This window comes from Phytophthora infestans, genomic scaffold, assembly GCF_000142945.1.
Source record: "Phytophthora infestans T30-4 supercont1.34 genomic scaffold, whole genome shotgun sequence".
In the NCBI taxonomy this organism is placed as follows: Eukaryota; Oomycota; class Peronosporomycetes; order Peronosporales; family Peronosporaceae; genus Phytophthora; species Phytophthora infestans.
In genome coordinates, this window is record NW_003303725.1 from 451,649 (window position 1) to 522,383 (window position 70,735).

Sequence of the window (70,735 nt, forward strand, 5' to 3'; positions counted from 1 at the left end):
ATAATTGACGTGACTCTATGTTGTTGCAGGATTTGCTCATGCCTACGGATCATACGAAGAGCTGTGTGAAGACCGCGACGTTGACGTGGTATACATTGCCACGATTCACCTGATGCACTTCGATCACATTTCGCTTGCTCTAAATCACGGCAAGCACGTGCTGGTGGAGAAACCCATGACAATGAATGCGAAGCAGACGGCGTCCGTTGTCGAATTGACCAAAAAAAAGAATCTTTTCCTCATGGAAGGTATGTCAAAATTTGTGGCAACTTTTTTTAAATTGTTGTTGCCGAAGCTGATTGCAACTTTTTGCTTTTATCAGGTGTGTGGACTCGTTGCTTTCCTTTCCTGAAATACGTGCGCCAGTTAATATCTGACGGAAACATTGGCGACGTCCACCACGTTCACGGAGATATTGGCATTCCGTTCGTGAATCCCATGTCGAACTTTCGCAGCTCTTTGGGTGATGGCGCACTTCTCGGCATCGGAATATACCCCTTGTCATTCGTGACGATGGTGTTCGGTACGAAGCCACTGAAGATTACTACCACCGGCAAAACCAGTTCGGGTGGGGAGGATATATACGGTTCGGCAACTCTCGAATACAGTGGCAGCCGAGTTGGCACCATCAATTTCACAGTCTGGGCAACACTGTCACTATCACGGGTAGCAAAGGCAGGATTCGCATCCCCGAGCCTGCTCATTGCGCCACAGAGGTCACTGTCACTCAGTTCCTTGAAGATGGCACGCAGCAAACCAAAACGATGCAATTCCCGTGGCCGACGCCTTCTACGAGCATCGCCACGCCGTTCAATTACCCCGGATCGCAAGCACTTGTCTACGAAGCTGAGACTGTCACGAAGGCAATTAGCAGTGGCCAACTGCAATGCGACGAGTACACACTCGAGGAGTCTTTGGCACAAAGCACTTAAGTGGATTAATGAAATTAGTTTTTACTCTGATGTTTTTAAATGGTAACAAATTGAGCATTTTCAGTAAATGAGAAGGAGAAGTCAGTGCTTGGAAGATACTACTACCGGTAGTAGTTAGTAAACCCACTGGTGATATGCATGAAAGGAGTTCTTATCAAACCATTTGTGCCAAAATTATAGAAATCGTTGCTGAGGATAAAGCCACTATCTGTCAGATAGTATCTGAGTCCGATAATGTCGTATTTTACTGGACATAGCCTCGGTATGTGTAAACTCGATAGTTCTGTACGTATTTCACGAGCATCCCTTGTTGTTCATCTGTGCTCGACCAATCTTTAGCTTGATATCCTCCATCGTGTGGCCGTCCCACCTCTTAAACATCTCACGCCGAACGTGTCTGCTTTTGAGCATTTTGTTGATAGTTTCCGGTGAAAAATCATATTCAGTGCCTTCTGGAATCTTCTTGTTCCTTTGAGACCAGTTCTTAAACAGCTCCTTGAGCCATCGCTTGATACCCGAAAAATTGACGACGCGCTCTTCGTCATCCGCTACGATGCTGTTGATACCGCCGCTTGTGTCGTAGTTCCACAAGGCGTCTTTGCCATTCGCTCTTAAGTGTCGGGACTTGGCACAAGCTGCCATACGTGACATTGGCGCACGCAATGTAAAGGGCTAGAGCCACCACGATGACGTTGGCTCTCATTGCTGAGAATCGACGACTGAGAGGGAGGAGTGTTCGGGCTGATGATTACCGAGTGTACTTGCATGCTTTGTCACGGCCTATCTCGATGGATGTGCGATTTGATGATGACCAAATCGAATGGCATAAGGTTACAACAATACGACAGCCTACCAGCACCCTTATGGCACTGCGGCGCCATTTACTGAAAGGCACCCTTAATAACGAGAATAAATAACCAGCAATTTAGCGTATAGAGGCGAGGTTTTAAGATTTTTACAACAGGGCACATCTTATTTTTCAGTTTCTTTTAAGATACAAATACAAGCGCGAGCCGATGAAGAGTGTCGGCATGAATCAGCAATTATTAGTAAGCGATCTCCTGCACTCCAGAGCCCACGAGCTTCAACAGCTTCAAGACAAGGTGCACACGATGACGGAGGCGTTATATGATCTGATGTTCGCTCGCGAGGAGTTTGAAGAGACGCTTATACGAGAAGCCGAGGCCATCAACGAGCTGACTGCAAGCGTCGGAGAGACTCGGGGCTACACTTCATCACATGGAGCTCTGCTGTGGCAAATGACCACGCTACTACGGCGTGATCCTTCAGGGCAGTCATGCGGTGGCAAATGATTAATTATCGGATGTTCCGAGTGTGTATGAGAAATGCAGTTTTTTCTTTTCTTTAAGATCTTGAGCTCACTGCTGCCTGTTGAGTTCTTGCTCATTCTGTTGACATGACCTTGCTTATTGCTTCATCTGTTTCCTGCATTTTCGTGATGCTCTCTTCACTGCGTGTATCCCCCTTTCTTGTGTACAGCAGTACCCACGGAAGTCTCAATCTCATAGCTTGCGGGTACGCCTCGGTGATACGATGATGCTTGAATCTGAGGGCGTTTCGCACGAACGCGTCAATCGCCAAGAATCATATAACCGCTGGTTTAGCTGTCGGGCTGCGCAGGCTCGTTAACCCACCTCTTCATATTTATTGCGGGAATTTCCTGAATGTCAATTCTCCAAATACAGTAGCAACTTGTTCCTCCACACACTTTTGATTTCTGTCCGATATAACTGCTGGTGGAGAGGCTCGTAGAAATTCTCTCTTAATGTCGTAGGGAATGTCACCTCCACAATGATAATACCCCAGTGTATTCTGCTAAGATGTAGTCATTGAATTACGAACAGTGTCTCAGACAGCCATAGCTTTGGAGAATTTGGCCATACCATGGACGAGGACAGCCCCACACACCCTTCGACATAATCTGCAATCATATTGATGCCCATATCGATCACTACATCGCTCATTATCACGTCGCAGGGTATTCCAGCAGCAACATCTATAAATTTGACAGACGAAGACCCCGACTTAGTCTTCAATATGGCCATGAACTATGTGTGAAGAGTACTTCTTCAGAACATCTTCCGCCAGCGCTTCATGCATGCTTGCACTGTCAGAATCCATCAATCCACTTATGTTCGTCTCCAACGAAAAGGGCTCGAAAGGGTGGGCTTGAACAATGCGTCGCCCTTGCTTGAGCCAATTTGCATATTCAATAAACCCCCTCGCTTCTGCTTTTAGTACGTAGAACTGCTTCATTCTGTTGAGAAAAAAGCTAAGGCAAAATAGCAAAGTGAGACAGCGAAAATTAAATAGAGAAAAATTGGAGCACCTTTACTTCTCGTGAAGCACTTATTACGACAGCAAATGGCTCCACACACCTGTGCAGATCAAGGCTTTTAGATCCAAACGAAATCAGTAAGCCCCGCGGGGCGTCCTCCGTTTAGTTCGCGAGTGAATCCTTCTTTTGCTGAATTGCCGCATCAGCTTTTTTAGTAAAGCTTTTGGAATAACAAAAATGTTGATCGATGACCTTGTTCTCGCTGTCTTGATGAGCAACTTCACAAGTAGCAGGACGAGCTTGTAAAACCTTGTCTGTCATCCGAACTGAATATTGGTCGATTCCATTTGAAACCCTCTACGCGTTTGGACAAAATCTAGCACATTGTATGATTTATGTCAAAGCCGTGGTGACCTCCAAAGACACCAAAATTACAGTAAACTTGGGCGGAGGTGTGATCCATATAGGTTTCAGTTTGTTCCGGGTTCCGTATTTTGGAGGTGTCAATCGAAGCACTTCGACACACCGAGTACTGAAATCTGGCGTGGCGCTTCATCACGCACGATCTAAGTTGCCAGACCTTTGTGGGAATCGCAGTTCTTCTCATCTGACGTAATAATCTTTGGGGAAAGCTGTGTGGCCGACACTTCGGAGGCACCAGAAATTTCTTCAAGAGGATCAACGCTTGTTTTTGTTACCTTGTTCTGTCGACAAGATGGATGTTCTAGCGATTCGTGCTCCATTACCAGATTCTGATCCGCGAAAAGATCAGCGTAATCTAGCTGGTCAAAAACGCTATCGGAATCGCTTTCAGGATCAATACCGGCTGATACAGCTTCGGGGGGATTACGTCGTAGCTCACGTTCGACCAGCTTCATTATCAATAAAAAATTTCCACTTGGTCATCTATTTATAAAAGTCAACAGTAGATAGCTCACTCAGCGATTCTACCACGGGTTCGAAAAGCGCCTGAGCCCTTGCATATTTTTCAGCATCTGAGAGCACGACCATATTTGCTCGTTCTTCTCTTTGTAGGCGGACGTACTCAACGGGGCGCTTGCGTATTGGCTGTGCCGTAGGGTGCCCGTGGTTAAAGGGCTTCAAGAGACTTGGGCGGCCTTACTTGTCCAGCTCGAGATTAAACCATGTTGGTAGCTTGCCGAATCGAAGTTAACCCTTTCACGAGCGAATCGTACGGTTCTTCTGTCTTGTTCATGCTCCATCGCTCTGGTACTGATGCTGCCGGTTTTTTTTTTAAATTTGTGACCTTTGCTCGCAACAATCATGATATATTGACAAGGGAACCAACGGGTCTTCTAAAAAGAGGAGCAGCAGCTCCAGAAAAAAATCGTTGACACTTGACTCGTGCTTGAACAAACGAACTTGCCACTCAGATTGAGTTGGACCCACTTCAGCACTCGTGGCCTCTGCCTTGCTCACCATGGAAAGGTCCCACTGTGATGAGACCTTCAAACGCGTCATTAGATAGGTGTGCAGCAACCAGCTGCAAGAAAAGAGGTATCAATTCTGCTCTTCGAGACTGGGTACAGAAATCTGCCTGAATAAGGAACGCCTGATATAAATTAAGAAAGAGATTGCACAAGCTGACAATGCCTCGCTAGAAACAGACTATGATATCGGATCATGTGCATGTATTGAATTAAGTTAGGATAAATTGAAGATTCGACTTTTGAACGAGACCAAAGTGATATTCCAGCAGTGCTGATTCAGCAGCACTGCTGAATCGTGAAAGCGCTAACTTTAGATCGTACAGCCTTCTCCACAGGCCGTCCGCGCAGCACAGCACTTGATTTGAGTATGCGGTATTTTGTCGTTTTGCCAGGGGCCGTTGGAAGCCCAAACTCTTCAACCGCCCACTCAGCTAGCTCATTTTACGACAGACTAGGTGAGCGAGCAGCCTTCTTGAGGATGGCTACCTTCTCGGACCAGGTGAGGCGGAGACGATTGGAGGACATGGGGGTGCTGAGGACGCAGTCGGCTAGTGATCTTGAATGTAAATGTAGGAATGAAGTTCGGCTCGTAGGGCTTGAAGCGAAGGAGGATCACCTACTGCGCGCCATTTTTTAAATTGAAATCAAAGTCAGTGTCTGGATTGTTTTGTCAGTATCTTGCCCATCACTATCCCATCTCCCTTTATCTTTCCCGACTATAAAAATTGCGAGGTTATTAGTTGAAACCCCGTTCCTTATTCAGGCAGATTTCTGTAGTAGACTTCCGGAGAGACAAAAGCAAATGATTCACGATCTTCACTTGGTTCTGGAGCAGTCCTGCGATTGCTCTGTCAATTCTCGTTTGTCTCCCCAGAAGACGTTTTTGTTGATTCCAATTGGTCTCGATCAGGTTTGTTGTTGTGTTCCAGGCCGTAAAGTACTGCACACGCTCCTGGTTTGCCCACATTTCACAACAAGTCCCAGTTATCCTGGAAAAGTTCATGTAATTCAGGACAGGACTCCTTGGAAACATCAGGACAAATTCCGATGCAGAAGTTTTCAAATTCATCTCTTGTCCTATTGTAGGCAGCAGTTGCAGACCCGTACATCATCTGCCTGATTGAAATTTTCACACCATCTCGTTGGGTCCCGGAAAGACTGTACTTCGATCCCTACACGGTCTTTTGTTCGCCATTGTGTGGAATTGGCACAACAGCACGGTCACCTGGGGGGGGAAATCTCCAGCACTCCCCACTCTTTAAGGTCCTGATCGATAACAAATATCTCGATTTCTTCTCACTTCTAATTTTTCATCTTAAAGAAATATAGAATTGCCTCCATACTCGTCTTCCTTTTATCCAGCGCAATGAAGTCTAGAACTGGAATGCCGCCCCGTTGCACTTGTAACCAGGAGACTCCCTGCGTTATACAAAAATAAACATAGGTTAAAGGTGCCGGTACAGAGATAAATATGCAGCGTGGCGGGTAAAAGCAATTTAATAATAAAACGCTAAGATAAATACCCAAATTGTTTGTCCCATACGTCCAATCCATGCAAAAGTTTTCACTACAACGGCCAAAAGCTAGTTTCTTCACCGCAGTCGGGACCACAGCTCCACTTGCCACGTCAGTTTGATCCCTGAGAAGGAGAACCTCGTGGTCATCAAAATCCGCAAATGTATCCAGCATACAGGAGAGTTTGCTGTTCGCTGAAGTGTTCTTCAATACTCTGCGGACAAAGTTGCGCGCTGGCTGTGGTGTTACTTGGCGATCCAAGGCGTCTGATAGAAACTCTTGACTCAGTGCTGGTATCGGCAAGAAGCCCAACTTGCTCAAATACCGGACTTTGTTCTGGAATTGATCCAGCACCGAAGTAGCTCGCGAAGATCGTCGTAATTGCGCGGTGACTATGTGTCCAGGTCTAGACAGTAATATTGGGCTAGGTGATACTATGTTTCATCGCTACACATGCTACTGCTAACCCTGTTTCGCAAAACAATGCGCCACTCTTCGTCATGTCCTTCCTCTGCCGTGTTCTTTTAATGCGCTGCAAAGCGAGCCTTGCATTCGGTGTATCGACTAGGAGTACTACGCTGACCTTTACTGCGAGATTTGTGCAGACAGCCATGCGTGCAGCGAAACACCTTGTAGCTGTGCTCCAGCTTTATAGCAAATTTGAAGATCACTCAAACTACATCAGTCATATCAACTCGTCAGTGTAAATTAAAATAATGAAAAAAAAGACTCACCTATTGTGTTTTATTACAGTCCTAGTATCTCGGACTCTGTACAACTGGAAATGATAGCTGCAGTATTCCTCCAAACAATTAATATTCTCCTTCCACGACGAAAAAACAAGCTTCGGCACGGAAAAGAATCTTGTTCACAACGCAGAGACATCTCCATCGCAACTCGCTCTGGATGAGATTCCGTGCGCCGAACTCGGGGCGCGCGGTCGGCGCTCGAGTCTTGGATGTGCACACCCACGCCTTGGCCAGGGTCACCACAATGCTCTTCGTCGCTTGATGGCAGATACAAAGTTTCCGCGACGCTCTCGCCGCCGCTACCAGTAGTCTCCACCCAGGATCGACGTCGCTGACGTTTCTCTGGTTGCTGCGCCCGATACTTCCCCCACTTGGACGCTTTCGCTAGCTATGATGTACGCTTGGAGCTGAAACAAAGTTTAAACGCAATAAGTCACATCTCTTTTAATGTCTTCAAATCTAGCCCATAGAGTAACCAACCTTGCCATTGCGTCGTACAGGGGCTGCATCTATTCGTAAAAAAAATCGATTAAGTAAGCTTGGGTCATAAATCGGCATACGACAAATCAAGACTCTTACCAACTTCGTCCAGAATGCCCTGCAAGTCTCGCTCGAATCGCTCGCAGGCTTGAAGTCTTTGTCGTGGTCGTCGTCGCGGGAAGACGGGCTTCGCTAAAATAGGTCGTCGAGGCTGTCTTCAAATGATAGCAACACGCGTAAGCAAACCTCAAATAAATCGAGCAAGGTGCTACATGTACGTATCACCGGACATTGTTTGCGGAGTGCACCTCCAAGGGTCGGCTTTGCGTTGCGATCTTCTATTGTATTTAATGTTTCTAGACGGCATAATGATTTTGTACCTAAATCATCTATTAAAATACCTTTATGTTTTGATGGGTCATATTTAATGTATAAAAACATCTGTTAAATGCGTTGACGATTTAAATTACTTTGACGGGCGATTATCCTTCGCGAGAAAAGCGCGCGGAAACGCTCGAGCGATGGCTTCTGACGCGTGGCGCGTTTTCTCGAATGAGCTCCTAAAATCCAACGGCTGCGGTTTGTCGTAATTATTTGAGATTGTACTGTACGCGTGGTTATTTTTCGGTAAGTTTTACCACTCGAATAATCAGCGAAAACATTAAAAGTGCTTTAATTTTGAAAACCCTTATTGGAAACTTTTTTTTGCAAATTCCTTATGGCGCTTGAACAGAATCGGTGTACCGGTACCGGTAAGGTATAGTGCCAGTTGTGGCAGGTTTCGCTACAGCTTTTAACAGGCGAAAAGTTGGGAGGTCAGACAAATTTGAGCTCTCTCAAATTGGCTTGTTCCGCTAAGTTTTTCTAAAGGGGATAGCAGTATGAACATCTAAGCATAGTGAGGGGTTCTGGTGCCTAATGTCCCAGTGCCCTTGTAAGAAATGTACAGCTCTGCTGTGAGAGAGATAGGGCATACTCATAGCGTACAGATAAAATGAGAGCACATGTATAGTCCTGAAATGAACGATATCCCCAAATGAGCATGCGGAATTCAGCGTAAGGGTAGGGTATACGATAGGTTGTCGCTGAGTTTTGTCTGAATTTTTCTAGGCTTAAGAGCTACTGTAGAAGCCATTCCCGCCCTCTCACATTAGCGGGCTTGTTATAAATATGTGTCAATGGGAGATAAGTAAAACGTAGATTCGCGAGGGCACTATACAGTATCCGACTGAAACCAATCCCGAAGTTTGAAAGTGAGCTCAGACTCCATTCATATTATTAATACCTCGCCGTGTGAGTTAAGATAAATCAACGATGGATTGATATTTTCTCTCGCCGGTAAATTCATATTTACCCGATCGAGCTAAAGGGAATCAAGGATGAATTCATATTTACTCGCTCGACTTAATATGAGTCAATGGCGAATTCGTATGAGTTAAAGTACGTTATGAATGTATTGATTCACAGTAATTCGCGCGCAAGGTTTAGTTTAGGCCTGACTCGCGTTATGATAAAGGTCACGGATTTTGGGCTATGTTAAGCTTGTACGGAGCGATAGGAAGAGTCATCACTCGGGGAGAAGACCGGAGCGAAGACACTTGAGGAGATGAAGTAAGATTCTGAAGTGAATAGTTTATCGGAGTTTACAGTGTCCTCACTACCGATCACCAAAATTCTGCAATCGTCCAGTCATCTAACTCATCTAGTATCAGTAGCGTATCAACGTATCATAATCATCGCGGGATCGTGTCCGACCGGTTCGGGCTACGGTTTATGGGTACTTACTGTCTGAAACCGGTACCCACAATACTTTTACTTAAAGTTGATTTCATTAGGGTCTAAAACGATATAATGAGCGAATTTGCCTGAGAACATCTTAGGAAATCTAATTTAACCCCACTGAAATCACCTTTATCTATCGAGCTTGTTCTTGCCGAGTAACACACCGTAATATAGAAAACGTTAAGCTCTATAATTACACTCCTTTACTCTTTTGCAGTCCATGGGCCGGAAAAGGGTTTCCAGGTGGCTTGCTTCGACCACTAGGTGTCTACATAAAAAGTCGCGCGTAAAAGTTTTATCACGAAGAATTGTTTGGTGAGACCACTGTTTGGTCGTATCAAACAACTGTGGGGGGCTTTAGCAGAAAGCGCATTGTGACGTTGTAGTAAATAACGGCACTAAAATTCAGAAAGAATAAATTATGACAGCTTAAAAGCGCTTTGCCCCGCCTACATACCGTGTGCTTGTATCATGACGTAAATTAAATCTGAGTTGTAGAGTGAGAGTCAAACATGACATCTCGAAAAATGGTATGTTGCCAATTCGGGGCCGGTATAAGACCTGAATTCTGTAGGGATGACGGCTCTCAAAATTGCTGTCAGACTCAGGGTTAGGCGTATTATCAAAGTGAATACCACGAAGTAACTATCTGATAGGATAGTTGTTTTTTTTTCATGACTTTGTAAACTGTATTTCTAGAGCGCGCGACGACAGCACAGACGCAAGGAAGGGCGGAAAGCCGGCTCTACCGGACAGCCAAGGCCACCCTCAAGACTTCATTCTATAGCCGCGCTTCTGTTCTGGCTCGCAACGATCCCCTCTGTAAGGCTATATGACCCGGCAGGGCGGGGGGGGGGGGGGGGAAGCGAGCTCATATACCGCGGTAAAGCCAAGCATTATGTATTTTTCTTTTGCATTTATCGAATTTGTGCTCACATTATCACACTATGCTATACTAGCGCAACTGTAACGAAATTCTCGCTCTGTACAACAAGATTATAATACACTTGCCTTTCCGAGCCAAACTAGCACTGTGAGCTGTAATTTTCTGTAGCAATTCCTGTGGCAGGAGGCACCCGCCTACCCGCACACGCATCTGCCACTGCTCTTGCGTGGAGGAACAGGCAGCTTACGATGTCATCTTAAACCATTCATTTCCCGGCCAAAGCTATCCCACCAGCTTAAATATCTGTTTGCAAGAAAATTGTTCAAATGACACTTTAAGCTTACAAAATACGAGAAATATAAGATGCGCTAAGTGGCCAAAATTGTTCCGGCCCTATATAGCCAATTTTTCCCATATAAATGTGACCTGTGTCGTCGCCCTCGCGTTTAAGTACGCCTATTTTACTATAAACTGTTGCACGAACAATTCCCGGAAACTGATTTCTGTCTGAATGGCCCGTAAATAAGGGCAACAAGTTTTCTCAGGTACGTAGGTGTCGTTAACGAGGCATTCCTGAGGACAGCGAACTTGAGTTTGAATAACACGGAAATTCTTCATTAATGTCTCATACTCCCCTTGAACCCATTTTCACTTCTCCTGGTGATACTTCCAGCGGGGCAATGTTACATCAACGCATTTGTTTTAATTATGGGAAGTGCAAGCTGACCACGAGCAGATATTACTCGCTTACGAGCTCCCCATCTTCGATTAGGTGCTGTCGCTCAAAAGCTTGTGAATCATTTCACTTTTAGCGCATCCCAGCTGGTGCACGAATAGGTGTTACTCACTGAGCTCCCCACCTACGCTCCATGTGCCACAGCATCACGGTCGTGAATATGTTCACTTACGACTGAAGGCAGCCGCTCCCCCTGCGTCTGCGTGCTAGGGCGCTATAGTGTTGCAGCTTTTACCGCTGCACATAATCTACTACATGTGCCCAAACTTGCTACATTGCACACTACTCTCTCCTCTTATACCAGTGCTTCAACAACCAGCATCTATGCTGCAACAGTCAACCTTAAAACCAGACACGTCCAGCCAGTGTCAACCTTTAAAAGCAACCCACTGCTACCAGTTCCAGCCTTTGAAACACAGACCCGCCATTGACGTCCGTACTGATCAGATTCGGCGATCCGCTCTAGCCGCCATCCGGTGTGCGCACCAGTACCGGCCCACCCCTAAACTTTGTGGTCGTGATGCACTACTCGTTTCGAGAAGGTTGACATGTATCTGACAAGATACTAGGACATAGCGAGCGTGCAGAACCGTCACGGTGAGCCTCAAAGATGCCACGATGCACGGTACCGGGGATACTCATTACGAGAAGGTTAGCGCGTATCTGACACAGCTCAAGGACATATTGAGCGTGCAGAAGCTTGACGGGGAAACCCAAGAAGATCAGGATGCACTGCACCGAGCTTACTCGTTACGAGACGGTTTGCGCGTATTTCACGCAATACAAGGCCATATCGAGCGTGTATAAGCTTCAGTGCGAGCCTCAGGGATGTCATCATGCACTGCACCAGGGTTACTTGTAACGAGTACGTTGGCGCGAGATTCACGCAATTCAAGGACATATCGAGTGTGCTGAAGCTTCTCGGTGAACCTTAAGGAGGGCATGATGCACTGCACCTAGGTTACTCGTCACGAGAAGGTTGGCGTGTAAGTGACGAAGGCTAATGACATAGCCCGTGTGCAGTGGCTACACGGAGAGCCTTAAGAATGTGCACTAGCTCGCTAGTGACCGCGGGGATCACAGATCAAAGGCGCCTGGGCTATCTGCGAGCCCTGACGACGAGGCTAAGGACACGGTCAATGCTGGTGGCGACGAGGGCGACAAACCTCCAAAGAACCTCTGGGCCGCCGAGGGGTTTGAGCATGCTAAATGGCAGATCAGCAAGTTGCAAGAACCTACAAAGACAACGGAGAGTACGGCTTGTTCTCGTTAGGTTTTACTGCTTCATTCCGGAGCAATTTCCTTTCGTGGATGTCTGCTGAGATGGTTGCTCGTGGACAAGATGCTCCGACTGAGAGTAAGATCGATGCTTACGGTGGGCTGGAGATTGCGATGAGCATCTGTGTATTGAGCGATATAAGTGAGTACTAGTCTGAAAAACGCTTCTTTGTCCAGTGTGATTTCCCAGAAACTATGGCGAGAACGAGATTCCAGCAAATTCTTGGTGAATTGAAGTTTCCTGACAATAGTGACACGTCGGTTGACAAGAAACGCGACCCGCTGTGGCACCGTAGAGCTATACTAATTCATTTTCAGGATCGATTCACAGATATTGCTACCCCAAGCGCGTTGGAAAGCCCGTACTTACATGCCTTCCAAACCAGACGAGTCCGGGGCTCGTTCTTACGCTGTGGTAGGCTGGGATTTACTGTACGCGCATTCTCGCTTGGTCAACGCATCAGAAAACACGTTGCCAGCTACACCAGCTCATCGTTACACCGAGCTGTTTCCCGTGTTGAGAACGTCTCTGCACAATACATTGGCGCGACCAGAGATTTAAATCAGCCCGAAGTTGGCTACGACACTGTGGATTGGTGGGTCACCAGTCGAAAGTTCTACGCTCTCCTACCGGCTATCGTCTCATCGTATCTGGCAAATTTTACACGCGGCATACGTTCACGAATGCAACTCGTTCATTCACTGACGATGAGAAGCATACTATCAGTACTGTGCCTATTAACTTGATTGACAAGTGGAACAAGCCCGCCATGGAGACTTCAATGAAGCGAGTGGCTGGATGAGGGCGGTGTGGCGACATCTCCGTCACCACCACCGGGTGCAGCAGCACCATCACTCCTCGAAGAGGATACAGTGTCTCGCAAGACACACGGCTGAAAGCCAAGAGGTTCTTGACCTTCACACAGTGAGCTAGGTGTCACTTCACCTGCATCTCCTGGGCGCTGGTCGCTTCAGTCGATGTAGAAGCTGGCTGGAAGAAGAAAGATGAAGATAATCAAAGAGCCCAGAAGCGTCTGGCAAAGTATTGCAAACCGAGTATGCACAGAACCTGTGCATGCCAAAGTATCTGGCTACATCATTTTAAGGATAGAAAGGTGGTTATCTTCTACTTAACGACCTGAGAGCCACATCATCGGCGCAACGCTTCACGGGTCGTCCCACAAGGCTGCAGAATGCTGCCATGGTCTCTTTCCTATTAAGCGCTGGACAGACGATCGTGTTTTGCATCGTAAAATATTCATGGTACCTACTGTTATTGCAGTGTACAGCCGTTTCATGAACGGGGTCGATCGTGTTGATCAACTACGTCAACAAACCCATCTCGACGCCGGGAGAAGCGTTTGGACATGACACTATTTACATGGCTAGTGGATCTGACGACTAATAATGCTTTTGCACTCCTGAACAAACTACGGCGTTGTCTCTCACACCTCACGGGTTCAGACGGCGTATTGCGGACGTGTTGGCGAGTAATGAATAATGTGTAAGGCGACGCATATTACGGCGAATAAAGCACGGAAGCGCGAAACACCTGACGACGTGGTTGGTGCGGATTCTTCTCATCATATCATTACGCCGAACGCTACGACACACAGCAACCAAAAGCTGACTTGTTATCTGTATAGTATTAGAGGAATCAACGAGAAGGCAAAATACGGATGCACTAAGTGCGAGAGGAGCTTTCATGTCTAGTGTTTCAGTGCATTCCAATACCAAGCCGTTTCCAAAGTAAGATCCACATATATCCGTGATGCTCCTGACGCCGTTTGCCGTTCTTCAACAGATCACAGGGCCTGCTTTTACTTTGTACGTATCCGGCCAGCTCTTGAGAAGGCCTCGGTTTACGCACTCGGGCACACTTCCGCTTATACCCCCCGCTTTCAAATCGATATACTGGCGGCGAAGAATAGCACGGACAGAGTGGTTTCTCCGTCATTGAGCGTGCACGATCGCAGTAGACGTGACGCGGTCTCACGCAGCTCGTATCTCCCGGTCGCATGCCAAAGATCCACACCGCCCACAGATACCTTGGCTTCCATGCTGATCTCAATTTGAACAGCAGGGTGGTTCACGATAGAGATGGGTAAGCGTTTGAAAGGTTACGGGTGAATTGCGACTGGTAGATTTTCTGTAGTTCTTCGATTGATTTGTTGTGGTACGGGCTAAAGTTCGGTAGCTTAAGGGTGTAAAACAAACTTCAGCTACCGAACCCACAATGCCGTGTTGCACACGAGGGAGCTCTGGATTTTTTTTAGTGGAAACATCCTACTTTACCGGTCCGCTAAAAAGCGACAAGTTCATTTAAATTTCGATAACTTTAAGTCTGCCGAATAAATGTAGAAAGAGCGAGTTTCATGGTAAAGCGCTTTACTCGCACTACCCCCAATTTTGTTTTTGGCAAGGCGAGTTTCCACCAAAAGCGTCAATACCACACATTTAAATGATCACTTTGTGGAGGCTGAAGTTTTTGTTCACAGCATCATCAGAAAAATCAAACTTTATGAAGAAGAAGAAGAAGAAGGAAAAAGAGCTTCGAAAATCAATCTGATTCATAATCGTTTCGAAAACAGCCAATCAGCTTGACATACAAATCGGCTAATGCGTTTTCATCCAATCAGATACTTCTCCGATCCAAAAAAAGAATTAACTCTTAGGTTTTTCTGTAAAAAACCTCGCATGTATGATTGGTCAATGCCCATTCTGAAATGGTTAGGATTGGCTAAAATGAGTTCATATAAGAATTTGTAAGCACACGGATTGAGAATAATTGACACGAAAATGGATCCAATTGCTTTTAGGTATATACCACTAGATTAAGCTCCGTTTGCGCTTTTTCTAGTATATTTTAAAGTTTAATTCTGAATATTTTTGACGCCAAAGCGAAAAAAAATCCACCCCTCCATAAAGTGAGAGTTCAAATGGTCAGGTATTGGCAAAATTGGCGGGAAATTTGCTCACAAAAAACTCGTGCTGACGCAACGTAAGTAGAGCTTCCAAACTAGCTCAACCACGCTTCCGTTGGAGCTGTACGACCAAAGCTATCGCCGATTTAAAGAGCTGTTAATTCTTTTTCGGACCAGACGAGTACGTAAAAAAAATGAATATGGAACAACCAAACACACGAGGTTTTCTTAAAAAAAACTCTTTAAACTCCTCAAAGAACCGGAGAAGTCATTTAAATAGATTAATCATACTACTATGAGCTTAAACTAGCAGTAGATAGAGATAGAATTGGTAAGCGTTACCAGATACTTGTATTGTGCCTTTCCAAAGTTTTTGACCTTTAAAGGCTGGTCCCAAGCAAGGGTGGGTAGGGCTAAAGGTGGGCGAACTGGATCCGCAGCCGTATGAGTGACCATCATTGTGACGGAGTTACAAGCGACATCGTCTTCCGATATGAAATGATTGCAACCTTTTTGATGAAGGTATGAATGTAAAAGGTGCTTTGGTTTAAGAATTCAGACCTCAGTTTAGATCGTTGTAACAACTCTGGACTAAAATCCAGAGAATATAGCCTTTTATTAAAAGCTACCGAACCCTTTAGCTACCCTTTTAGCCCTTAGCCTTATGTCGCAGCTTGCCGGTTTATGAGTCGCACGATGCGGACGAGAGATGATCGTCTGTTGTGATGGCAGACTTTAAAACTGACGTACAGTTTTGCTCTGGTATTTCACTGTGAGCCAGTCAAACCGCAAACGGTTGCAGCTGTTTGAAGTCGATAGAGATAAATCAAGGTTCGTGTTCTCTGTCGATAGCCTGTATTGATATCCCCAATTGTAATTCTTCCAAATATAGTTTTTGAGAGGGGCCAGCTTACAAACTTAAGATGAGCTAGCCTCAATCCTCTAATTAGTGATTAAAAACCTAAAATAATGTGTATTGTTATTAAGAGGTACTTAACTATTGATTGTGTTTGTTCTATCTAGGACGATCGAAGAATGATAATAGTGGCATCTGCTATTATCTCCTTGATTTCCCACAAAAAGTGATGGTAAACGCTCAGATCCATCCGCATTGCATGTAAATACAATCGTTTTTTTTTAGATTATTTCATGCCAGCTAGTGACCCATTTTGTGCGCTCGGAGTCCAACTCGGTAAAGCAAACCGAGCGGTGCGACTTTGTGGTCAGACTGTGCAATGCTATGGCTTCGACTATGCGTTCCTGCTTCAGGATGCTTCTAATCGTTGCCTGTCTTAAAGAGCGCTGTGTATGAGACACGTTTTGAGCTTACAACTCAAGCTGGAAGTAGCGAGGGTGCGGTTCGTTAACTACGAAGTGGCTCGACTGGTGTCGGCTTGCGGTGGCATTTATCTATTTCATCCCAACAGGTTAATGACAAATGCACATCGACGACAGATCTCCGCCACACACCGACAATCCATCATAGTGCCGGGAGTTTGGTTGATTATACCGTATATTGGGTACAGCTCCGAATTGTAATTTCTCTATATAGTAATACAGTGCGGCCTCCCGACCGGATCGTCTGTACAGTACCACTTCTTATTAATAATAAGAGAGAGTTCAGGGTAAGGTGTCAACACAACTTGTTGTGTGGCTCACAAGTGATCGCACAATCGTATGGAAGCCCCTTCGTAAACTAAGTACCGGTTTTGATACATGTCCATAATTTGCTTGCGAACACGGTATTTTTATGTCAGCATTAAGCTGTGGCCCACTTTTTTGGCCATTTTGTACCCCACAGCCTGTGGAGTACAAAATGCCTCACTTCTTCACTGAAGAGTCTGCAGCAATGTGATTCTACAAGTCTGGCTTTCTCTCACAAAAGAAGGCTCTGATTGCCGGCAGTACGTAATCACCGAAGCACAAGATCGTGATCTTCCGCTGTCCAATGCTATTACATGAATTACCTCTCGTATCAAGCACGCGATCTACACTGGTCAGCAGGACTCCCGATTATGACATTGCTATCTCCTCCCTTAGCATAAATAATGACATTGGGCAGCTAGTGCCAATTTATACATTATGGAAAATTTAGTGACCGATAAATAAGAGCATTTGTAGAGCGACTCAACATCATTTTAAAAATGCACAACCTGTCGAAATCACACCGTTGTCGTGCTGTAATAACACTCATTTGTGATGCTTAGCGATTTGTGAGTTTATTTTCAATGAAAATGTCATGGTTTGCATAATGATGAACATTTTTTTCATAATTTACGGTAGATTGGCTTTTTAGCATATGATGAAGTCGACGAAATAAAAATATTTATGATTTCATAAGAAATTACTGACAAGACCATACCTTAATCAGGAGCTCCTGTTGACTACTGTAGATGGTAAACTTTACAGGCCTGGGTCCTAGTACTGTAAAGTTTAGGCTAGGGCTTGATACGAGAGGTAGCATCGGACAGCGGAAGATCACGATCTTGTGCTTCGGTGATTACGTACTGCCGGCAATCAGAGCCTTCTATTGTGAGAGTCGGAGTCCGTTGTGTTTTACCTTTCAGTTTTACTCACTTCCTGTTTTACTGAGTTATTCCCACACCGCTTTGAAACCGACCCCAATCACAAACGTCCCACCTCCAGTCTTTGTCCTTCTCGCGCTAAGAATGCGCCAGGGTATCGTTTCTTTCGTTGTCATCGTTCTCCTGGCTGGTTACGTAGCTGCTTCGCCAGTTCCTGACTCGGTTGTTATCGACAGTGTCAAGACGCGGAGCTACGCTGAACCCCCTGAAACGGTTACCAACACCAACCATGACGTGAGAATCCTGCGAAATCGTGTCACGAACGCTGCGGAAGAAGAAAGAGCCGGATGGGGCGTCAGCAAGTTTCTCGCCAGCAAATGGCAAAGCCTAACGGGGAAATCGCTTCATGTCAAGGATGTGAAGCGCGATTTTGCCATGACCGACATCGCGAACATGCTACAAAGCTCAACCACCAGGCGAAAAATGTTCAAGAAGTGGAATAAGTACTCGATACCGGACCTCCGAACCAACATTGGTGATGACACCCTGAAGCAACCGCGAGTTGCCAAAATGTTTGAGAAATACATCAGGCGACGCAAAGACTTCAAGACGCCTGTAGCTTCGTAGTGGCAATCCTCGTTTCGTTGACAACTTGAAACCTCTGCCTTTACCGTCGTTGTATGCTCAGTGAATACTACTGACATCTCAGCTCAAATACAATTTTTGAGTGTTAGCGTTTGAAGGCATTCGTGCCGTGTTTTAAGGAAAAAACTGCATTCGCAAGATCCCAAAGTCGCTCACGTATGCCTTTGAACTGTTAGTATACCGGTGCCAATGAACAGTTTAATATATTCGAAAAAGTTGATTCATCCTGCTTTCGATACGGTCTCACTTGCCTTCTTCCGGTGGCAAATATCAAAGTCGTCTGTCAGCTTTGAGGAGACGTTCGTCCGGACGATTAAGGTCTCCTTACTACATTACTTTAAAAAAAAAAATTGTGTACTAATCCAACAGTATTGCAAAGAAAGTTGTAGAACGTAGTATACTTCGGTAGAAATCGGATTGTCGTTGAAACTTAGGCGGTAACTTTGTAAACAATTTTAGTCAACATTGGCAACATATTGACTCACAGAGGTACTGTCTTATAATATATAATATGCATCTCAAAAGTGACGTAGCCTGAGCGGGGCTAGTGTACATCGAGGCAAGTGAATTAACCATGTTAGCAAGAGCCCCGATGCCAACCGCCACGGGGTTACCCAAGTTACCCGAAGAGTGACATGTCATTCTTAAGGAGGATGGGTACAAGGTACCAGGGTATCTCGATGCTAACCATTGGCTAACAACATACGAGGATTAGTGACTTTTAGTTTGTATTAGGGCTCATTCCCAAACAAGAAAAGCGTAAGCACAAGTACATCCAAGAGATAAAGAAGCTTACAAAATCCCTTGTGGGCAACCCACTCAACGAATACATCAAGGTGACAGTGACCTTCGAGTAGACCCGGCGCGCACTCAGATGTTCGGGGTACAGTCAGGCACTCTCGAAGAGGTGATTCAGGTGGCCCTTCAAGAAGAGCACAGACACCGCCAGGCGCGTACATCGGTCTCAGTGTAGCCATGGAGCTCATCCCTGAACCCCAATTGGGAACGTCCCAGCGGATCAGGCCTGATAGAGCTTGGGTCCGCCAAAAGTCGCTGTTTTGGTTGCGTGAAGCTGGGCCACTTCAACCGAGACTGCCCCACGAAGATATATATCGCAGGCGATTTCTCACCACGTCCGTCCTCAAGGGTCGAAGGCAGAAGCCAATACTCCGTGGTCAGGGGAGCACTGGAGATCGGTAGGGGCGGGAAGACCTACTGGTAAAGTTCGAAGTATTCGGGAACGGTACGCGGGTGGCGCGTACCCGGGGTTCGCACTCTTGAATCGGCGAAAAGCAGCGATAGACGGCTTGTAGTACATGGATGTGTACGGGAACGATTAACCCTTTATAAGCTTGATCGATTCTGGGACGTCGAAGAATTTCGCACGCCGCCGGACGGTTGCTCGTATCAGCTACAAATTAATCAATGTTTTGAGAGAAAGGAAATGCAATGGGGCAGTGTCGGTGGGACTGGCCGACGGGTAGATGGTCACTGTCCTCAAGGCTCAGATGGTTCTAGCGGTCAAGCTAAAAAAAACGTCGCCCGCTTGGAGCAGTTCTCTGTTCTCAACATGGATCCCTACGATATGATCCTAGCAATGCCCTGGCTCAAGAAACACGAGCCTTGGGTCGAGTGGTGAGGCCACGCAATTGGTGCCAGCCGCCCTGCAGTGTCCAATAGAGCATTGGTGAGTCATGTTCCTACTCTGTCAGGATCTGGGACGCCCACAAGGGTCGCCAAGGTACCGAATCGTCCAGCGGATGCTTGGGGGCTGCGATGTATATGTCGACTCTTGGGGAGCTTTGAAGGTAGCGACGCAGACAGACGTCGGTCAAGTGGGTAACATTGATCCACATGCGGGTAAATAGCTCCGCAGGCGATCACCTAGACCAAGCCTGATGAAGAAGATGGGGGATGCGCTTCCTGTGTGGGTAACATAGCTCCACCCGAGGTCGCCCAGACTATAACTGAAGAGACAAAGCGGGGTGGGCTGCCTTTGTGGGTAACATAATTCCACACAAGGCCTCGTGTGCCTCGGATGTCGGCATCACGACATCCCCAGACGTGTTCCACGTCACGGTCGCCACCGGCGCCGTAATCCAAGTTTGAACATGGTTCAGACTAGCGTTGTGTATAACGACTCGGGGTTCAGCGCCTGGGCTCCTCCGATACGACCGGTGGAAGAGTGTTATCACATCTTCAATGGCGAGACCGGTTTACTTGCCATGGCATCTGCTGTCCACTTGGAATCGTTGCCATAGGTTGCAGAGATAGCGAACTTCGAGAAAATGACGGTTTGGCCAGCCTCAAGGCTGGGAAGATTGTCGAGATGGTGCTCATAAAACCAGAGTCGAAAAGCCGAATTTCCCCTTTGATTTGGACGGGGTCGTCCTATAGGAGTTGAATTAGCGGCGTCTAACGCACTCAAGCTCTGAGAATAAAATCCTTAGGATCCGGTGTATCCTTTGATCTCGAAGTATGTGGGCGTGGTAATAAAGAACATACCGCCCTAATCCCACTAGATCATGATGAAGGGTACGAGATTGATCGCGTGCCTGGCACAACGCCGTGTGTCACGAGGCAGTGGCATCTCCCTTGTAAATAGTTCGAGGTGACGGATGCCTTCTTCGTCGCGAAATCAAAAGCGAAGGCGGACATGATGCGGGTGTCGAAGCCCCCGCACTCAATGCCGACCTTCTGCGCTCAAAACCCGAATGGAAAATGGCGTCGGATTAACGCTTATAGCAAGCTGAACAGCGCGTGGGTACCGGTCTAGACACCAATCCCACGAAAAGATGTGTTGTTGAGCAACATGGCCGGGCGCGGGCTGTACAGTGTGCTGAATTTGGTAGACGGATACTACCAGATCCTGATGCGCGAGAGTAACACCCTACTTACTGCAGAGAGCACCCCAAGCGGCATGCTTTGGGAGTGACAGGGTCTGTCGTAAGCCCCAGCGACATTCAATCGCTTGGTTACGCTGCTGTTAAGCAGCTGCGTACATTTGTACAGGCGTACTTTGACGACAGCTTCGCCCATAGCCGTGCCGTGGAAGGTCAGACGTCAAAAGACATGTATCTGAAGCACCTCTGGTGACTGTTGGACGTCAGGAGATCGAAGAAGCTCTACGCCTACATCGACAAGTGCGTGTTTGCGTCACCAGAGATCAAGGTTCTCGGTTGCTTCGTTATCTACGTCAGGGCTCGAGCCGACCCCGACAAGGTGGAAACCAACTGGTGCTGGGAGCAGACGCATTAGGACACCATTAGCACCGTCAAGGCCAGCCTTCAAGACGCGCCGGTCCTGACCATAAAAGACCAGATGAAGCCGTTCAGCGTCGTCTGTGATGCCTCCAGCTATGCGTTTTGGATGTGCATTACTACCGAGCGATGCAGCAGGACACGAACGAGTCACCTCGCTCCAGTCGAGGGATTTTCAAATCCACCGCGTGGAACTACCCTGTCCGCGACAATTAGCCTCTGGTGGTGAAGTATGCCCTTGTTAAGTTTCGGGTACATCTTTTGGGCTCAAGACCCTTTGTGATCTACACAGACCATGCATCCTTGTGAACGACGACGAATTCGCCTCACCTCTCCCAACGGATGGCGAGGTGGCTGCTCCTTTTCGCATAGTACCGTACAAGCCGAACAAGCTCAACGTTCTTGCTGGCGCCCTATTCCGGTGTCCGGACTACGAGTTGGCCCACATCACACGGGTGACAATGGATCTTTAAAATCGGATACGCGTGGCGAATCAGGACGATGAGGCTATCACGTCCATCGTCAGGTTCCTGGCAGCAGGAACGAGCGTAGCGTCGATCTGAATTTTGCCGCGGCAGCGTTCCCTGCTCCGCCAATATGAGTTAAGGGATGACCACTTTTACCGGGTGAAGCTTAGTGATCCTCCACGGGTCGTACCCAATGACGAGGTTCTGAAGTTTGACGTCCTTGCGGATGCGCACGATGCGCCCTCCAGTGGTCACTTGGTCCATGAGAAGACCTTTCTGCTCGTCTATCAGACCTTGTGGTGGGCCCACATGTAAAAGTTGGTCGCGAGGTACCTGAGGACAAGCGAACAATGGCAGCGGGTGAATCCCGCAGGGCACGCTTCGGCTCCGTCACAGAGCCTGCCCGAACCTACTGACTGCTAACGTCGATGCGTTTTAACTTCATCTTTGGACTTCCGCTGGACACGGCAACACCTGGACTGTGGTGTTCGTGTGTCGGCTGAGCTAGGTGGTGCATATTGCTCCGGTGTCCGTTTCTGTCACAGGCAAACAGACCGCACAGGTGCTCGTCGATGGCGTGTTCCGCTAGCACGGTTCACCCGAGACCCGTGGCTCACCGCATCATTCTGGAAGACGCTATTTCGCTTGCTCGGAACACGTATGTAGATGTCCACCGCTAACCAATCACACAGACGGCGTGACGGGGCGCGTCAATTTAGTGCTCGAGGACGTTCTGCGCAGTGTCTGCGCTGGAGCCCCGTGTACGCGGTCGACTCAGCTCCCAGTTGCTAAGTTTGCGCTCAAAACCGCGGTGTATGGGTCCACGAGCCTCCACCGCTCTACTTGAACGGCTTCCGCCACCCCAGCGTGGAAAGCCCTTTCCTCCCAGGTCTTAGCTGTGAGACCGGATTCTCTGCGGAAACAAGTGGAATCATTTGTGTACACCAAACCGGTTGTGATCAGCAGGGTCCGCAATGCAATGGCAGCGACCCAGGACAGACAGAAGGAGTAATTTGCCATACCTGAAAGATGAAACATAAATGTGGTAAGAATAGGTGAATTGGTGTTACTCGACACTAGGAATCTACCTTTAGACACTGTCAGCTTTGTCGGCAATAACAAGTTAAATCACCTGGCCAGACACGATGCGTCGCACATCATTGGCCTACCAAAGTCAATGACGACGCGCCCGACGCTATACGTTGGACGTCTTATGCGGTACCACGATCCGCAGGGGGTTGGTGCCTCGCATACCACCAGACCTTGGTCCAGCTCCTCTAAGATCCAGCTCCTCGAAGGGAGGAGCGGCCTTAGACGTCGCCAAGCGCACAGGAGCGTACGCCCAAGGCCTGCGCTGAACATCAATGCTGCAAGCGGGATACTACGCCAGAGGGGCCCCGTACGAACGCCCCCCGGGGCAAAGCCGAGGACGCTGCGAGCGCAGCATACGCGTACGACTGGGAGTGCGTTAAATGTAGATTCGACGTTGTTGCAGGCCTTCAACACGACGGAGCATGCGGAAGGCCTCGTCAGGATCGATCCATAGAGGCCCCAGTCCACTCCCTCCCCCATGGACACCAGATACCTCCCGATCCAGCTGGTTCAGGCGGTCCGCAAGTCGAGCGAGCACGCCCTGATTCCCGGCCTGGGCGGCAGCATCACCGCCAGTCCCAAGGCCAAGTGCAATCTCAAGCACGAGGACGCGTTGACGAAGGCGGTCAGCCTCAGCCCCCTGCGTCGGACCCGCAGGAGAAGCACTCGGACGAGAGTAGCGTTCGGGGGGCGCCGAGTACTCGTACTCGTACGAGGGTACCTCCACCCCTGCTTGACCGGAACGGAGAAGTCCACTACCACGTGGAGCGGATTCGCCAGGAGCAACGGCGTCGCGGTAAGCGATAGCTCCTCGTGAAGTGGAGAGGCTATGCCCACTCCGATAACTCGTGGGAGCCGATTGAACGGCTCCTGATTGACTGCCCGAAGGCTGTCGCAATCTGGGAACAGAAGCGGCGGCAGCTTCATAAGTAGTCCGGGGCTTCTTGCCCGAACGGGGTACGGACGTTGACGACACTCCACATTCGCGCTCCTTAATTCTTTTTTCAGCTGCCGCTTGCTGACCAAGTGGGCAAACTGAATGCGAAGACCGGGATTTTGGACAGCAGCCAATATTTTCAAAGCTCCCGTAACTCCGTGGGTGAGTACCGGAGAGGCTCAACCCATTCCCAGAACATGTCCTTGCATGAGATCCAGCTCGGGCGGTCGTCGGTACGAGCCCAGATGTAACCCCATACAGGGTAGATACTACCACGGTAATCGGGCTTCGACAAGTCGTGAAGTTCTTCAGAGATATCTGGTGCTGTGCGGGAAACACGGATTGAGCCGCCTCCAGGTTGTCGGTGAACAACTGCTCTTTATGGACCAGAGCGCGTTCCTAAACGTCATTTAAAGTGTGGCCACCAATAAGTCTACGAGGAAACGCGAGTTACTCCAGGAAGAGGTCGCCTGAAAGCTCTACTCGGGAGGCCAATAACCGCTCGGGTGGATGGCAGGACAGGTGTCGCCGCCGAGCCCACACGTTTTCGCAGGGCATCTCGAAATACCTCCTGCTGCCGGTCGAGGTCGTTCGTGATCTCCTGGGGCTCGTCAATAGCACCCTCCTCTTCATCCGAGGAGTCGAACGTTGTGTGACACGGAATACGAGTCTCCTTCTCCTCGCGGAATGGAGACTTCAAAGCCATGCGCTTCTTAGAGTTATGGCTGGACCGAGATGCCGAACTGCTGCTGGCTCTGGTTGCTGGCGGCGTCGAGATGCTGTTGGTGCTGGTCACTTCGTGTCGTCGACGTTTGGGCCCCGGCCTTGTTGATTATGCGTGCTCCCGACGTGGTTTGTGACGCGATCTTGCACTATAGGAAGTAAGGGCTTCCTAGGGTTTTCAAACTCTAAGTGAGCGGCACGTCACGTGTTCCTGGTCTGAGGGGAAGAAAAGGTACGTTAAAAGACTGAATTGGCTTGTAGGTAAACTTAGTTTGAGGTCTATTCAAACTAGAAGTCGCCTATAGTGAAGCTATGCTGTTAGCCAATGGTTGAGCTCGAAACCCCCTGGTACCATGTACCTATCCACCTCAAGATTAACAGGTCACTTTTCATGTAGCTTGGATGCATCTGGGTCGTACCCCATCACATCCACCCCCACTTAGGTTCAATTTACCGACCTATCATAATGAGGGAGATTGATTTACAAACTTTCTTTCTATAAGTCGAAAGGGTTTCGACAATGCGGCTGTAGATCATTTCGCAGTTGGAGCCCTGAGCATCAAACGCGCTCGTTCTTCACGGTCCCCACGTCAGCCACAATGCCTAGCGGTACTGCGAAGGGCGGTGCGAAAGCACACGCCAAAGCTGCTACCGAGAGGGCGCAAGCCAAGAGCTTAAAGGGCCGTTCTTAACCGGGATCGCGCGATGCCTGGGATTGCGATCCCGTCGTTTTTAACCGGTTCGCGACCTGTCCACACAGCGCAAAAGGAACGACACAACACTTATACTAAAAAACTTAATCTTTCTTTTGCTTTGAGTGCTGTCTGCGCACCATTACAAGCGTAAAAAAAACTAATAGGCGGAAAGCACTGCATATACGATCAAGATTCCTATTACAGCCTTTTTGTACGCACCGCTTCTCAAGTGGTGTGCTGGCCTCGCTTTCCGCCTGCCTCACGATCCGGCGATCCCTGAGAGGTCGCGACCGAAGCATCGGATCGCATTGGCTACCCGGGTTACAGAATCGGAAATAAATGGGTAAGTATTAGCTAATCACCAACCGAATTTTGGGATCGCGATACCGGTAAAGAGCGGCTCTAAGCGTCGCAGCAACGGCTTTGCACTCTAGGGGACTACTTAGGCGGATTCCTAGCACGGTTGGTGCCTCAGGTGACACGGCTGCAATCAAGCGCGAAATTCACGCCACAGTCGGTCGTCCACTACAGTGCCCAGCGAGAACAGCGTTGACAGGGTCATGATGCACTGTACCGGGGGTACTCGCTACGAAAAGGCTGGCGCGTAACTGACAGACATAGCGAATGTGTAGAAGCTTCACGGTAGTATCGTGAGCTACATGCGATCCTAAAGTAGTAATATCGAGCTGCAATGTTGTAACGGACCTAGAGTGTCCGTTACTAGCTTACACGTAATAATGAGGAAGCGTGCAAGTTCCGCGATAGTGAAACCAAGTGCTTAGTCTGAAGGAAAATCAACTCTGTTTTTATTTAGGTCCAGGGCAGCTTGCCCTGACCACTCAAATACACGTCAACCCCTTATTGGCTGATAATGGTTCTGGCTCCCCATATATCAACCAATAGGATGACGGCAGTTCAGCACACGCTAGCCGTATGCTGCTGCACCTACTTTTGTAATATAAGTCTACCTACTTATGTAATGGCGTGGCCCACAACATCACCCCCTCTTAAAGTTGCACTTACGCAACATAAGCGACGGGCGGGGAGCAAATCAATCAAAAAAGAAACGAGAAGAAAATCGTGGCCAACAGGAACGAACGAGGCGGGGACGAGACAGATCCTGCGCCACGCAGGAGAAGTACAACACGACTTGCACAGCAGACAACAGGAGCGGATGATGGAACAGCAGCAGCAGCAGATTCCAGCGACGGCGACGTCGCTGACGAGCGCGACGACCGCGGCACGCGGCACGCGGCACCCACGTGATGGACGAGGCGCTGAGACCCTGGCCCCTGTATGACATCTCCGGAGCGCAGGATCCGGAGTCTCTGGACGAGATGAAGGACCTCTTCCGGCGTTTTCGTGCGCTGCGCCAGAAGCCGGTGGACGGCGTCGACCACAGTGCGCTGCAGGAGTCGTGGTGCGCCTTCATCCGGCGCTGGAACCGGACGCAAGCGTAGGAAGAGAATCTCGTCGACTGGATCGCATACCGGGAAGAAATCATCGGGGGCCATTCCTTGGGCGAGCTGCACGTACGAATTTGCGACAGCGCTTGGAACGCCGACGACCGCATCTGCTACGTGCGAGTTGCTGAAGGCTGCAGGAGGTGTGTGTCGTCTCGCCCGACTACGGACGAGTGGAGAGCCCATGTCCCCGAGCATCCGCTCAGTGATCGCGAGAACGCCTGGATCCAGCGTTACCGTCGCTCGCTGTCCGAAAAGGCCAGCGCCACTAGTCGCGCCGGCTCGCGCCGACACTCATCTCGACGAAGCGCATCTCCGCCGCTCCGTTGGAATTACGAGAACTCGGGTCGTCGTTCTCGGTCGCGCTCGCGCGATCGCCAGCAGCGTCGTTCTCGATCACGTTCGCGTGGTCGTGCAGACTGGAGATCTCGTTCTCGGCCGCCGCGTGATTATTCGCGGCGCTCTCCGGCGCAGGAGGACTGGAGTCGTACTCTTGGATCACATCCGGGACATCGCGAAGGAGATTCGTGCGGGGTTCCCACGTATCTTGGTCCGCCGGAAAGCCAAGCCATCGTATCCTATAGCGGCGCGCGGCGGGAGCCGTGCGACTGGTGGACGCATGGCACTGCCCCGACCGACGGGGCGGGTCTTCGTGATCGACAATCTTCTCGACTATCCAGCGGATCTCGCCAGCTGAGTCGACAATCGGCGGGGGACCGTCCCGCTGATACGACTGACGTTCTGGTTGGGAGCCGCGATGAAGATCTCGCGGGGAGCTTCTGGACGGCGTATCAGGAGGCGGAGGAGGCCCAGGACGCGGCTGCAAAGGCCGTGAGGACTGCGACTGAGACTCGTCAGTCGAATCGGGAACTCTTGGTGCGCGTGAGGCTTCTTGAGCGCGCGGTACATGGTAGTCTGCAGAGCGGGACGGTGGAGCAGGCGCCTGGTGTGAATGGCGCGATGGCTCGGCGCGCGCGTCGGGCGGGGCGGCCGCTATATGCGCCGGCGGCTCAGGAAACTGAGTCGAAGAAGGAATCGTAGCGGGCAGGTATTGCTTGAGTCGTCCGACGTAGAACGTCGGATGTAGCCGCAGCGACGTGGGGATATCCAGTGTGTAAGCCTCGCCAATAACCTAGTCACCGTAAATGGCCCAATAAAGCGCGGTGCGAGTTTACTCGCGCCGAGGTTGGTTACGGCAGAGTCTCTACTTCCTGAAGTCGACAGGAGCACTCGATCTCCTGTCGCGAACTTTACTGTGTGTTTGCGGCCGCGCTTGTCCGCGTTTTCCTTCTGCTTGTCGACCGCCGTCTGCAGCGCGTCGCGGACGTATCGGGTGACTGCTTGGCGCTGGAGGAGGAGGTCTGAGACAGCGGTGTTATCAGCCGGATGTGCCGGTTGCTTTGGCGCGTAGTTCGCTGATGGAGACACCGCGTTAGCGGTGCCAGGACTGATCAGGGCACGATTCGTCCACGAGGCGAGAGGGGACACTGCGTCGCGGGGAGTCGTCAGGGCCTTTCTGGCCTGGGCGTGTGTCACTGCGTTATCAGTCGCTGAAGATGAGGCTGCACTCGAGGAGGAGTCGGCAACCGGTATGGAAACCGGTTGAGGGTCCATTACCGGTGTTGGCGCAGAAGGCTTGTCGGCAACCGGTATGGTGGGTTCGATACCGGAGTTGTCACAAAGTGGTTGTCGCCTCTTTCACCCCCACCCAGAGTGGAGCCACACGGCGCCGTGGGACGGCCCACGGCGAGGAGAGCTGGAACGCGAGGGTGCCGAGCGTTGTTGACGAAGAAAGGAGTCAAGCCAGTCGACGCGTGAACCGCGTTGTTCAGCGCGAACTCAGCAAGCGGAAGGAACGAGCTCTAGCTTGTAAACGACGTCGCATAGCTGCGAAGTACGTCCTCAAGGACGCGATTAACTCGCTCGGTTTGGCCATCCGTCTCCGGATGAGCGGCCGTCGACATCAGCAGCTTTGTCCCTGATAGCTCGAAGAGCTTCGTCCAGAAAGCAGACGTGAACCTCGGATCGCGGTCCGAAACAATGGACTCGGGCATGCCATGATGACGGAAGACTGCATCCACGAAGTGCACCGCGGTATCGGCCACGGTGATCGTATCCGGGACCGGGATGAGGTGAACCATCTTGCTGAACCTGTCGATGAATACCAGGACACCGGAGCGCCCGGCGGAGTCGGGTGGGAGACCAAAGACGAAGTCCATCGACACCGAGCGCCATGCCTCGGTGGCCACTGGCAAGGGACGCAGGGGAGCCTGCGATGACGCGGACGGTTTCACGCGTTGGCAGATCTCGCAGGTCCTCACCCACTTGCGCACCCACTTATACATGTGGGGCCAGTAAAAGTCGCGCGACACTGCGGCGAATTTCTTCTCACGGCCCAAGTGAGCGCCAAGGGGGATATCGTGGGACTCGTGGATGATCCGCGAGCGCAAGTCAGGGTCGTTGGGAACCACTACACGCGAAGCATCGAAGCGATCGAGGCTGTACGTTAACAGCCCGTCTTCAATCCGATACCTATCGATCTGATGGCGTGTGGAGCGGGACAAAGCACTCAGTGTCTTTTCACTGGGCGAGCGGAGATGTTCCAGAATACTCGAATAGACCGGATCGAATTCATACGCAGTCCGGATTTCGTCGCGGAGTCTTCGAATGCATTGAAATTATTATTTTGTTGGTCGGTAGGGCAATGATGAGCAAGCTGACACGTTTCGCACGCTGAAAGCAAGTGCTACAATGCGTACTGAAATTTTTTGAGCATCTGAAATCACCACAAATATAATGGCCCTGATAATAAAGAAGTATTAAATTGGGATCGTTTTTTTGTCAGCTTTTATAAAGGTCTGATTTTTGATCGCTTAAAGATCCGCATCAACCATCAGTACGATATACTCCGTAGTAAATATTTCCACACGAAATGCGATGTGGATTGTGACTAGTACAAAAAAAAAGAATGATGGCCGTGAAACACACGCCTACGAGCAACCAAAGGCCGGGAATCGCTGCAAGCAATCAATCCTTCCACAGCTAATATTTAGCCAATAATACAGAGTTATTTCGGACCAAAATGATAGGAGGCGAAAGTTTATTCTGCGAGATTACCCATGAGGTCGAGCCATTATGTGTTGAATGATTCTACAAGAGCTCCATTATTAAACGAAAGATATTTTTTATCTTATCCGCAGCCGTATGAGTGACCATCATTGTGACGGAGCTACAAGTGACATCGTCTTCCGATATGAAATGATTGCAACCTTTTTGATGAAGTTATGTATGTAAAAGGTGCTTTGGTTTAAGAATGCAGACCTCCGTTTAGATCGTTGTAACAACTCTGGATTAAAATCCAGAGAATCTAGCCTTTTATTAAAAGCTACCGAACCCTTTAGCTACCGTTTTAGCCCTTAGCCTAATGTCGCCGCTTGCCGGTGCATGAGTCGCACGATGCGGACGAGAGATGACCGTCTGTTGTGATGGCAGACTTTAAAACTGACGTACAGTTTTTGCTCTGGTATTTCACTGTGAGCCGGTCATTTGGAAAAACCGCAAACGGTTGTAGCTGTTTGAAGTCGATAGAGATAAATCAAGGTCCGTGTTCTCTGTCGATATCCTGTATTGATATCCCCAATTGTAATTCTTCCAAATATAGTTTTTGAGAGGGGCCAGCTTACAAACTTAAAATGAGCTAGCCTCGATCCTCTAATTAGTGAATAAAAAACTAAAATAGTGTGTATTGTTATTAAGAGGTACTTAACTATTGATTATGTTTGTTCTATCTAGGACAATCGAAGAATGATAATAGTGGGATCTGCTATTATCTTCTTGATTTTCCTACAAAAAGTGATGGTAAACGTTCAGATCCATCCGCATTGCATGTAAATACAATCGTTTTTTTTAGATTATTTCATGCCAGCTAGTGACCCATTTTGTGCGCTCGGAGTCCAACTCGGTAAAGCAAACCGAGCGGTGCGACTTTGTGGTCAGAGTTTGCAATGCTATGGCTTCGAGTATGCGTTCCTGCTTCAGGATGCTTCTAATCGTAGGGTTTCTGAAGACACGCTCGTCAGGTTCAATCCCGACGCCAAGCACATAGCACATTTGTCTTCGTTGTCTTCATCATGCAGCGGTTGTCGACCCAGCGAATCGCGTGAGTCGTAATCTGGACGACGAGACAGAGCATCTGCAAGGATGTTGTTCTTGCCGGCTTTGTACACTCTGAATTCGATCAGAGCGTAGCGCATCGCGAGAAGCTCCTTGTCGTGGACAGGATAGTTGCGCTCCGCTGGCTTCATCTGTCGAGACTGATAGCTGACGACCCGTTCACGTCCTTCATCGTCAAACTGCATCAGCGCACAGCCGATGGCAAAGTCGCTCGCGTCGCAAACGACGTGATATGGCTTCGAGTCGTCGGGAAGAGCTAGGATCGGCGCCTCAGCAAGGCTCTTCTTCACTGAGTCGAAGGCGGCTTGGTGCGCGGGTGACCAGACCCATGTGGCATCTTTCTTCAGGAGTGATGAGAGGGGCTGGATCAATCCGGCGTAACTCTTCGTGTACTTGTGGAGATAATTTGCTAGCCCCAACCACTGACGCAACTCAGTGGGGTTCTTTGGTGTCGGCCATGCGCAGATAGAGGACACCTTCTCCGGGTCGGCGCGAACGCCGTCCTTGCCCACGAAGCAGCCCAGCACCGGAATCTCCGGCGCGCAGAAGATACACTTCTTTAGGTTCGCGTACAACTTGTTCTCGCGCATCACTTGGAAGACCTGTTTTAAGTGCCTCAAGTGGACTTCTATCGCGCTGAGACCACCCTCAGCGCGGCTGTGCACGAAGATGTCGTCGAAGTAGCTCGGTGCGAAGTCTCGAAGCGGACGCAGCACATGGGAGACCATGCGATTGAACGTGGCGGGAGCATTCTTCAAGCCTTGTGGCATCACAAGCCACTCCCAGAGCATACCGCGGGGGGTGCTGACCGCTGTCATAGGAATGTCGCTCGGTCTCATCAAGATCTGATAGAATCCGTCGGTCAAGTCGATGGCGCTGAAGACGACACTGCCCGCCATGGTGTCGAGCACCATGTCCTTCCGGGGAATTGGGGTTTGCGCGGGGATGGTCGCATCATTCAACTTGTTAAAGGCATGAACGATGCGCCATCCGCCTGTGGCCTTCTTCACACAGAACGTTGGGCTCGAATGTGGAGAGACACTCTCACGCACGTGACCCGCTTTACGGCGATTCTCGAAGAAGTCGTCGATGGCCTTGACCTGGTCTCGTGGCAGCGGCCACTGCCGCGTCACACAGTACTTCGAACCGGGCGCGAGATCGATCTCGTGGCGGACGCCTTGATCGGCAGGCAGTTCGGCTAAAATCTTATCAGAGAAGACGTCCGCGTATTCGCGGACGGTCTCGTACACTGGATTACCAGACTCGCGCAAGGACTCCCAGGACTGCGCTGCGAATCGCTCCTCGCGAGCGGACTTCGGTTCGGCGCTCTTGGGACGGGTGGATTCGACGTCAGCACTGACGGTGTTTTCTTCGAGTGGCGTAGACGAAGTGTCTGTGATCAGGCAGATCTGCTCAACCTCGCCAACCTTGAGACCACGAAGGAAGTTCTTCCAGGAGAGACCTGGAAGCCGGGTGATCGATTGAGCGTCGCGAGGTGGACACGCAAGATCGACGGTGCGCTGACGGCCCATGCCGTCATCCACGTGCTCAATGACACAGACCGACTCCGTCTGTGAGATGCCGTTCGGTGCAGTTTCACGTCGTGGCTTCAAATGACGGCGCTTCGACTTCTTTGCCCGGCGCCTCGAGTGTGTACTCGAGGAGGAAGAATCGCTCTCGCTGGACGATGTATCACCCCGCTCTAGGCACTGAAGCTCACTCTCGACTGTGCCGGTCACACGCAGGGGCCACTACTCGACCGCGTGGTCGTTCGGCGGGAGCCTCGTCTGCTCAACCGCCGTGTTGCATTGCGGGAACCCATGCTCGACCGCCATATTGTGCTGCGGGAACTCATGCTCGACCGCTGTGGTGCGCCGCGGGGACCCATGCTCGACCGCAGTTGTGCGCTGCGGGAACCCATGCTCGACCGCTTGCTCGTATTGCGGGAGCCCCTGATCGACCGCCATCGTGTTCTTGCCCTCGCCTCGCGGCGAGGAGCCTTCGTGCAACAGCACTGCGCAAGCCGTGCAGAGAGGGCCATCGCTCACTCTGTGTACAGCCTGCGTCGTGACGACCGGTCCACGACGGTGACGTGGGGCCAGTCTTTCTGGGCAGCCAGGAGGTTGGGTGAACACCTCGCTCACGTCGAAACCGCTGGCGATGTTTAAACCGAGCGGGCCACCCAGTCAATCTCTGGTGATACCGTGACAGCCCACCGGATGCCCAGGATGGAAATCGTATGCGTAGTTTCATCCTCATTCACGAGGAAGTCGTCATTGCTGCGAAAGCCGTCGAAAGTGTACGGCAACGTAATCTCGCGCCGCGCGACGTGGCGCGGCTTTCCGTCAGCAAGCTTGACTACAACCTGTCCGCGACCGTTGCGGACAGCGATTTCGCTGGGTAGCGTCGACAAACACGACTCACGGAAGAAGTTGTTTGTCGCTCCTGAGTCCACAAGCGCGCGTAGTGGACGTCGGGCGCCGGCGACATGGAGGCTGATGATGATCAGTCTTGCGTCGCCCGACGCTGTGGTGGCATTGAAGTGTGCGTGTAGCACACGAGGGCTAGAAGGTTGGGTTGCCACCGGAGGACCCGGACCTCGATTCCAGCCAGTAGGGCGCCCCGCACCTACTGGCCCTGAACGTTTTTTGGCTGATCGGTAGGAGAGGCATCGACAGTATGCGTGAGCACTGGCGCGGGCGCGCGGCCCTCAGCCGCGCGATGTCCAACCTTCCGACAGCGGAAGCAAGTGAGGGATCGACTGGGACGACCACCATTCGCACGAGGGACTGCACGACGGCGGTTGTTCGACGCGTCAATCGCGTCCATCTCCATCGGCTCCGGAGCTGACTCTTGAGCTTTGCCCGCGCGTACGACGCCGCCACCACGTAGTCTTTACGAAGGGCGAGAGCAAATGCCTCCTCGAGTGAGGAGGGTTCCGCTCGAGTCAGACAGTATCGCGTCATGCCTTCACGCATGCCGAACACGAAGACGTGGACTTGAGATGCCATGTCAATCGGATTGGTGACGATGCAGGACGCGAGGTGGCGTGTCTTCTGGACGTAGTCGCGCATGGTCATCTTGTCTTGTCGCAGAGCGAAGAACTCTGCGCGCACTCGGGACTCGTCTTGTGGAGGCTCGAAGGCGAGACGAAGATCACTCTGGAGGGCCTCCAGGGTGGAGAACGCATCGTTGTTGACGACCAGTTTGCCGAGTGCCCACTCCTTGGCTTTCCCGGCCAGTCGGGAAAGTAAGAAGTTAACTTTCGCTCCTTGCGCCTCGATCATCCTCGAGGCGATAGCGATGTCGATTTCGCGAAACCAGCGATTCAACGGAAGGCGATTCGCTCCTTCACCGGAGTAGGTTGACGTCTCCAACTTGACGATGTCATTCCTCGAGGAACGCGAGGGAGTTGTCGCTCGCCGATTCGCGTCGGCGAGCTCGCGTTCCATGAACTCTTGAGCTGCTTGACGTTGTTGATCGGGGGTCGCTGAGCTCAGCAGCGACGCGACAACAGTCTCACTGGACACTGCCGCAAGGCGGTGAAAGGCTTCCCACTCGACACGAGTGAGATGAGGGAAAGCAGCATGCTCCAGGGTTGACCCTGAAGCTTCAGACGTCTGGCCTTGGCTCATTGTGAACTTGATCATGGGAAGGACTACAAAGTGCTACCAGGTGTAACGGGCCTAGAGTGTCCGTTACTAGCTTACACGTAATAATGAGGAAGCGTGCAAGTTCCGCGATAGTGAAACCAAGTGCTTAGTCTGAAGGAAAATCAACTCTGTTTTTATTTAGGTCCAGGGCAGCTTGCCCTGACCACTCAAATACACGTCAACCCCTTATTGGCTGATAATGGTTCTGGCTCCCCATATATCAACCAATAGGATGACGGCAGTTCAGCACACGCTAGCCGTATGCTGCTGCACCTACTTTTGTAATATAAATCTTCCTACTTATGTAATGGCGTGGCCCACTACAAATGTCGGCACGCGGTCGCTAGGATGACCCTGTGGAGGAACGTGTTTCTGTTCAAGGGCAAGAATTTCGCGTTCAATTAGCGATGTGCTGCGGAGTTTGTTGTAGGTGACTGCTGACGACATATAGAGCCGATATGTCTGATGCATAAAAATCAAAACTTCGAATTATTTATTTTATTGTTATTTTTTTTAAAGTTGATAAAGATCTACTATTAATACGTTTCGCACACGTCAATCGACACGCAGACGAAGTAGCGATATTTCGAGCCGATGTCATGATGCATAGGAATAATAACTTATTAAAAGTTTTTTAAATGCGTTTTATTAAGTTGATCCGGACAAATCACTCGCGCGTCCATCAATCAGGAGAATCCATCCCAAAATGGCGGCACGACTATTAATAATACTTCTCTGGCCCATGACGGGCCGGTTCTTTCACATAGACGAAAAAAATAGCTCTATTAAATAAATTGCATCCGTGATTACGCATGTCGCAGAAAACTATTTTTTAGCCTAGTGGAAGCCAATCTGTCGCTCCTTCTCCTCCTAGATCAAGTATATCTCACTTAACATCGGTATGGAAGCCCACGACTCCTAAACCAGCTTATATATGACCAACCTACACTTGCAAACCTTCTTTCAGAAAAAATCAATCCACCAGCGAAATTGTTCAGCTGATTAAGTTTATCTATGATTCGTCAACTTGAGGCCAATTTTGTATTTTTCGGTAATGCTTTGGTACACCACGATTTCGTTGCGTTTAAACTGTAGCGCTCTCTGCCCGTTTCTGGGTTTGTGAGTGCGTGAAACGGAAGCTTATTGTCGGATTAACCCACCCTTATAATTGGGTGTAATACTGCTTAATATTGACTGAGCTCCGACAAAAAGTAACGACCCTACAAAATATGGAGGGTCTAAGCGCGGTGTGCTCATGTGAGATACCACGCTGGGTATGCTGCACTACCAGAGAGGAGACCAGCGTCGGAGCGCCGCTGGCGCCGCCGAAGCCCAGCCTGGAAGCACTGGAGAAGCCACTTGAAGCTGGTGCGCCGCACCGCTCAACGTGCCGGAACGGGTCGCTGCGCTGTCCCAGCTTGCTGCAATTATGCAGGCGCTGCCTGCTGCTGAAGCCGTCCTGCGGACGGAACCCCTGCCGTTGCTGCCGTTGCACAGGCGCTGCCCGTTGCAGAGTTTGTCCTGCGGACAAGACTCCCGAGTGCTGCTGCGCACACTCAACGACCAGCACAAGATCAGCTAAAGAGGGCTCTAACAGTAATATAAACATACGGGTTGCGAGGGTACGGCGAAGGTGGAGTGCGCTGCGCGCACCCGGGGCTCCTAGAGTCTCACTTCCGAATCCACCACTGCGCTGCCAAGCCCCTCAAGTCCCTGTAAGGCTTCTGCCTTGCAACTCTGGTGTCCGTAGGCGTTCTTCCTTTTCTCAATGCAGAACGACGGACAGGACGAGTCGCCAGAGCCTGCCGGCTCCCCGAACCGTACCACGTCTCAGGTTATGAGCCCAAACCCTACGGTAACATCGACCAATCAGCACCAAGATTTGGGGGTAAGCACACCATCGGTTGGCTGTGACAGAAGCCTGTCACAATCTCAAGTTGGAGAACTGACGCCATTAGCAATCCCGTTGGCTGTCCAACGCTCCGTCAGCGACGGAGCCTCACAAGACTTTCGTCTTCCTGGAGCGCAGCTAAGCTCGCAGACAAGCTACGGAGATCGGCCGCGTTCGATCACTCAGCCTCAGTCGCGCCCTCTGAACTACGGACAACCTGCAAACATCTACCAAGTACACGTACCTGCTGGTGACGTGAATCCTGCCTGCGTGCAAGAACAAGAAGAAGACATGCCTAAGATCGAAGCAATCACTAAGTTCGACGTAGGGAAGAAGCTTTCCCAGCCGTCCGAATATCCGACGTGGCGCATGCGTGTCATGACCGGGCTTGGTATGTCTCGCTTGGAGCAGCTGGTGCAGGGCAATGAGCCGCTGCGCGACAACATGACACCTGCCCAGAAGAATTGTTGAGACGTTCGACGTCGCAAAGCCCAAAGACTGCTGGTGTCGTGCATTTCCGACGAGGTTCTACTACGCTACGAGGACATCGTGTTCAGGGCGGATCCTATACTGCTTTGGGACCGTATATTCCAGGATTTCGGTCGTGGACCTGGTGTTAACACTGATATGGTGATGGCGGACCTTTACGCTCGGAAGCTCCAGTCAGATGAAACTGTGGAAGAATACATTAAGGACTTGCTCCGGATGCAGCGCATCCTTGCTGAAAACAATGATCCTATGCATGACAGTCGTGTGGCAAGGTTGATGCTCACCAACGCCATTAAGGTCTACCCTAAGATCACCGACGACGTAGCCCGCCGTGGTATTCAACCAAATGAATTCACTATCTATGCGTCACGTGCAGAATTGGTAAACGCCGAGATGACCGCCCGTGCCCGCGAGCAACATGGCACAGCTGCCAGCGGCGATGCTTCTAGCGGTGGAAGAGGGCTATCCAGCGGACGGCCTCAACTACAAACCAACTTCACTCAGCGGAGTGGAAACGGGAAACAGCCACGCCAGCGAGGTGGCAGATACGGTGGTAACCGCAGTCGCTCCGTCTCAAGTAACTCGTCTACAGGCTCGAGGACTTCCATTATGGCTAGGAAGAAAAACTCGACGTGCAAAGTGTGTGGACAGAAGGGACATTGGAAGGGCGACAGAGAATGCAAAGGAGCGAACCGGCAAGCTGCTGGAAACCAGGAAAGAAACCAGCGAGTACAAGCTTTCTCTGGTGGTGTATTCACGAACATTATGGGTGGTGCTGCGCACCAACAACCTCAATCCGCTGCTGCTGGCTTTACGTTCGATGAAGTTCGTCATATTCTTGGTGAACAAGCGGCAAGACAGCTACGTGATGAGCTGGAAACGAAGCCTCCTACGCCTGCGGTGGATGAAGAACAGTTCTCGCCTACCTCTACACCTCCACAATCTCCTGCTGAAGCTCGAGGGGGATTGGTTAGCATGGTTATGAGCAGTCATGAAGACAACTGTTTTCCGGATTTGGCACCGGATGAAATGGAATGGCTACTTGACAGCGGATCGCAAGTAAATCTTTGTGGAGATCTGTCGTGCTTTTCCTACGTTGAACGTGGAGTCTCTGGAGAACTAAAGATGGCCCTTGGCCAAACAGAGATTTTGAATGCGAGCGGGAGTGTCGTGATGCGCGTAAAGAACCAGCTCTCAGGCCAGTGGGAGCCTCGGCGCCTTGATGACGTGCACTACTCACCGAATGCTCACGTTAACCTCATAAGTCTTGGTTACATACAAGCCTGCGGCTTTGTCGTGAATATCAGTGAGGATCAGTGAACTGCATGGCTAACCAAGAACGAGATCAAGCTGCGATTTGATCAACATGATAAGCTCTATCGTCTACGAACGAAGCGCTCACACAGACTTGTTGCTGCGGTGGAAGCCCGTACCAACATGATGGGATTATTGCACAACCGCTTAGGCCATGTGAACATGAAGTTAATTCGAGAGTTGGCAGCCAGCAAGGCCGACTTCGGTGTTAAGATCAATGCGAATTCGCTTTCTGCCTACGACTGTGTACACTGCATTACTGCTAAGCTTAAGCGCATGTCCTACAAACGTAATCCAGAACGTCGTAAACACCCGCTGAAGAAGCTCTCTGTGGATCTTTGTTCCGTCGGCGACGAGAGATCACGGGTGAAACGATGTTCTTGTTGGTAGTGGACGAAGCTACGCGGTACAAGTGGTGGTATCTACTTGCAAACAAAAACGATGCAGAGGACAAGATCAAGACTTTGATTCTAAGACTTAACAATAAGTTCAAGAGACAGTCGCGCTCGGTGGTCACGCTGCATTCAGACCAAGAAGGCGAATTCCTGAGCGGCAAGACTGAAAGACTTCTGCGAAGAGCTTGGCATCCAGAGTGAGAACACCAACTCTTATTATCCTGAGGAGAATGCTATCGTCGAGCGAGCGAACGGACTCGTACTACCGCGACTACGTTCTGTGCTACATGCTGCACGTCAGACCGATTTGTTGTGGGGAGAAGCTCTCCTCCATGTCGTGGACATGGTGAGCCTGCTACCTACAGCTGCGCTGGATGGTAAGTCACCTTTTGAAGCTCTATACGACAAGAAGCCTACGCTCCGGTACCTGCGAACCTGGGGTTGCTTGGTGCACTCGCACATTCCGAAGAAAAGGACGTCTACCCGAGACAAACTCGACCCGTGTGCTGAGTTGGCTCTTTTCCTCGGCTACTCTACAAACACGAAAGGCTACAAGCTGCTGAATTTGAAGACCGGCTGCGTCATTCAAAAGCGAAGTGGAAACGTGTTGTGTCATGAGAGATTTACTGCTGCTCAAGCCTACGTGAAGCAGCTACTGTTGAACACCTACAAGGATGGTAACGCCGACTTACCTGATGAGATTCCGGTAGTGCCGATCGTGAACTCGCTTGAAGACCGTCTCTTTCCCGATGCCGGAGATCCGCTGCGATCGTCCGTATTGCCGAATGCTGGAAGACTTGATAAACAGACCGAGTAAGTAGCCAGTCCAGAGCAAGTGGGAGAGCAAGACGTACCCGCTCAGCTGTCGATGACGCCGTCCAACGCTTCTAAAGCAAGCTGCTTGAAGAGATCTGCTGCGCAGACAAAGACTAGAACGGCAAGCCGATTAGTGAAACGGAAAGCAAATGACAACGAAGCATACACACCTTCAAAGAAGCTGCCTGCAGTTGCTACTGCAGAGCCAAGAGCAAATATTATTCGCCGCGCGAAGAAGCTGCCTGCTCACCTGAAGGAGTACATCGTTGGGTCAGTCATCAACTCGAAGCAAGATATTCCAATCCCTACCACTTACAAACAAGCCAAAAAGAGCAACTTCTGGCCGGAGTGGGAAGTAGCCATGAATGACGAGCTGACGTCGCTGCGCCAGCATGGGACCTGGAAGCTTGTATCGAGAACCAAAGCCAAGTCGCAAACTGTAATCACAAACAAATGGGTGTACACGGTTAAACGAGATGCCCAAGGACGAATCAAGAGATTCAAGGCGCGTCTTGTCATTCACGGCTTTAAACAAAGCTTTGGTGTTGACTATCTGGAAACCTATGCCCCAGTGATCCGATTCGAGACCATCAGAGCTGCTATTCTCTACGCTAGGAAACGTGGCTGGGATGTCTACCAATACGACGTGAAAACTGCTTTTCTTTACGGTCGATTGGAGGAACGAATCTACATGGAGATACCTGCTGGATCTACTGAAGGATTACCTGGAGGTGAAATGATTTGCCAACTGATCAAGTCACTGTATGGATTAAAGCAAGCTCCTGCAGTATGGAACAAGACGTTGCACGACTTTCTGGTGGACCTCGAGTTCACACGACTTGACAGTGACTATGGAGTCTATGTGAAATACAACAACGATGAGGTCGACATGCTGTTGACCGTCTACGTTGACGACCTACTGCTAATGGGACCAGCGGCGCTGTGTACCAAGGTTGCTGCGCAACTAGAAGCCAAATTCACATTGACTAGCATGGGCGAGGCAAAATACCTGCTTGGGATCGAGATTACTTTGGACGCTATCAACAACAAGGTAATCTACAGTCAACGATCTCATATTGACAAGCTGTTAAAGAAGTTTGGACTGGCTAACTCCTACGGCTGCTGGACACCTCAAGCGACGACTGAATCCAGAGCTCAAGCCAAGGACCAAGATAAGCCTGTCGACATGCCTTACCGTGAATTGATTGGAGGATTGCAGTATCTTGTATCCGGATCGCGACCGGATATTGCTCACGCAGTCCGTCATCTTGGGAAGTATCTGTCATGCTACACAGAGAGCCATTTCCGAGAAGCCCAGCGGGTGCTGCGTTACCTGCTGCAGACACGAGACTACGCATTGCACATGGATGTAGTGCTCGGCACGGACGTCTGTATTACTGCGTTTACGGACTCCGACTACGCGAATGATCCTGATGATTCCAAGTCAGTCTCTGGCTACGTGACCCTACTTGATGGAAACGTCATTTCCTACGCTTCAAGAAAACAGGGTATCAACGCCCAGTCGAGCACGGAGGCGGAATACGTTGCGATGAACGAAGGAGTCAAGGACATTCTGTGAATCGTGGATTTGTGTGAGGAACTGAAGTGGCCTGCGGCCACACCACTGCTGCGCGGTGATAACCAGGCGGCGCTGTACCTGACCGAGAAACCTGGAAAACATTCAAACACAAAACACATTCGCAACAAGTACCACCTTATTCGTCACATGGTCGAAGACGGCAAATTGAAGACACTGCATGTGCCCACCAACGATAACACGGCTGACATCATGACCAAGCCACTTGCACGTGCCAAATTCAGCCAGTTTCGCGACCAGCTGAAAGTGATGCCTATCAGCCTGCCCTCATCTGCTGCTACTGCTTATGCAGCACTAGCTACAAACGCTGAGGAATGCCAAGACGGTGTGGACGAGTAATGGTAAACGTTGTATTACTGAAGCCTCAAGCTATGCTGATTGCTCAAGCTACGGAGACCTGCTGCGATCAGGTGCCTCCGGTTCCTGTTAAGATCCTGCGTTGATCTTACAAGTGCTGTCCGCCCTCGACACTTGCGAAGCCTCGACGCGCGTCGAGTGCGAGTGGGAGTGTGAGATACCACGCTGGGTATGCTGCACTACCAGAGAGGAGACCAGCGTTGGAGCGCCGCTGGCGCCGCCGAAGCCCAGCCTGGAGGCACTGGAGAAGCCACTTGAAGCTGGTGCGCCGCACCGCTCAGCGTACCGGAACGGGACGCTGCGCTGTCCCAGCTTGCTGCGATTATGCAGGCGCTGCCTGCTGCTGAAGCCGTCCTGCGGACGGAACCCCTGCCGTTGCTGCCGTTGCACAGGCGCTGCCCGTTGCAGAGTTTGTCCTGCGGACAAGACACCTGAGTGCTGCTGCGCACACTCAACGACCAGCATAAGATCAGCTAAAGAGGGCTCTAACAGTAATATAAACATACGGGTTGCGAGGGTATGGCGAAGGTGGAGTGCGCTGCGCGCACTCGGGGCTCCTAGAGTCTCACTTCCGAATCCACCACTGCGCTGCCAAGCCCCTCAAGTCCCTGTAAGGCTTCTGCCTTGCTACTCCGGTGTCCGTAGGCGTTCTTCCTTTTCTCAATGCAGAACGACGGACAGGACGAGTCGTCGGAGCCTGCCGGCTCCCCGAACCGTACCACGTCTCAGCTCACGCGCATCTAGCGTTCTGACAGCGGAAAAATATGCCCGTGCGCGCTATGCCTGGGACTTTATTGTGGTGCGCTTTGTGCCCACTCTGGAGCTCTGGTTGCAGAGATATCGGTCTGTAAAGGAATAAATAGTTATTTTTTCTTTAAAAAACTCGAATGTGTGATTGGTCAAAGCCCCTTTTATCCATATGATTGGTTAAAATATGTACATTTAATTATTTGTAAGCATCAGTTATTTATAGCTTTAAATGACAAGGCTTAAAGCTCATTTTCCTCTTTCGCTAGTATATTTTTTAAGTTTTTATTCCGCTTATTTTCGCGAAAATCCAAAGGCGACCAATACTTCTTAGGACTCTTCTGTAGATCGCCGTTACCTCGACTTGTGCAGCGGAAAGGTGTCTAGCTTGCACCCTTGACACTTGACAGCCTAAGAAATACCACCTATAGAACAATTGGCCTCAGATTGTCGAAATTGTCTATCTCGTGCTTAACTGCTGCCAGCCTCTTCATTCATCAACTTGCAACGTGAAACTCACCATCAGGACTCAACATGCGCACCTCGTTTGGCATCGCCTTCACTCTCATTGCCACCAGCTTCTTCTGTGTCCATGGTGCCATTGCCACCGGTGGCCTGCGTGGTGCAAACGACGTCGGATCGGAGGAGCGCAAACTCGATCAACTCGATGGCTCTGGGTCTGCTAGCTCGATTGTTTGGGTTAATGGAAGCAAGGCCGAACCAGAGAAGCGCAAATACGTAGATTACCACCATGGCCACCAACAAAAAGTCTGCCAGATCAACTGTCCGAAGAACTGCTGGTATGTCGATGTCTTTGACAACTAAGAGATTTTCAAGAGGACTGAACGAAGTAAGACTGACGACTTAAACATCGTGTTGAAGTGAAGCTATGGAAGAAAAAGTTAGGTGTAATATGGAGTGTGTGCTAAGTTTCGACTCTAAATCTGCTCAAATATTCCCCCGCTTTAGTGTCGCCCAAGCCAACTATTTTTAGAATATCGTACTTAAAACAATTGCCTAAATCCGATCTCCCCTTTCCGCTATAAAAAGCCCGTTCATACTCGAAGAGCTGTGCGCTAAGCTTAGACCCTCGTGGCGTTGCTGTATCGTCGGTTAGCTTCACTTCCGGCCCCCCCCCTAGAGCGAGCGCAGTCGTCGGTGGTCATTATCTCCCTGTTTATTGAATTTGCCGCCCTACCAGCTGTGATCTAAGCGCTCAAACATCATGAAGTGGCTCCGCTCGGCCGAGATGGAGTACATCTCGCTCATTGTGAACGAGGACGCGGCCCACGACTGCGTCCAGAAGCTGGGCGACCTGGGCGTCTTGGAGTTCACGGACCTGAACCCGGAGCTCACGCCGTTCCAACGCCGCTACGTAAACTACGTCAAGCGCTGCGACGAAATGGAGCGTAAGTTGCGCTACTTTGAGGTGGAGTTGGCCAAATTCAGCATCTCGCCGAAGCCTGCGGGCAGTATCGACCAGTTCCTGGCGGGCTCAGCTGATATCCGCTACGGCTCGCAAGACACGGCAGCTAGAGCGTTGGATACACTCGAACGACTTCTGGAAGACAAGGAACAGGAGCTGCTGCAACTTAACTCGATGCACGAGAAGCTTACGAGAGAGTACAACGAACGCAAGGAGCTTCAGGAAATTATCTCGCGAGCTGGCGAGTTCTTCGAGATCGAAAGTGCGGTGTTATTTTTCTAATTGCTATTGTTATATTTCTAACGTATTGTCATTTTCTACTGTCATTTTTCCATAGTTCCGGAAGTCCAAGCGCGTCGCACGTCTCGTACGACCTCAAGATCCGGCTACAGCTTCGTGGAGACGTCTTCTGGCGTCCCAGGAGGCGAGGAGTCGTCGTCGCTGCGTTTCCACAATGTCACGGGCGTGGTTCCTGCCGATGAACGTCTTAAGTTCGAAAGGATGATCTTCCGTACTACACGTGGCAACTGCTTCACGCGCTTTTTGCCCATTGAAGAGCCCTTAGTGGACCCCACGAACGGCCAACCAGTGACCAAGCACGCGTTCGTCATCTTCTTCCAGTCGAATTTTATCGAGACCAAGCTCCGTAAAATCTGCGACGCCTTCCACGCCCGACTGTACTCGTTGCCGCCCATGGACGACCGTGCGGCCATCGCGCACTTGATCCAAAGTAACGCCGGAGAACTCAACCAAAGCAGCCACATCTTACGTCGCAATAGAGAGAGCTGCGTGCTGCTCTGTCGTGATCTAGCCGAGACGTTGGAGTCCTGGAAGTGGTCGGTGCTACAGGAGAAGGCCACGTACCATGCGCTCAACATGTTCCGTGCTGACGTCAGCGGTATGTTACGTGCAGAAGGCTGGGTCATTAAAGAAGCGCTGCCCAGTGTGCGTCGTGCCGTCACTCGCGCTCACGCCGCAGCCGACGACAAGTCCATGCCGTCACTTGTGGATACAGTAGCTAAGCCCTGGCCCGTCCCGCCGACTTTCTTTGAGACCAACAAGTTCACAGACGCCTTCCAATCCTTCGTGGAGACCTACGGCTGTCCTCGCTACCGTGAAGTGAACCCGTCCGTGTTCACTGCCGTGACGTTCCCGTTTCTGTTTGGCGTCATGTATGGAGATATCGGCCACGGTTTCTGTGTGCTGCTCTTTGGTCTGTATTTGATCCTGACGGAGCGGAAACTGGAGCAACCAGGTAGTATGGGGGAGATGGCGGTGTCTATCTACGGAGGACGCTACATGCTGTTCATGATGGGCGCCTTTGCCATGTACGCAGGGCTCATCTACAACGATTTCTTCTCGCTGCCGTTGAATTTATTCGGCTCCAAGTTCGCGTATCCGGATTGTCTGGAATCGCACGACCGAGAGGCCAAATGCGTGGCGCAGTATCTGATTGACGGCAAGATGACGTACGTGAACGCCACGGACGTGTCGGCGGGCGACAACGTGTACGCTATGGGGCTGGATCCCGTCTGGAAGACGTCGTCGAACGAATTACTGTTCTTTAACTCGTTCAAGATGAAGATCTCGGTCATTTTCGGCATCATCCAGATGACGTTTGGCATTCTGCTCAAGGGCTGGAACAATTTGTACTTCCGAGACTACTCGACCTTCTTCTTCGAGTTTGTGCCGCAGATTGTGTTCGCCGTCTCGCTCTTTTGCTACATGATCGTGTTGATCGTCATGAAGTGGAGTATCAACTGGACGGAGCGGATGAAGCACGAAGTGTGTCCGTACAACTACGCGGGCGAACACACGGGCTGTCGTCCGCCGTCGCTGGTGAACACGCTGATCAACATCGCCTTGGCCCCTGGTAGCGTCGTGGACCCCTTGTATGAAGGTCAACTGGAGACCCAGCAGACGCTGTTGATGATGGCCTTCCTGTCGGTGCCTGCTATGTTGCTAGTCAAGCCAATCTACTTGAAGATCCAGAACGACCGCACGGCGCCGCCTGTGAACCACCACGTGGACTTTGACGACGAAGCAGAGGAGCGTCTGGTGTCTCATCACCATGGCAACGCCGGTGGAGGCCATGGAGGTCATGGCGGGGAGTTTGAGTTCGGGGAAGTGGTGATCCATCAGGGCATTGAGACGATCGAGTTTGTGCTGGGAATGGTGTCGAACACGGCGTCGTATCTGCGTCTGTGGGCCTTGAGTTTGGCCCACTCGGAGCTGGCCACTGTCTTCTGGGAGAAGACGATGCTGTCGACGATCAATAGTGACTCGTTCATCGCCATCTTCATCGGCTTTGGTGTGTTCGCAGCCACGACGTTCGGTGTCATTCTGGCGATGGATGTGCTCGAGTGTTTCCTTCACGCTCTGCGTCTGCACTGGGTGGAGTTCCAGAACAAGTTTTACAAGGCCGACGGACACAAGTTTCACCCGTTCTCGTTCAAACAGACGATTAAGGACTCGCAACAGGTCTAGACGACTGGAAAAGAAAAGCAAGACCTGACCTGAAAAAAAAAATACTTGACCAGATACCTGATCAAGAAAAAAAAAATAAGAAGACGAAAAGCAGATTTAAGGAGGGTAGGAAGAAAATCTGCAGTGCATATGGAAGCGTGCCTTCCCATTTTATAATAGGACTTGTTGGCAGTGCTTTCTGCAACTTAGTTTTTTACTTGGTAGACTTGGCTGCTTTCCTTTCGGATTCTCTATAAGCAACATAAGCTCATTAGCGTTCCAGTTTGTCTTCTTAATAGGATAAAGACGCTTACATTTGCTGGTACTGGTTGCGTAGATTGCTGCTGGCGCTGAGGTCCTGTACACGTTCGAGCGCCTTGGTGTCTGCGTAGAGATAGCCGGCGCCGGCACCAATGAGGCTGCCTCCAACAATGGCGAGGAATTGCACTCGTCTTGGGAATGGACCAATAGCTGGGATGAAGAAAGAAGCAGCAAGAGTTAAGAATTCGTAGCAGAAACTGTCGCAAGAGATGGTCGACTACCGGTGACACTGGCGAGCACAGCGCCGCCTAGCGCGCCTCCCACGCCTGAGCAGTACTCGATATCGCTCCGTCGTCGGTCGTACCAGACCTTCTCCTCCAATGTGAGGCGCTGCGGGGCGCGAGCGGCGTTGGTCTTGTCGGCTGGCGCGGAGCTCATGATGGCAAAAAACTGTGTCGATGACGTACTACCGGTAATGTGAGGATGTGAGGTGCATGTTCCTAAGTTGCGATAAGCAGAATTTAAGATGCTTATTAGGCTGCAGCAACGTAAGAAAAACATTTATTTCGAATCTCAGCAAATTAAAGATTACCATCAAAAGGTGAAGTATAACATTCCTGGCAACCAAGGTGTCAGTTGCCGACTGGTTCTGGAGCAGCACATGGCGGCGAGATGGCTAGTGGTGAGTCAGCGCTGGCGCCATGACGAGCATCCCGCTTAGACGAGTTGACGGCGATGTTGCTTGCCTCGCTCCAGTCGACAAAAATCCACGGCATAAAAACTTGTGTCCAGTTGGTAGCATCAACTTGTCCGCAGTCGACGAAGAGCTTCTTGCAGACAGGACGCTATGGAAACAGTGCTGTCGCTTCAACCAGCAAACGACTCGTTTGTATTCATCAAATTTTTCAGTAGTTGACCACTTGGCTCTTTCGAATTTTTGATAGTTGAGGACGACACAAAATCTTCGAAAGACAAAAAGAGAATAAATTAATTGGTTTAAGTCAAACTATACGCCTTTCGCCCCCTGGTTTCTGTTGACAGCCTGGGTAAAGTGCTTGGCGCGTGGTTGCTGGATGAATCCGTAGCCTGGGTGTCGCTTCATCGCCAACGAAGGCGTGGGAGTCTGCGGGGTGCGTGGGATGCAGGCCGTGGGTGTCACGTTTAGACCCGATGACTGCGATGTCACCGTGTTGATCTGGTTGGGGTTGGACGAGTACACATCCATGAGGAAGTCCATGGACTCGTCGAAGTCCGGCACGGTAGGCTTGGCTTCGGCCTCCCACGACGCAGGGTAGGAGGCGTTTCCGATGAAGGCACTTAAAATGGTAGACGTGCTCAATTGGCTGAACTCCGAACTCACCATAGTCATTGAAGCTGACATAGGAGTCGAGGCGTAGGTGGTAGGGTGGTGGTGAAACGACGAACGGTGGATGGGCATAGCCGGTAGCGAAGTAGCACGCGCCAAAGGGATGGCTCTGGAGGTCATTGGGGCTGATACTATGTGAGCCGTACCCGGGGCTACGTAGCCCATGACGCCAGGGTGAGGAGTCTGCTGATAGACACGCGCGTGCACGTTCATGTAGGGGGAGACGTGTTGAGAGTAGCTCATTCCCGGGACCACACCAACTGTCATCGGTGGGCTCTGGAGGGTTCCGTTACGGTTGCGGAGACCGCGCATACGGCGCGCAAGCTTCTCCCGGTACTTCTGAGCGTGCGTCTGCGTTTGACGCACCGTACGGGTAGCCACCATCTCGGCAATGGCCTTCCATGGACCTTTAGGAAAAGTCTCCATAGCGCGTAGGAAACGTTCATGTTCAGCCTTAGTCCAGGTACCAGAAGCCTTGACGATTTCTCCATTGGCGTCGAACTGTTGCTGTTCACGATCGAGAGACTCGGCGACGCGAACGGTGCCGTCCTTGACGATTAAAAGATCCTTGGGGTCCAGCTCAATGATAGGAGGGAGGTCGTCCAAGATATCGTTAGCTGAGATGTTCCTGTCGTCGCTGTGTTGCTCAGCATTCTTGCTCTCTGTGTTGCTGTCGGGCTTGGAGTCGTGGGCGCGCACCTGATGCCGGTCTGCCATTCCGAAAGACATGAAAGCTCGCTGGTTGATTTGACTTGTGAGGTGAATGCTTGAGTGAACGGACTGACTCGCTGGGCGTCTGTCTGTCGTGTTGTGTTGAGACTTGATACTGTAGATTAGGTGAGCTACCGAAAAGTGCCGGACCAAAAGTGTCGGGCGGAGTCGGTTGTGTGTATGTTGGCAAAGAGTTTGTAAAACTGAGAACGTCGTTGGTTCTCCAGTAGTCAAATTCGAGAATGAGCAGCTCGGTGCGTGGTTCCCCCAGTCCTCTGTTTGTTTGCCCCTCTCCTGTGTCTGGTTGCAGTGGTGGCACAAACGCTAGACAGCCGTGATACTATCGCTGATAGCAGCGAGGCCGGCTGGCGACTGACTTGCGCCTCAGCAGGGCAAGCCGAGCTAGTTGCACTGTCTATGAGTTTGCTCCGACCCGCAAACGCTCGTTGCGTCGGACGATGCGTTCGTGAATTCGACGCGAGACGGGCAGGGACGACGCCCACTTAAAAGTGTTTCCAATCGAGTGTAGGAGGAAAGAGGAGGTGCCTCGTGCGGACAAAATCCAGCATTCGTAATGTCCGGAGCCGTTGATCCAATCAGCCGACGCACCGGCAAGCCCGGTCACGACGGACGTCAAGCGGGGACGAGCTTTTGACTGCCCTGCCTGCCGGAAAACAAGATGGCGCGCAAACATCTGATCTTGTGGCAGTGAAAATGTCGAAAGAGTACCACATTTCGTAACGATCGAGACGCATAGACAAGCCAAACGGTAACAACGAAACTATGCTGTATCATAGCAAGCATGCTAATTAAGAGTTGTCTTTGCTTGCAAAGGCAAATCTCACATATTTCTTTTATTGGGTACATGCTATTTACTAGTATTGTGCCCGTATCCTACGGCCATCACTGCCATCAGCATAGCTGAAGCAAAGTTGCCTTTTTGCATGAAGCAGTGTCGAACCTGTCCGGGTCGAATACCTCACTGGAAAAATGCGCACGTGGGCTGTGGGATATGTCGCGATCAGTAGCAGGCGCTCGTGGAGACATGCACGTGGTCTCTGCCGTGAAATGCTGGAGATGTAAGCGCCCACGCCGCGCTAATGTTTGATCGAGATGCTTGATCGACTTCGCTCGGCATCTGGAAGCTCCAGCTGGAGGCAAACTCTCTCTACTGAGCTTTTGGTCCACCTGGTGCTTCCCGCAGCTGGGATGAAAGATGCGGCGATTGCGTCCTCTTACAAAACTTGAACCAGCACGTGCTTCGCGGTGCAACCGCATCAAGCAAAAGCAACTACTTCCCATCGAACTTGCACAACAGCTTGGTCAACTTCCGATGCCTGTGCCGTTGACTAACGTACAAGAGTAGGAACAAAGCACATCCTTTCTGCCACTGCCATCAACTTGTTGAACTTGAAGGCTCTTGTTGCCACCTCGGAGTACCACGTTCGCGACCGAACGGCTTCAGCAAGTCCCTTCTTACTCCTTTGTATGCGAGCATCGGAAAAGCGGGGCGACAAGGTCCAGTCTTTGACGATCGTAAGCTCTCTGAAGCTCGACAACCGAGTCGTCCGAGTGTTTGAATGCCCTCTGTCATTGTTCGAACAGTTAGCAACACTAAATGCGGGAAGTCTTCGAGAAATCGCAGCAACCGCTGGACACGCTTCAAGGATAAGTCCAACAAAGCAACAACCGTGACTAACGCGTTGCTTGGGTGTTTTAGTCGGACCACAAGATCTCAAAAAACGAGTGCAAGTCTCTCATAATAGCTGCACCTCCTTGTCTTAAGATTTGGTCAAGTGTCGTGACGCATGCGTGGCCAACCGATCGAGCATTAGCCGGTTTAAAGTTCCCACGCAGTCCGCGACAAGTTCTACCATATTAATATGTAGCTAGTTGTAAGCAAAAAATCAACTACTAGAGCCGGAACTGCCAATGAGTTCACCCAACGGCTCGGTGTCCGTTGAAGACTCTATGCACTGACACGTCGGTCATCTCCTCTGCTTCTTTGCACACTGACCAACACTGTTTACAGTAAAGTATCTTTTCTTGCTGTAACTTCGTCTCACTTCGTGGTATCGACAATACAAAGTACTTGAATACATCTTGCGTGTTGGCTCTTGCTGCCTCCCACCCACCACATCTCTGACGTCGTAGCCTCAATGCCTTTACCTGGTCCAATGCAGATATGTAACCTGCAGCCCAGTCACTGCGTTGCCAGCCGTCGAATTTCAAAAATTTTAACGTCTTGAAGAGCTGCTTCTGTACTTGGTGGACCGCCAAATGCAGTCGCTTTCGGGGCGGTTTTCTCGGTGGAAAGCCAGTCGATGTGCTGACACGAGAAGCTCTGCGACAGGAGTTCAAAGAGCTGATGTTCCATCGGGTTGCGAGAGCGATGCGCCATGAGAATTCGCGTCTCAGAGGAGGTTGCGAGCGCTTCCAGCGATGTCACAAGCGGGGCGTATCCTTCTGGATCGTAGACGACATCCGAGAGCACGATCACGTCGGGTTGCAATGGCAGATCGCGCGGTGGATCTCCCCAAAGATGCGCTTGGGCAACGGGTAGTACAGCGCCTTTAGCAGCGCTATCCGCTGCCTCTTGAGGGTAGTTCAAGTGGATGTTGTAGTCTAGCAACGGAGTAACCTCCTATGTACACGCAGCAGGAAGCACAGGATGAGTACGTTTGAATCAAGTTGCAACAAGCCGGTGCCTTGCGTACCTCCAGGTCCGTCAAGGTAACCCGTGCACCGAGCAACGAACAGAAGATGCCCACGAGTCCGAGGCCACTGCCAAGCTCCACCACTCGTTTCCCGAAAAGAATCTCTCGTCGAGCTGCTAGATACCGCGTTAAGACGAGGCACGAGTCCCACAACTTGCCTCCGATACCTAGAATAACCACCCAGCTGTTAGTCACTGAGCTTACCCTCGGACAGTACGGCGTACGCTACGTACCAAGGTTTCCAGGAGACTCAGCAAGAAGAATGTCATGCTGTAGCCCAGGCATGGACACAGCTCGACAGCAGTGGACACCGAGATGTCCAGGATTTCCCTCTTTTAACGCTCCACCACGAGGGTGTACCGTAAACGGCAACGATACCACGGGGAACAAGTTCCACGTTTCGGTTGATGACTCGTGTGATCTGATTTCAAGGGCGAGAGGCTTCGAAGTGCTTGACAGTGATGATGCGTCTACAGTGACGACAGCGACGCGGAAGCTCGCCTTTCCGCGGCCGTTGAGTGTCAACTTGCCAATTGCATCGGCACTACCGAGATCGCCAGTATCCGACGGGTCCAAGGGCTCTTGGAACGTCAATTTGTATTTATTCTCAGTGTTGTGACGTAGAGAGCATTGCAGATAGATTTTCTCTCCATTTTTGACGTAGTCGCGTCGGAAGAGACCGAATTCATTGCCAATATTCACATTCACATTGAAAAACTGGTCTAGTGGAACTTGCGATGGTAGCAGACAGCTACGTTGGAAAAATAAAATAAAACCATGATTTAAAAAAAAGATAAAATAAGTGCTCGATATAATTTCTCCTGACGCACCCGAAATTGATTCGCAACTGCTGTTTGTCGTGCACCATTTTGCCCATCTGCTGGACCTCGCTGGCAGCCACCTCGCGGTCTCTGGCCAGGTTCTTGCGTAGTCGACGACGCGCTGCCACGCAGTATTGGAATGCGGCAGGCGCGCTCTTCTCTCCATTGTCCAGGACGTTATCCACCAGTTGCAACGCTGCTTCGAACCTCTCGAGGTTCTCCAACGCCACGAGTTTGCGCAGTAAAGCCTTCTCGTTCTTCGTGTTATATTTGAGTGCTAGCGTTGCGTCTAGAAGAGTGAGAATGTTAGTCCTCGTTAGTATTGAGGCTGATAATACGGAAAATGTCGGTGTAGTGGTTGCGACGGACCATGCAATGCCGCTGCGAAGTCGCGTTCCTGGATAGCAGTCTGCGCGCGGTTCGAGAGCAATTGCGAGGCCGTCACAGCCTCCCACGAGTCCGCGTTGATACCTCCAGATGCGCAAGATGATGTTCTTTCGTCTGCACTAGTCAGCAGCGAGATCCCCTTCGTGTAGATCGCACGGGCAGCGTCGTAGCGGCCGTCGGCGTAGAGCGCATTGCCCTCCACCTGCAGCTGCTTCACTTGCTCTTTCATTTTTGGCGAATAAGAGAGCGAGAAACGAAACCGCAGTTGGAGGGTTAGAGGATTTCGCTAAAAAGATACTTTTTTTTCGCTTGACGGGCAACTGATGTAGTACGAGCGTATGCATAAGCCTTAGCGCAACGGAAGCTATTCTGCATGTACTGGATCGCTGTAGCAGAGGTTGTGTACTTGACTTGTGTGCACATCGCTTCAATTTGCCAAAAGCTATTAGGTTGTGTGAGTTTTAAGTCCCCGTTTCTGCTTCAGTCTTTGTATTGTTGGTTTAGTATCTTGACCTGAAAGGTTCAAATGTACTGTCCGCGTGGCCTAATGGATAAGGCATCGCCCTCCGAAGGCGGGGATTGGGGGTTCGAGTCCCCTCGAGGACGTTATTTTGCAGCCTTAAAAACTAGCGATCATTTTGGTACGAGTCATGCAAGTGTTCGCCTAACTAAAAAAATGGCCAGTCAGTAACAGCGTACTTTTTAGAGTTGAAGAAGTTCATGCTCCGCAATGTTTTGTAAAAGCCTGCATTAGTCCCCCACATCCACCTCACGCAGCTCGAAAAACACCCATTTTAAATACTTTTTATTCAATGAAAAAATTCCCTACACCCCTTTCAAATACTACCTCCGTCCCACAAAAAATTAACGTTTGGTTCTAATGTGGTACCCATTAAAGTGTTAGAAGCATTGTATTGGTCAGCAGCTAATTGCTGGATTTTCATTATTCGCTTTAGGATTGCTGGAAAATGAGCTTACGATACGTTAAAGTTCCACTAAGTTCATTTTTAACTAGAATTTCAGATTACCGGTACCTTCGTGATATTTTTTTACAATCCGCTTAGATGCGTGGAGAAGCTAAATTTGTGATTAGGCCTCTCGAATTCCCAGCTGCGAAAACAAAACTTAAGAAGGCTCAGTTCATAAAGTGGGGCAAGGATTTTCCCGTCGCTCCCCAAAATCACCCTAATTATGACAGTGTAATCTTCCTCCGGTGGCTCGTTAGCGTAACGCAGCAAATACATAGCTGAAGCGCTCGTGACGAGCGTTCGAATAAATGTTTTGCGTGCTGATTGGGTGCGTAGACGACGCGCAATGACACAAATAGAAAGGTTAAGTGTTTTGTGGGACGGTGTGGTGGATGGTTGGTCTTTAGCCAGTTTCCACCCTCCGTTAGCTGATGATCACAGACTGAAGTCCTGGTGCAATCAGTGTCTCCTCAGCCAAGCAGTGCCTGACTCGATCAGCACTGTTTCATTGGTGACTTCGGAGCCAGTCACACTGGGTACGATGAAATTTTCAGGATTCTTGATAAAGCGGGGTACCAGAGATCCAAGAGGAATCTACTGGAAGCCATACATATTCCCTCTCGTGCTACCATCAGCAAGAAGACTTCGTACTTACAGTGAGAGCTATAGGCAGTGATGTTGGTCTAGAGCGCTCACTTACCTATTTACTAGCTACTGCGAAAGCAGCTCAATACGCTAGGCTACAAGTTTCCAGCGGGATCGCCACCTGCCCCGCCCTGTGTTTCCTGAACTGCCCATCCTCCGGAAAACAATACAGAAGGAGATAGTACGTCATGAGTGCTACCATACCCTCTTAAGTGGAGCCACCATCATGATGATCTACCGCAATTTGCAGTATAGCTTCGTGGTCACCAAGGAATGTTTCATGCGGATATCCGAGTCGCGCATTGCACGAGCGTGTCGAATGTTAGCACGCTGTCGAGAAAATACGCGGGGGGGCCTAAAGGAAATTAACATTAAAAGAGACTCTCCTGGCAACAGCACTGAAGAAACCTACCGTGAGCCAAGCCGAGCTGCACCCGAGGATGATGTGGCATTCGCTGGTGGGGTATTGCGAGGTCGACATGAAAACAAAACGCGCATGATAATAAAATATATATAATTATAATCGTATTTTGCAAAGCCTAATGAGATGGACATCCCTGCAGCAATCTCTATTCCCCTCGATGTGACAGAGGGCAAGTGCTGATGGCGTTCGGCGTCGTGACGATACCTGGATCATGCACGAGAAGCGTCATAGTAGCTCCCTAGGGCCACCGCCCTGGGTAAACCTGTACGAAAAGATATTTTGGCTACTAATCGTAATAGCGTTAAGCTAACAGTTTGATATAACCGCAAAATCAGATCCAGTCGGACAAGAACGACATTCAAACAACCTTATGTGTAGCCAAGTTTTACAAGTGGCAAAAACACTGCACAAAGTCTTAAGCTCCTACATTTACCAAGTAGTCTTATTGAAATGAACGTTTATCCTGGGAGGACAGCTAGAGGAGCTGTATGGACAGCCTCACACACATTAATTCGCTACAAAATTGTTGCCTGTAGCACAAGCAACTTTCAGATTACATCACGACACACAGGATCTACATAACGTAGTTCATCAATTGATGGACCTCAACCAAGTTCATGAGCCAATGCGCATATTGTCCAATAAGATCATTCTATATGTGCTTCACAGTATGCTATTGGCTATTCAATGCTTCTACCAGTTCATCACCCAGTAAATTGTTTCCCTCCCTAGTGCAAGATATAATCGCAGGGGGGGGAAGATGAAGACCGCCTTCACGGAGGCTCAGCTAGAGGAAGCAATTCAACGCGTTCTCGACGGTGCAACTCGGGTTGCTGTAGTTGTGTCGTCATCCGTATCGCTACTAACGCTTAAATGAAAAGTCCGTGCACGCAAGGAATGGCGCGAAGAAGGTCGCTAGCGCCCTGGACCTGTTCCAATGCTGCACCCTTAATGTGAAAACTAGTTCGTCACTTGGATTGCAGCAATGCAGCGCCAGCTTGTCACAATGCAACTATGGGAGGTAATCGAAGCCGCCAACAAGATCCACCACAAGATCCAAGGTAATCTACGCTCTGTTAAGGACTTAACATCAGGATGGTACAATCGGCTCATTGGGCGTCACCCGGAGCTATCTATGCGAGCCTCAGAATTTCTTTCGCGAGCTCGTAATGACGTTGATTTGGTGGCTGTACCTGACATGTTCAACACACTGATGAAGCTGGTCATCGAGCACAACCTAGACAGTAGTCTAGCCTGGAATATGGATGAGACCAGCTTCATCAGTAAGCATCAGTCGGGAGCTGTGCTAGCAGTACGCGGGTCTGCGAATGTGTGGACGGCGGCTAGTGAGACAACACTTCACCTGTCGGTTGTTGCTGCTATTAGTGACGAAGGACGTGCCGCAGCACCGCTCTACATTTTGCCAAACAAAAGTGTTCGTCGTACCGCACTAAACGGCTGTCAAATCCCAAATTCCGGAAGCGCCCAGGGGCTTTCTTTATGGTTGTATTTTTGAAATATGGATCGGTCATTTCGCTGGTGTGATCGGAAGTGAAATTTCTCGCCCAATCACTCTAGTATGCGATGGATGTTCGTCGCATATGGGTTCAAGGGGTTTCTTTAAGCAAAAGAACTCAAGATTATTTTTTTTTCTACCCCCGAGCGCAACACATCTAATACAACCACTGGGTATTGCTGGATTCAAGGTTTTAAAGGCTGATGTCCGCAAGATGCTGAAGTACGTGATCAAGTCGCCACCGGATCTCAAGATCTCAAAAAAGAGGTGGAGGCTACCGCTAGTTGAGCTTACAACAATTAACTGATTCAGGACATCAAAGCCATAATCAGTGAGCTTCGAACATGCGGGATTTTTCCGCTCTCGCTACCTAACATGCAGGCAAGATTCAGTAAATGCTGCAATAGAGGCATAGTGCGCAGCGAGCTTGGACTCGCTAACTGGTTGAGGATGCAAAGCAGCAAATCTTGGCACTTCCACCGTCGCCAGTACGCAAGGAGAGCTTTCAAAAGACAATTGACGCCAGCAGCAAAAGCTTACGCAAGCAAGCCTTGCTGGTGACGCCGCCTCGCAAGAAACGGGTGACTAGCGGTGGTGCTCAAGCTCCAGCTCTGGACTCGGTAGGCAGTACCAATAACGACGAGTCTGCCGTCCGGCCACTATTCGCTGTCGAGGTCGTGGAGAGCGCACTCGTCTGAATGTTAGTGTGGATGTTTGCATTGACACATGTAGCTCATCAACTGGTCAGCGTATAAGAAAAAGAAATTCTCCTCTACTTTGAGTTGGCGCAGCCGCAACAAAATACGTCAACAAGTGACATGGAGCGGTTGAAAAAATCTTTATCGTATACTGATTGGCTAGATACTACAATATTCGTTCCAGCTCAAAGATTTGAGTTACCACGAGCAATTTCCCATGAGATGCCCGCGGAGGGCCATGAATTAGTGAACTACGTTAGTTAAAAATTTGACGTGGGTTGCCTTGATTCTGACGACTGAGCGTGTTTAGCAAAGAAACAGAAACAAAGATGGAAATGTAGCAAACATTGTTCTACTATCCATACCCGTAACGATGTCGGCAAGCGGCACGAGCGATGATATATTAGTAATTTTCTTATCTAAAATTCTGCGACTTTCTAAGTGGATGTAGTGTTGTAAAGAGACAATTCGATTTTCTTACGAGTGCATAAAATAAAAAGAAGTGGGCGCGTACGAATCTGTATATCCACCGCTAAGACACAGTCTTGGGACCAAATTCGACCTTTTCGCTTCCATTTCCCGTACTTATAGCAAAGCGCATTGGGGAAAGTGGCTCTTATCTGAACAGCTTGATTGGGTACATAATTATTTGGTCAGGAAGCGTGAAATGGTCCAAAGACACCAAGAAAACTCCAAAACACGGTTAGCTGGACGAGTTTGTGGAGTGGCTGCTTTGATGTGCTAAGCAGAGATCGGAAAAAATTCTGTATTGTATTGGTGGCAAAGTTTTGCCGTAATAAAATTCGAATATGAGCACTTTCAATTAAAAAGATTGCCGTAATTTAAATATATTGGGTCAATATCTAGCTACGTCTTGCCCTGTCGTGTACTCTTGCATTAGCCGTGATCCCCGTGAGTATGCTGGCCCGATAGTCAACTGGCAAAGCCACGCCAAGCTCCTTAAAATTAAAAGTCGTTATCATGTTCTGTGGTAGGTCTGACGACGGCTACCAGGTTAATTATTGAAACCCCACCCAAGCAACTAAATAGTAGTCGTGCCCGTCGTGACTAGTTTTCTTATTGTATATTTTATCTGCAACATATAAGTCGGGGCAATCTTCGAATTCTGAAGTTTCATCTTCTGAGTCCGTGTTATCCTGGAGAGCCTCCAAGAAAGGCCAGCACCAGGGCTATTCAGCGGCTCCCTTCTCCAGTTCCTTAAAACTTTGCTCCAGGTTGTCAGGTAGACTCGTTTTTTTTTATCTTCTTCTGTCGTTTGGCGCTAGCAAGCGCGTGTAGTTGCGTGTTTCGTTTGGTTTTACGTGGCATTGCCGGCAAGTCTGAAATGTAGTTGATAAAGATTTATTTTAAGAGTAACAGAGTCCACAAGGAATAAAAGGTGTTTAGTGATAATAGAGCAAATCAAGCACAGTATTTATTCGCTTTGTTACTTGGTCACATCCGCTACAGTACTAACACCCCACATATCGCGGCTAACACGGAGGAACCCCAGCTCCTCGAAGTTGGCGGTGTCCATGGAGCGGCGCTGTGGTGTCAATACTAGCTTGCACTGGAAAAATAGCCGTTCAACGATGTTGGAAGTTGCCGGAATCATCTTCACCAGAAGCAAATACCATGTCATGCGTGGCGTCGTGCTTGCGCTTCTTTCATCCGCTTCTTAGAAGCTGCGAAGTGTAGTCTTCTTCTCCCTCTTTGCGCTTCTTACCTGCTAATTGTGATGCCTCGAATCGTGTTTATTCATAAAGCCTTCGCTGAAGCCAGTAAATATTAATTGATAACTTTCACAATTGCTGTCTCAAAATCCGGCTGGAGCACAATTTTCGCTGTTTCCTTCAGAAGTTCTCCCATAACAGAATAGTCAGTCACAAGTGCGTCAAACATCACTCGCACCTCGGCGATATCCGTTTCATCTCGCTGTAATCGTGGACAGATGCTTTCAAACTTCTTCATATGTTCGAAGAGATCAAGAATTTTCCTGTGCTTCGCGCCGGTCGGGATAAGCTCTTCAACAGTTACCACCTTTTTGATCTCAGCTCGGATTCGAGTATACCGCTGCACCATTGTAATTGTGGATGACCAGCGAGTCACGTTCCGCTTTACTGGAAGAAGTTCTGTGTGTGTTTTAAGCTCAGCGTAGTTGTTTTCGTGGCGTAGCTCGACCATAAGGTCGCTTACTTTAGAGAGCAACGACTCATGCGGGGCCAGATACTTGCTCACAGCGAGGTTAAGTCGGTGGCTTGCACACTCAGCAAGTGCAACGCATAGCTTATTCGCGACTGACTGGTTGGTGTTACAGTTGTCTCCTACCAGGAAGTCCACCATGTCCTTTGTCTTGTCATAAATGTCCAGGATGTTTTCAAACAGCTGTGCATGTTCGTGTGCTGTCTGAGATCCATCTGCCACAGGGGACATACCCAGGAGAGGCACGCGAAGCTTCCCATCTGCTTCGTAAACAGCGAAAAGCGTGACATAGTGCACCCCGGCGTGTGACCATACATCAAACACGAGACCGAAGAGCGCTTCCAATTCCTTCTCAACCTTTTGACCGACTTTGATTGCCAGTCCTTCGAGACACTTCTTCACAGCTTATAATAAACCAGGCCGTAACTTGCTCATGGCTCTTGTGAGAGCGTCTTCAACTTCGTGAATTGGCATGTTCCTCATGACAACCCACTAAATCCACTGGAACAGATGACTAGCTCCTTCAGATACGAAGCCGTATAATTGAAGTGAGCGACCCGAACTGCTCTCGAACGAAGTGTAATACCCCGCATGTTTCGCGTCCAGATGCGACTTGAGATTAGAGTACCCTGTCCCTCTAGCTTGTTTCCGCTCGTTGCTGCAAATATTGCAGCAAAACAGCCCTTGATCTAGTGACGTGAAGAAGTAGGCAGCGATTTGCTTGTTTAGGACCATCGTAGCTCGAAAATGAAGTGAAGTTTGAGTTGTATCTAGCAACTATCGTAGCTTACCAGACACTCCGGTTTCATGTTGGCGTGGAAATGGTGTGGTAGACAGCGAAATCGATGTCATCGGATCTGATTGGTGATGTCATATCGAAACAATTAGACGGGTCCTACCAAGGAACATTTTGCCATATTTGTTGTCAATAATTGGTCCAATACCATATTGTATTGATCAGGTCAACAGCCAATAATACAAATTTATATTGCAAACCCAATAATTTATTGAATCGCAATTGTTTTTCGACCTCTGGTGCTAAGAGAAAAGATTACAACGTTTTGCGTTTGCAAGCAAGTCTAAAGCTTCGTTCGCATTTTGGCTTCTGTACACACCTATAGCAGGCTGTACATGTACGAGTGGCAAGCATAGAGCTTAATAATCGCCCTTCAAGAAATACTATTTTATCAATATTGCGTTAGGTAAGGTACAAACTGCTCGTGAACCCGACATGGGTAGGTTTCATCGACGAAAAAAATCGCTTACTTGCATTGTACTTCGATCCCTGCATGAGTACATCTCATTTCGCTCTCAACGGTGTCCTAGTGAGCTGATCAAAGTCAATGGTTGTAACGGGGTACAATCCAGTGTACATAAAGAGTGACCCGTCACTATTGTGGATACCTGGTACACGGTACCAGGTGCTCTCGGAACCAGTCAGTGCATGACTACTTAGCTCCACTATAGGTAACCTCTAGTTTGTATGAGACCCAAGCTTATCTTACTTATAAATACATCAGTCTTAAATCTACTCCTCTAAGTAGCAAATCGTTCCCACTGAGGCCGGGAACACGTGGACTTACGTTCACTCGGGTAATTAATACCCTTAAGCACTTCCTCTGTGCAAGGTGCTGTGTGACCCCGTCACACTTAGTAGCACTCATCGTCAATCCAACACCATCGCGGGTAGATTGAGCTACCTGAATCCTCTGTGCGCCCAACGTTTGAGCCAAGATGGACCGAAGCGAGTTTCCTCGCTTGAACGACTCACAGTACGAGTCTGTTCTGAAGATGGGAGGCATCTTTGGACAAGATGTCCTTCGCAGCTTGGCGGCGGTGACGCCTGCCGAGCAACAAGAGCGAGTGACCGCGTTTGAGACCTACGAGCGTGGTCTCATCGCTCACGTTCGCGGGAGCTTGAAGGCCACGATGGCCGCTCCCCAAGCAACCAGGCCTAAGCCGGTTTGGCTGAAGGTCCCCGCGTTTGAGGGGAAGGAAGGAGAGAACCTTCACTTCTGGGTCCGTGAGTGAAGATCGCAATGAAGGCGGGTCTCATCTCGGACGAGCCAGTTCGGGTGGCGTTTGCCCTGGCCAACCTTGGTGGCCGTGCCAAGCACTGGGCATACACCAGGGAGACGATATCTCCTGGATGCTTTGCATCCTGGGCTCAGCTGTGTGAGCAGCTTCGATCCGCGTTCCTACCGGCGAGCAACGAGTTCTGCCAGCGCTCACGCTTTCTCGCGTGTAAGCAAGGTAAACGTAAGCTGCAGGAGTACGCGCAAGAGATGCGCACGTTGGTGGCATCTCTGGCAGGGAATCCTCTGCCTGAAGACGTTAAGACAACAGTCTTCATGGACGGCCTGAAGGTCGGTCCTGCTCGCACCCAGCTATTCCGGGTGCAAGCGCAACTATGGAGGAGGCGATTCGAATCGCCCTCCAAGAAGAGTACAGCCACAAGCAGGCTGGTACTCCTCGGGAAGAGGAACATCGCCACGATGAGAATGGCGTTCCTCGGGAGGCGGAGCATCGAAGCAATGACGCTGTTGCTCCTGCTGTCACGCAGCCCGTTGATACCAATGCGTACAGCGAGCCCGAACCCATGGACTTAAGCTCAGCCGAGAGCTTGGTCCGCTGCTATGGATGCGGCGGACATGGACACTACCAGCGTGTGTGTCCCTCGCTAGTCCTCGGGAAGAAGACAGCCCGTAGACTCGAAGTCCGGTGGCGCAGGCCACGGCCAGGTGGACGAAGACGCCCCGGCCACCAGTAGAGGCGGTACTCTACTGAAGAGCACTAAGCCTTCGTGATGGATGTGCAGGTTGTGCACACCACATGACTTAGCCCAGAGAGACGTGGTTCTCTCAAACCGGTGAAGGGCAGTGATGGGCTGCTGGTAGTACACTGGGTGTACAGGGGTACGGTACCCCTTGAACGTTTGATGAGTTCTGGGGCGTTAATACGCCGCCGGAACGTCGCTTGGCATAGCGACATCCGACTGCACTCTACGTCAGCGTGGCGGTCGTGGGCTGGTCCTTGGTGGACTAGCCTTTGGTACGGTGAAGGAGGTACCAATGATCCTCAATGGACCTGAACGTTTGGGCTCGATGAACTCGCGCACCGCGGTGCCGCTCGCAGTTCTCGCCATGAACAACATAGCTGTGCCGAGCATAAGGCACAGCCCGGACTTTGGTGTGGCAAGGCTGAGAAGGGCCTACCAGTCCAGGTCTATGACGGAGCATTGGTAAGCCATGTTCCACCTCCGTCATGACTGGGGTGTCTGATACAGACCGCCAGGACGCAGAAGCGTCACGGAGCTGTTAACGCGCCGACAGGTCTGCGTACAGCAAGACCATGCTCCGCTGCGGCAATGCCACGGGCGTGGGTCTTTGCCCGGCGTGTGGACCTGCTACACCAGCAGCGTCCAACGCCGAAGGTCGTCGCGCCGTACGGGCTTCGACAGTGGTTATGCCTTTAAGCGCTAACCAGGTGGGTAACTTAGGACCACACGGTCGCCCAGACTATAACGGAAGAGGAAGCCATGACCATGCTTCCTGTGTGGGTAACACAGTACCACACGCAGTCGCCCAGACTATAGCTGAAGAGGAGGCATTGTCCGTGCTTCCTGTGTGGGTAACACAGTGCCACACGAGGTCTCGAGTGCCTCTGATGTCGTCAACGAGACATCACGACGTGGGTAACAAAGTGCTACGTCACGTCAGCCGCCGCAAGTCGGGTCTGAATCTTGTTCAGGCCGACGTCGCTTCAAGCGACTCGGAGTCCAGGGCCTGGACTCCTCTGACTCGGTCGGTGGACACCAACTCTGTCCGGTGTTTGGGCGGGCCTGCCACGTCAGCTGATCCCAACACCGAAGGTCGTCGCGCCGTATGCGCTTCGACAGTGGTGGTGCCGAAGGGCATTCACCAGGTGGGTAACATAGGTCCCCATTGCGGGTAACAAGTTCCGCAAGCAGCGAAGCTGCTTAAGGAGACCGACATTCGGTGCTCCGAGCGTGGGTAACAAAGTTCCACGCAAGGTCACTCAGACGATAACTGATAAGGAAGTCGCTGTATGCGGTTCCGGTGTGGGTATCAGCGTTCCACACAACCAAGGTGGGTAACATAGTTCCACACCCAAGGCGGGTAACATAGCTCCGCAAACAGAGCCATTGGATCGAGACGCGAGGCTGTCTTGGCCTCGCCAGACGTGAGCAACTCGCTCGACGTCAAGTCGCGCAGACTCAAAATGATGACGCGAAGGCTGGGTGCTTTCGGTCGACACGGCCGACGCGGTCGTCCATACCGACGCAGTGCACGGGGCGGAGAGCCGTTGCGCCTGCCAGTGGCTATTAGAAGCCACGAGAGACTCAGTAGTCTCGAGGTTAAGTGAGGGAGAGGCTCGGAAATACCTTTCCTCCCTGACTTTCCAGGAGGCAGGTAGCCGTCGTGCTGCCAGTGGCTATCACAAGCCACGAGAGACTCAGTAGTCTCGAGGCTAAGTGAGGGAGAGGCTCGGAAATACCTTTCCTCCCTGACTTTCCAAGAGGCAGGTAGCCGTCGTGCTGCCAGTGGCTATCACAAGCCACGAGAGACTCAGTAGTCTCGAGGTTAAGTGAGGAAGAGGCTCGGAAATACCTTTCCTCCCTGACTTTCCAAGAGGCAGGTAGCCGTCGTGCTGCCAGTGGCTATCACAAGCCACGAGAGACTCAGTAGTCTCGAGGTTAAGTGAGGGAGAGGCTCGGAAATACCTTTCCTCCCTGGTCTTGAGGTAAGACCAAGTTCCTTACGCAACCAGGCGTCGATGTACATTGACTGCAGGCTGGAGGCGAACAGCCGGGCTAGAGCTGCGGTAGCTCTAGCCAAACAAGACATAGTGGCGAAGAAAGCCACTGGCGCATGGTGCCTCGGAATCGCTGAGCGAATCAGCAGTGTTGGGGTTGCAAGCAACCACACACGAGGCGAAGCGCGGGCCTAGTGCAATCAACGCACTGGTCCCTTGGTCATGAACGACCTGTCGAGTAGGGTGAACGGAACGTCTCACCCGCCGACAAAGCGGTTGCGGTACGTGATGTACGCAACGCGCTGGGTATAATGGGCCGTGGAGCCATTACCCAAGTGTGGTGCACGAGTGCACACACAACTGACCAGGTGGTGGTCAAGGCAAGGCACGCAGTCGTAACTGGTGCCGCACCGAGCCTGACATGGTGGTGATGGCAGATTGCCTCACCATGGGCTGGTACCCGTGAGTACTCGGTGTCAATGCCAGACACCAACGCCGCAGTGGCATGGTGGCGATATATGCCCCACCACGGTCGAGTACCATCAAGGTACATGGTGTCTGTGACAGACACTGGTATAGGTGCAAAGGATATGCACCATACCCCGACCCGATGCGCTCTGGACGCTGTGAGTCAACGCACGTACCGTTCATCGGCACTGGCTGCTGCCGAGCAGCCTGCCAGGAGTTCCACGTAATGAACTCGTCGTGCCTGACACACATGAAGTGCACGGAGCACTTATGGTACCTGGGATACCTTTCGTACACAGCGTACCTCGTGTACTGCTTCATGGACCTGTACACTGTACTTGCACATGCGTCGTGCATGATGTGAGCACTGGCCATGAATCCGTTCAGGCGACAGCACAGCAGAAGCTGCTGCCGCCAAACATGGCAACCTTGTGGTGGGCGTACCGCACCAAAGGTTAGTACCGTACGGTACATGGTGTCGATGGGAGACACCTACACCACGGTTATGTACCGTCACGGTACACGGTGTCGATGAAAACACCTACGCGCCGTTGGTATGTCGACCAAGACGCGAAGTGAGCGTGCCAGAAGCTCTGCCCGCAAGGATGAATCCTTGCTGGAGCCAAAGGCATGGCTCGAGGTGAGCGGAAAGCTCCCTCTAGTGCTGGGGAAGGTGTTGCCCTTCTTGGTGTTGTCCCTCGCGGGAGACACCATGCTCCGGACGCGTTCGCGATGTCTGTCGTGTCCTCTGGTGCGAGCTGTGGGCGAATGCCACACGTTCGGATGCTATTGCACCCTGTACCAAAGAACTGTACGCGCGATAGCGCAAGCTAAGGCAGCTCTGAGTGTAGGCTTTGCGGCCAACACTGTTGTGAGCATAGGGATGCAAATCCCAGTGAGCTTTGGCAGCACAAGTCACTGTGAGTTTGACTGAGAGCCGCGCCAGTCTCGTGGCTGCTCAGTGTGAGAATTCACCTTTTGGTGTTTTAATTCTCTCACTTCTGATTGGAGAATCAGTTGTGATTGGAGAATCAGGTGATTCTCAGTTAAGTGCGGGAGGATGTAACGGGGTACAATCCAGCGTGCCCCATGTTACATAAAGAGTGACCCGTCACTATTGTGGATACCTGGTACACGGTACCAGGTGCTCTCGGAACCAGTCAGTGCATGACTACTTAGCTCCACTATAGGTAACCTCTAGTTTGTATGAGACCCAAGTTTATCTTACTTATAAATACGTCAGTCTTAAATCTACTCCTCTAAGTAGCAAATCGTTCCCACTGAGGCCGGGAACACGTGGACTTACGTTCACTCGGGTAATTAATACCCTTAAGCACTTCCTCTGTGCAAGGTGCTGTGTGACCCCGTCACAATGGTGAATAGCTTATGACTACTCGCATACATGTATAGCTATAAAGCCGACTGGTCAAGGTGAAAAGCGGAACTTTATATGAAATAAGGTCAATAACCCCACTACTTTGCAAAATGTCCCTTTATCTTCACATACTTTATTGAAGGCATTTGAAAAGTGGCCCGAAATATGTCCACTACGGATAGCGGGTCGATTAGACCACATTGCCCTTGGTGTCATAGACGAGCACTATTTACCAAACTGCCTGGTGGTCATCACTCCTCCTCTTGAAAGTTGGAAATGAAACGAGGACGTTCTAGCAGCTGACGTGCAGGCTTATTTTCCATTATTCATTGTGTTTGTTCTAGGAACGCAAGCTAAACACTCATTGCGAGCTTTGTGTAAATCCGTGCCACATTATGATCCCATCATATGATATTCATAATTGTAATAGTATTATTTTCGATTTTTAATATTAATAGTAGCTCCGTTTTTTAAAAGCTAACATAATATTTTAAGGTTAGCTCAGAAAATTGAAAAATATTAGATACTAGATAATTTTTTATCTCCCACTTAAGTACGTTTCTTGCCACCTTACCCTCTGAAACCAAAGAACTGTTTCGGTCATGCTCTACAGCAGCAGTAGGGATGGCAGGCTGTAAAACTGACGAGTATTTGCTCTAGTGTTTCCCTGTGACAGAGAAACAGCCGTTCTAGATGGAAAAACTACAACCGGCTGCAGCTGTTTGAAGTCGATAGAGCGAAATCAAGATATTTGTTCTTGTTATCTGCCGATAGCCTCGTCCAGATCGTGCGTCTCATAACCCTGCAGCCTTTGACGCTAGTTGAATGCGCTCGGCAGTGCCAACACCTGTCACTCTCACAACTGTTCGGGACTCCATGTCCCTCACTGTTGATTAGTAATACTTCAGCTAGTTGATCTTTAATAGCATATGATTGGTGGATAAAAACCGATTTCGCCATCTTTAATTGACTTAGATTAAGCTGATATTTAATAATATCAGCTTGTTTAAGAAGAAAATATTAGGTGTTATTTTTTATATTAACTCGTCTGCCAGGTGATATTATCACTGTATTATAATAGCTTCAAGAGTCAATGGTAGTGTCACGTCTGGCCTCACTCCGCAAATGAAAGCTGTGATTGGCCCCGCCTAGCGTCCCGCGTATTATAAGACCGGCCCTGTGCAGACGTTGGACTCCAACTTGGAGAGCAGCTTGATGTATGTACAGTAGTACCTCCATTAAATCCAGCGCCTACCGCCCTGGTGGCCCACCAGTGGAGGGAGAGGCTTACGCCAATTGAAGTTTTTGGGGCGGAGATATCGTATAAAACGAGAACGCCCGTCTATGTAGAAGCGATTTTCGCACCAGTTGTTTCTGCAATATAGACCTGAAAAGTTTTGTTGCTGTGGTTGCAGCCAGTACCCGATATAGCTGTATTCTACGCTTCTTCAGCTTTAGTTTGGTGTGTCTACCGGTTGCGTCGGACCGATATTTACGAAGTTATCGCAGACATTGTTTTTTCGTGTATCGGCTCATCTCGCCAGTACGATAGTATCGATGCGCGAGCTGAGAACTGCGATTGCCCCGGGCATCTGGGCCCGGGTGTATCCCTGGTGATAAAACTAACTATTAAAGTACGAGAAAAACTAGCCTTGTGCTATTAGACGCTTTCTGATGTTGTGCTTGACTGTCGATACAGATACTGTACGCATGGTAACTTACTATTGGTAAGCTGTATACATGTATATATGTAAATTCATGTTGTGCAATCTGTTGCATCTAACGGATGCGCCCGAATAAAAGCCCCCTTCCGAGTAGTGTCATTAAATACAAGCCTCTCCCGAATGAGTCCTTTTACAAACTACCAAACCTGTTATTACAAACTTACTGACCATTCATTATACAGGAGGAACAATTTTCCGGCAACAGGCCGAAAGTGCCCCCACTTTTGGTCTGGAAAGGAAAATATTCACCGTCTTATGAAAACAAAGTCAGGGCCCCGTTGATAGCGAGCTGCTCAAGAAGTGGATTGATGTGACTATTCCATTTGTGATGCACGGTGAGCGTAAATGCTTGGTTTGGGACAGCATGAGAGCCCACATATCGAAGACTGTGAAAGCTAAGTGCTCTTCGAAAAGTGTTCGATGTGAGTTGACCCTGGGTGGCCTCACGCCTTCCTTGCAAGCTGGAGATATTGGAATCTATAAGAGTTTCAAGGACCTACTGTGCATATAAATTAACGCTTAGAAAGAGTCAGACATATAAAGTGCTCACCCGTAAAAAGTCCTCTCTGTCACTTTCGAGTGGCACTATTAAATAAAGTCCGGACTCCTATAGGGCACATCCGCTATAATAGTCGGTGTGTTTTCTTTAATAGAAGCAGAAGGTTCAATCGAGACAGCTATCGCGCGAATCGGTATGCTTTTATTTCAACCAATCATATGAAGCTGAAAGGGTTATTGACCAATCCCACATATGCGTTTTTTTTTAAGAAAAACCTAACCGGTACCGGTATTTCATTTTCAGACCAAAGAGTACCATTCATTTCGTTTTTTGCAAGCAATCGGGGCTAGCCTGGTGCGCATTCACTGAATACTATTCAGGCAGGGTTTCGGACGCCCACCCACATGCGTCGGTGTCGTTCCCTTCTACCTCCAACTGAAGAGGCAGCGGCAGCAGCAGAGCAGGGCAAAGCCACCAAGAGGATCCAAGTACCCTCGCTAGTAGATCTGTGCGTTGGTCGCTCTAGCATTAACAACTGTCGAGCCATACTATCCACCTCCTGACGAATTCTGCTGATACCGTCTGCTGTCAGATGCCTCCGGTTTGTGACAAAGCACTTCGAGTCCGTCTGCATGGACAGGATCGTGGCGTTCCCCGAGGCGGAAGGTCGGTAGCCATGCAGAACTGCAATCCTATCTGCATTGTCTTAAACTGCATATTTCTAGCGGCTCTGATCGGGTCGATGCCGAGTAATTTGGTGCATCGGACGGTGATAAACCTCGTCAAAGGTAATAAACGGGTAAAAGCGAAAAACCGAGCGATGGTTAAGACGTTAGAGAGCGCATTGCAACGAGCTCGATTGGAAATAGAGCAACTCGAGTGTGCAGCCGCCAGTCGACCAAGACAGATAGAGCACAAGCTCCACTTGAAATTCCTACAACGAAAAATGGATTCTATAAGGAATTCGCTATCGTCTGCTGAATCTGAGAACCGGCGACTTGCAACTGCAGCTAAAAATGCTGAAAAGAATAAATGTCGACTAGAAGCCAAGGTACACAACCAAAAAAGTTGCTACATAATTTTGTACCGTGCTCTTAATTACTTGCTGCTCACAGATTGACGCGCTTAAAGCTGAGAACATTTCCATAAGTAAGGCTACGAAGCAGACTCAAAAACGGGAAATGGAGCTGAAAAAAAAAACTGGTGAAGGCTGGAAAAGTCACAAGAGTGCCGAATGGTCAATATACCAGGACACGAGTCCAATTGCGCCGTTCAAGAGACGATGCACGGCGCCTAGATATTGGAGGATCGTCGTCCCGAGAGAATCCGGAGAATACAAGGACAGGCAAAGCGTTGTTGAAACAAAGACAGTCACGAACGTATCGCAAGCGGCCTCGTGCAGAGGGATCCAGCATTCCTTACCCGAAGTCAATGCGCATACAAACCAAGCAATAAAACGCACAAGTTTACAGAATGCAATGAGCGCTCACAATTGTACTACAGTAGTATAAGTGTGATCATTCTTAAAAAAAACAGAGCTGCTACCTGAGTACTCATCATTTACATTAGCTAAGTTTTGTAGTGTCGATTCACAGAATCGCTGGTACATGCATCTTGTCTCAATTCCTGCTTCAAGCAGGCTGCTTGAGTACATCTCATTTCTCTCTCGACGGTGTCGTACCGAGTTGATCAAAATCTACAAGTTTCCATCGATCATATTGGAATTTTAAATTCGTTTTTGATAAAAACTACTTGGTCAACTTGGAAATCGAACATTTAAAGGAAGCAAAGTCGATAACCACGCTACTGTGCACTGCACAGTGTGCAGGCATGCCAAAATTTCACGTTTAAAAAGTGCAATACTGTCCATTTTACTGAAAATCGTGAGCTTCTGCCTGAAACAAGGTCGATAACCGCGCTACATTGCACTGAACAGTGTGCAGGCATGCCAAAATAGGTCACTTCGCTCTCTTTTGCTAAAGAGGGGACCTGTGAACTGCCGTTCACTGAGAGTTTGTATATGCTCGGAAGCTAACTCCCTCTAGCGCAAGGTGCTGTGTGACCCCGTCACACTTGGTAGCACTCGTAGTCAATCCACGCCACCGCGAGTAGACTACCTGAACCTCTCCGATGTTCGTTGCCATGGATACGAACGACTTCTCCCATATGAACGACTCTCAGTTCGAGTCGGTTCGGAAGATGGCAGGCATCTTCGGGATGGAGGCCCTGCAGAGCCTGGTGGTGTCAACACCGGCCGAGCAGCTCGAGCGCGTCAACGCCTTCGACGCGTACGAGCAGGGCCTCATCGCGCATGTGCGGGAGAACCTGCAGGCTCCGGCGGCGGAAGCAAATCCGCCTCACCCGAAGCCAATACGACTGAAGGCTAAGCCGTATAAAGGGAAGGAAGGCGAGAACCTTACTTCTGGGCCCAAGAAGTAGCGCTCGCGATGGACGCGGCTCTGATCTCGACCGAGCAATTCGTGTTGCTTTTGCACTCTCCAACCTTAGCGGTCGTGCAAAGCGTTGGGTGTACAACATCCCCTGGATGTTTCACATCCTGGGCTCAGCTGTGTGAACAGCTCTGAGCCGCGTTCCTCCCGCGTACCGCCAGCGTTCGCGCTTCCTCCCGTGCAAACAAGGGAGGCGTGAGCTGCACGAGTACGCGCAAGAGATACGGGAGCTTACGGCGTCCCTAGTGAGAAACCCACTCAACATACACTGTGCTCATGGACGACCTTCGAGTGGGCCCCACACGCACTCAGCTGTTCCGGGTGCAGTCAAACACCCTTGAAGAGGCGATTCAAGTGGCTCTTCAAGAAGCGTACAGCCATCGCCAGGCGCGTACGCCGGCCTCAGCGTGGCCGGGGAGTTCCTTGTCGGCTCCCGATCGAACAAGCCCAACGGACCAGCTCCCATAAAGCTCGTGTCCGCCGAACAGCGTGACATCCGCTGCTTCGGCTGCGAGAAGATGAGCCACCTCAAGCGCGACTGTTTCGCGGAAAGACTCCGCAGAA

General features: G+C 50.2%; 8 protein-coding genes and 1 non-coding gene across 9 annotated transcripts in view; 6 read left to right on the forward strand and 3 right to left on the reverse strand.

The window, feature by feature from the left end:
* PITG_14358 (trans-1,2-dihydrobenzene-1,2-diol dehydrogenase, putative) overlaps positions 1 to 670 on the forward strand; it is a gene marked incomplete at both ends in the record, with an annotated part of 875 nt that extends 205 nt beyond the window's left edge. Inside the window, 3 exons of the mRNA XM_002898787.1 lie at positions 30 to 248; positions 323 to 562; positions 609 to 670. Of these exons, the coding sequence (XP_002898833.1) occupies positions 30 to 248; positions 323 to 562; positions 609 to 670 (521 nt within the window). The remainder of the gene's footprint in view (positions 1 to 29; positions 249 to 322; positions 563 to 608) is intronic.
* A 1,278-nt stretch (positions 671 to 1,948) lies between these two features.
* On the forward strand, positions 1,949 to 2,301 carry PITG_14359 (uncharacterized protein; the record flags this gene model as incomplete). Its single annotated transcript, XM_002898788.1, has 1 exon — positions 1,949 to 2,301. The coding sequence occupies one exon, from the start codon at positions 1,949 to 1,951 to the stop codon at positions 2,243 to 2,245; it is 297 nt and encodes a 98-aa protein (XP_002898834.1).
* A 15,400-nt stretch (positions 2,302 to 17,701) lies between these two features.
* Positions 17,702 to 18,184, forward strand: PITG_14360 (secreted RxLR effector peptide protein, putative; the record flags this gene model as incomplete). The annotated part of the gene is made up of 1 exon (XM_002898789.1): positions 17,702 to 18,184. The coding sequence occupies one exon, from the start codon at positions 17,702 to 17,704 to the stop codon at positions 18,182 to 18,184; it is 483 nt and encodes a 160-aa protein (XP_002898835.1).
* Positions 18,185 to 43,496: 25,312 nt separating this feature from the next.
* On the forward strand, positions 43,497 to 46,184 carry PITG_14362 (vacuolar proton translocating ATPase A subunit, putative; the record flags this gene model as incomplete). The annotated part of the gene is made up of 3 exons (XM_002898790.1): positions 43,497 to 43,959; positions 44,035 to 44,595; positions 44,629 to 46,184. 3 exons carry the CDS (start codon positions 43,497 to 43,499, stop codon positions 46,182 to 46,184), a joined length of 2,580 nt encoding a protein of 859 aa, XP_002898836.1.
* Positions 46,185 to 46,473: 289 nt separating this feature from the next.
* On the reverse strand, positions 46,474 to 46,862 carry PITG_14363 (uncharacterized protein; the record flags this gene model as incomplete). The annotated part of the gene is made up of 2 exons (XM_002898791.1): positions 46,474 to 46,634; positions 46,706 to 46,862. 2 exons carry the CDS (start codon positions 46,860 to 46,862, stop codon positions 46,474 to 46,476), a joined length of 318 nt encoding a protein of 105 aa, XP_002898837.1.
* Positions 46,863 to 47,606: 744 nt separating this feature from the next.
* On the reverse strand, positions 47,607 to 48,519 carry PITG_14364 (uncharacterized protein; the record flags this gene model as incomplete). Its single annotated transcript, XM_002898792.1, has 2 exons — positions 47,607 to 47,664; positions 47,711 to 48,519. 2 exons carry the CDS (start codon positions 48,517 to 48,519, stop codon positions 47,607 to 47,609), a joined length of 867 nt encoding a protein of 288 aa, XP_002898838.1.
* Positions 48,520 to 50,585: 2,066 nt separating this feature from the next.
* Positions 50,586 to 52,655, reverse strand: PITG_14365 (uncharacterized protein; the record flags this gene model as incomplete). The annotated part of the gene is made up of 5 exons (XM_002898793.1): positions 50,586 to 51,145; positions 51,219 to 51,385; positions 51,452 to 51,969; positions 52,049 to 52,328; positions 52,409 to 52,655. 5 exons carry the CDS (start codon positions 52,653 to 52,655, stop codon positions 50,705 to 50,707), a joined length of 1,653 nt encoding a protein of 550 aa, XP_002898839.1.
* Positions 52,656 to 52,959: 304 nt separating this feature from the next.
* On the forward strand, positions 52,960 to 53,032 carry PITG_28216. Its single transcript has one exon. It is a non-coding gene; the product is annotated as a tRNA-Arg (tRNA).
* A 2,629-nt stretch (positions 53,033 to 55,661) lies between these two features.
* Positions 55,662 to 56,677, forward strand: PITG_14366 (uncharacterized protein; the record flags this gene model as incomplete). The annotated part of the gene is made up of 2 exons (XM_002898794.1): positions 55,662 to 55,898; positions 56,438 to 56,677. 2 exons carry the CDS (start codon positions 55,662 to 55,664, stop codon positions 56,675 to 56,677), a joined length of 477 nt encoding a protein of 158 aa, XP_002898840.1.
* Between the last annotated feature and the right edge of the window lie 14,058 nt (positions 56,678 to 70,735).